Here is a 62,915-nt window from a genome sequence, read left to right as displayed (position 1 = left end):
AATTTCCATGATTATTTAGGTGGAATTCACATTATCCAAAATTCTTACCTCCAAGTGATTCCCCTTGAATCCCTCTTCAATCCTCTTTAAAAATCTCCAAAAACGATCAACAATGGAAGAAATAAACCTCAAAATCGCGGACAAGACGAGTATTTAAACATTCTGCCCAGACCTTAATTCCTTCTTTGCAAACATGCTCCCCTTCTCGCGAACGCGATGCACAAACATCCAGCCCTTCATGAATGCGGAGCCTTCCTCGCGAACGCGAAGGCTAAAATCATCTGCCTTCTCAACTAACCCTTCACGAGCGTGAGGACCTACTCGCGAACGCGAAGGCCAATTTCTCTGCAACACTTCAGTAGTTTTTTCTGCAATTCCAAATAACATGAAATGGTCCGATTGACCACTCGAAACTAATCCGAGGCCCTAGGGACCTCAACCAAACATGCCAACATATCCCATAACCTCATTCAAACTTGTTCCAACCTTCGGAACGCTCAAAACTACATCGAAACACCAAATTCGCATCAGATTCAAGCCTAAGAATTCCTAAATCTTCTAAATTACGCTTTTGATCAAAAATCCAACTAAACCACCTCCGAATGACCTAAAATTTTGCACACACATCCCAAATGACACAACGAAGCTACTACAACTATCGGAATTCCATTCCGACCCCTATATCAAAATCTCGCCTACCAAACAGAAATTGCCAAAATATCAACTTCGCCAATTCAAGCCTAAATCTACTCCAAACCTACAAAACTCATTCCGATCATGCTCCTAAGTCCCAAATCACCTCCTGAAGCTATATGAACCATCAGAACTCACATCTGAGCCCTCTAACACATAAGTCAACATCCGGTTGACTTTTCCAACTTAAGCTTCCTCAAAAGAGACTAAGTGTCTCAAATCTTACCAATATCATTTCGGATTCGATCATACCAACCCGATACCACATAACATAGATAAACAAAGCATAAAGAAGTAGAAATGGGAGAAACAGAGCGGTAACTCATGAGACGACTGGCCGGGTCGTCACAATTTACCATGAGTTTTAACCTTCCAACCAAACCTGTATGAAAGGTTTTTTCAAGATCTACCTTCCATCGGAGCAACAATCAATAATTTCTCTACCCAACCACGGAAGTTGGGAATCTCTTTAATATTTCCCATGGTTGCTGAGGAAAAAAAAGAGAAAAGTTAAAACAGCTGCGGGAAAAACAATTCCCTTCAAAACGAAGAAAAAAGAAGAGAGAAAGTTGCAAAAGTAAACTTACGTGAAAAATTCTACTTTTCAGGAAATGGTGCATTCTCTTCACCAACTAATCCTACAGTAGGAGCAGCAACAAATCTGGTATACCAGCCACGGTCCTTATCATCCTTGGGGATGACTAAAACTCTCTTACTTCTCGCCACCAAAGTAAAGATCCTATGTCGGAATAGCTTAGGGGAGTAGAGGTGGATCAAATAGAAAAAAGTAAAAGGCAAATTAGCCAAACTAGCTAAATGCCTTAGACAAGCAACAACCCTCCACACAATGGGGCCAATTTGTCCTAGACAAACATTGAAAAAACAACAGAATTCAATGATAACAGGATCAATGAGAGGTCTAAAATTTAGTGTAAAAGGATATGTATACACAAAAGAAAATCCAGTCATGTAGGATGTGATTCTTTGATTTGCATTAAGAATTATGATGGGGAAATCAGATTTCCAACGACAATCCCTACGGACAACAGAAATTAAACATTTGGTAATTTGAGAAGGGTAAACATCAGCACGATCAAGAGAATACATAGAAGAAACCTGGTTCCTAATTGATTCCCTATCAGTGTAAAAAGAAAGTTCATAAGGGACAACTTCGTTTACTACAGGTTCACGAACTGGTTCATTAGAATCTCTTCTTCTAGAAGAAGATCTATGTGAAAGGGAACCCTTAGTTCTATAAGGAGGGGTAGAACCCAGTGGGGGTAAAGGAGCACTTCGTATAGATGAAGATCCCAACTGCGTAATCTTCCCCTTCTTCTGCTTCTAATAGGAGCAAGGGGAAGTTCATCGACAATAGGTACTCTTCGGGGATTAGGGTTCAAAGAAGACATAGCTGTATGAGGAAGAAGACAAGAATAAATATTTAAAGATGGAAAACTTTTGTGAAAAAGTAAATACAAAGGTTATATTTATACCCAAAGGCAACTGTCAAAAAAGGTAATGATGGGAACGTCATAATGAGAACTGTCACTACGTGATTGATGCAAGTCGGAAAAAGCCTCAAAAGGCACTGAAGGGTTGCAGAACCAATTGAAAGCCACCACGTGTCATGAGCATTAAATGGAAGTGACATGCGAAGCATCAATTTTGGAGAAGTTATAATGATACGAAGCATGGCGGAAAAAATACCCGCTTTTATAAGGTCCACTTCCCAAATATTCAATTGATGAATAAATGGAAAGTGTGGGGACTATGTGTATTGGGAAAAATCAAGTTAACATTTGGAATTAAATAAGTGCTGACATGTCAAAGCACATGGATTAATAACAGAAAGGCAGCTGGCAAAAGAATAGTCGAAGAGGCACGAACCTTAACAGGCAGGGGCAAAGATTCAAGAAAATAGGAAGAAACGGTTACTCGGGCCTTTTGGTGATTTGAAGAGACATTGAAAGAATAAACCTAGATAGCAAAAAGTATAGATACTTATTATCCATAGTTAATGAGCATCAATGATGGAAACCGTTATAGAATCTTCACGAAACAATTACGATTGCCAAATTATAATGTTACATTAAATGTCATTAATTGCTCATGATGGCTCTGTTATGAGAGGAAAGAAACGTATTACTTATAAATAGCTATAAAAGGAGAGAAGTAACATTTGTAAGGATATCGAATATTATTGGAATACAACGATTTACTCTGCTTTCTTTTACTTATTCTACTATTGTTAAAGTCAATTTCTCTTATTTATTTTATATTTCGATTATCAGTAACCCGAGTTCTTCTACAAATAAGCTTTGACCAAAATTCCTATTTTTTGGTTAAACAATATTGTTGGTAGGAATGACACACCACATAATAGCAAGGAACTAGTAGTAGGAAAATACAAGACTAGTACTAATACTACTGGTAAAACTATGAGAAACTCTCGACTACCTGTCAACCCACAACCCTAATTCTCAACCTCTACACCTTCCTATCGAGGGTCATGTCCTCGGTAAGCTGAAGTTGTGTCATGTCCTACCTAATCACCTCTCCTTATGGCTTCTTAGGCCTCCCTCTATCCATCTTCTAACCTGCTATGGTCACCCTTTCACACCTCCTAACCGGGATATTGGTGTCTCTCCTATTCACATGCCCGAACCATCTCAGCCTCAATTCCTGCAACTTGTCTTCCGCATGAGCCACGCCCACCTTGTCTCTAATAACTGTATTCCTAGTATTATCTTTCCTGGTATGCTTACACATTCATCTCAACATCCTCATTTCTACTACTTTCTTCATTTGGACACGGGATTTATTGGTCGGACAACACACAACGCCATACAATATAGTCGGTCTAACTATCACTCTGTAGAAGTAGCCCTTAAGTCTTGGTGGCACATTCCTATCACATAAAATACCATATGCGAGCCTTCACTTCATCTACCCCGGTCTAATATGATGCATAACATCCTCGTCAATCTCCTTGTTATCTTGTATTACAGACCCACGATATTTGAAACTATCTCTCTTGAGGATGACTTGTGCATCAAACTTCATGTACACTTCTATTTCCTGCGTCCCAACACTGATGTAACCCCACCGCCATAGGAAAATAATTTGAGTATCCTATCACAATTCTCACCCTGAGTCTTAGCTCCATGTATATGTCCTTAATCACCCTAATATATGCTACCGCAATACTGCTAACCTCCAAACATTTCCATAGAACCTCCCTAGGGACTTTGTTGTCGTAGGATTTTTGCAGGTCAATGAACACCATATGCAGATCCTTCTTCCTCTACCTATACTGCTCCATCAACCTCCTCACAATACGAATGACTTATGTAGTCGACCGGCCTGACAGGAATCCGAACTGATTCGACGAAATAGACACACTTGAACAATAAAATACAATTTGGAATGCACAAAAAATTTCATTAAAGAACATTTTTGAAAACTTTGAATAATTATCCAAGCCACCACTGAAAAATGCTATAAAATTCATGTACCAAAATGGAAAGGTGAAATGTCTAACAAATATGGTGAATATTGCACATTATGTTGTTAAGTGTTTACCCTAAAAACTGGATAACAATTAAACTTATAATATAGTTTTAAGGATACGCGATTTCGCCTAATACCAATTGATAAACATAAAGATAAGTGATGGAAATTGACAAGAATGTAAGGCAAACCAATGTTTGGACAAATCCCTCGAGCTAGTACACCCTCGAGCTAGTTGTGCAATGAGAGTTAAAACGCAACAAGCTGATGAACAAGAGAATGTTAATTAAAGAGTGAATATTATATTGCTTTGATCTATGTGAATGTCCGGTCCTTACAAATGATGGGGACTCCTCTTTATATAGTAGAGGAATCCTAATTATAGTATAACTTTAATTACATAAGTAAATCCCATGATTAGCCTAAACAACCACCCTTGATTTGATCTATTTCGGGATTTTCACCGTGATCTTCGGCCGGTTACAGATATCTTACCTTCCGTTATTGCGCTTTGTACGAAATTTGTCATATATGGTTTCGATATCCATTGGCCTCGATCTCGACGAGCATCTCGATTCTCGAGCTCGACACCTTATCTTCGTGCTCTGACCTAATCCATTACGAGATTGACCATCGACGTAATTTCCTGGTCTCGATTAAATGGCATAATCGGGAAATCCATATTTAACCGTATACAAATAGTCCCCTTGCTTCATGGAATGTAACGAGAAGAAACGAACTGAGCCTTCAATTTTATACCTCGACCAGTTATGACGTCACCCTAGTGACATATGCGACGGAAGCGTCGCGTCGGTACAGTTCCCAAAATTATTAATGAGCATCAGTTGATGGTCGGCCACTAGCATTTTTGAATCGTTATAGCAAACATTATAAATAGGTCTTCATCATAATTTTCTCAAACTTTACTTTTAAAACTTCCCTTAATCTTCAAAGCACTCTACTTCCTTCAAGTTTTTCCAATGATGCAAGTTCTTCAAATCCCGTTGTCAATTTTTTCTCAAAACAACAAATCCCATCTTCTTCTTTCTCTGAATCCATATGAAAATGGCAAAAATATCTAAAACCGTTCCCTAAAAGGAAAAAGTTTCTTCATCGCGGTCGGCCGACGATAAAACGTCGATGGAGCCATGCCTCGAGGAGTGTGTTCCTAGGGGGTGTATCTTACTTCCGACTTCAAAGTCGAAACCTTCATTGGTCCCTGGCTAATGTGAGCCAATGCCGAGATATATATGCTCGATAACTGAGGACGACCTCGAGCAAGTGAAGAAGGATTGCAAGTGGGGAGACAAATAAGTGGTGATTCTGACCCCTGAAGAGGACATCACCACTTATGCAAAAGGGTTTCTAAGTGTTTACACTTACCTTTTCACGTTGGGCCCCGTTGATCCCGTCATCATTGACTTTTGCCGCCAATACTGAGTAACCCTAGGTCAAACCCTCCTTTTGGCGAGTTGTTATTCTGCTCTGATTCTTCGTGAGCAAATTCGAAGGGATGCCTTTCACCCTCGGCCATCTCATCAGAATGTATAGCCCACATCTCTATCGAGTCGGGTTAATAAGGCTTCAACATCAGGCTACCAAGGTGTTGTTCTCGAGGATTGATGAGGACAAGGATAGAGGATGGATGGGCTGGTTTGTCCGAGTGAGGAGTGCCGACATAATACCGGCCAATAAAATGACATTCCCCGAGGAATAGAACATGAAGCGTAGGTACAAACTCCACCTATGGCCTCCATTTACTGTCTTGTTTTCTTTTCTTTTTCTCATCGATATTCCTTCCTATGATGCAACGGTTTCTTAGATGGCTACTGAAATTTTGGACCTTGAGGGCTGGGTTCGAAAACTAATATCGACCTCTTCATATACCAAGTGCTCGTGGCGCGATTTGGCAAGGGGCCGATGGGAGGCCAAAAATCATGGTAAGCTTCTTTTCATGTATTTGATGGTCTTTTTCTGAAATATTTCCTTTCTAATTCATTTAATTTCTTTTTATTCACATAGGCCTTGGAGACAATGCCGCTATGAGGCCTCTGTCTGGGGAAAATGAGATTCCGCCCCCGGTCCCGAATCCGTCGAAGAAGAAGAAAAGAAAAAAGGGTCTTACCCTCCGATACTCCAAAGCCTAAAAAGAGCAAGTCTCGTAAGTTGATAAATGACACCACCGCCCTACCTGCCGATGTAGCTTAGCGACTACAAGATGAAGAAGAGGAAAAAGAAGATGCTGACTACAAGCTGGTGGCTCGAAATAAGGGCACCGAGGTCCCAAAGGTCGTTGAGCCGGTGATGATTGAAAAGGTTCAGCCTTGTACAGAAGAGATCTCAGAGGGTGGCCCAAGCAAAGTCCTCGAGTCCTTAGAGGTTGAAGATGCCTCCCGCCATGGTGAGCAATCGATGGATTTACCTGACGAGCCGATTCCGAGGCCCTTCGAAATGAAAAAAATGCCCCAAGTGACTTGCTTGGGGCAATAGATATTGATGATTCGTCGCCCCTCCCCACATTTTTCGAAGGGCAAATTCAGGAGGCCCAGGTCATGGAGACCCCCGATGTAGGAATGGCCCATGAAGGGGAGGACATTTTCACGGTTGCTTCACGGGAGTCGAAGATGCTTCCGATCTGGGTGATGCATCGAGTTCTTCGATGAGCCTCATTGACTCCTGAGTCAGGTAAACCTTAACTCCCTTTATCAATACTACTTTTGCCTTTGTTTCCTCTTGCATGATTTTCTTTCTTTCTTCATAGGCTTTGACACTTCATCGGGAAGCATTTTCTAAATCCCGGAGAGAGCTGAACTAGTGTGAGGCCGATCTGGAGAGGCTCGTGGAGGTGAGAGATTCCCTAAAAATCCTCTGTGGGTAAAAAGAAAAGGAGATCAAGGTCTTTTGAGCCGGGTTAGCCATATCCCACAAAGAGCAAACCGACCTAATTAAGCAGGTAGCGAAAAATTTCTTTCAGTAGCTCGATATATCAATTCGAGAACAACGACTAATGTTGAAATCCTGCAGGTTTAGCAAAAGGCCGAAAATATCGAGCAACTCCTTGAGGAGGCCATCACGAAGGAGGCAGAGACCTTGGGGTGGAGGCAAAACATGGAACGCCTTGCCTCGGAGAAAGAAACTGCTCGGGACCAACTGTCACCAGCTGAACGTCGCTCCAAAGCATGAAGGAAGAAAGCTTAGCTCAGGCCAAGAAAATGGAGGAGCTCGAGGCTTGGTTGGCCATCGAACTGGCAAAAGCCAAATCCGAGGTTGAGAAGGCTAAAGCCAATGCTGAGGTGATCGCTGCTGTCTACCGATCCGATGCAGAGGCCGCTCAAGCTTGAGCAAAAGATATTTCTGATGCTGCTTAGGCTCGAGCATTCTGTGTTGCTAAACATGCTAAATGCCAATCTCAAAGAGAGACTCTCGAGAAGATCCATGCTTGTGGCTTCGACCTTGCTGTTGATATCGAGAATGCGAAAGTGCTCGAGGTCGAAGCTAAAGCACTACTTTCTTCTTCTTCTGATAACTCTGGTACCACGAGTGGATCCGAGAGTGGAGATGATGAAGATGAGGCTCTTGGGAAAGATTAGGCAATTAGAATTTTTTTCTTTTTCGGATTTTTTGTGCAATACCCTGAGTGGTCTTTTTAAATATTTTTGAATATATGAAAGATCTCTTTTCTTTTCGATTTGTCTCCAATTTTTGTTTTGTGAAAATTCTGTTTTGCTTTTCGCCTTATGATAATTTTGATGCACTTGATACCTTGTGAGAATTTTGAATCACTTTGCTGCTTTGCGAAAATTTTGTTTGTGAATCCGAAACTTAGGCGACTTGGTCGAAGTTAGACTAGTATAGTCTCTATAATCGAGTGAGTACTTGCTCAAACTCGAAGTAGAAAAAACCCTTAGGTTTTAGTTGAGTGTGGATTCTCGAACTCAACAAATATAGTGTCCCTTAGGCTCTTGAATTGGGTCGATATGGCCTCAAAAGAGTGGTTTCTTCCCTTTTTGGCTTAAAAAGTTTAATCAAATAAAATTTATTATGCCTTAGCACAAGATAAATCTGTACCCATCAGGATTTTCGAGGGTTAGTGTTATCGAAACCCTTTACTTTGTTATGCCTTAGCATAAGATTGTTAGAGAGTTCGAACAATTTGGTACCTCTTAAGGTTTTTGAGGGTTGATGTTATCGAAACCCTTTGTAATTTTGTCGAGGGTAGCCTTTTCTAACCGGTTTTATGAAAATATTTAAAGGCCTGTTTTATCACGGAATTCGGACGTCTCCAAACCGTGTTAGTTTGGTCGTAGCCTTTAACTTGAGATTTGCCTTTTGGTCTTGTTTCTCAATAATACTTCGAACTTGTTCGGAGTACCAGTCCCCGAGTGGGCTGGCCATGGCCTATAAAATTGAGGATTGCCTTTTCAAGGTCTTATGGTCTCGAAGTTTAATAATTTGAACATGCTGATTTTTGGACGGCAGTCCCCGAGTACGGGGTTGGTAGCTCAAGATTTAGTTGCGATCGGCGCTTGAGTCAGTTTCCGCAATAGATCATAAGCAAAGTAAGAAATTGTAAAGTAAAAATTTCACTAAGGCATGGTTCATTTGACCATTTGGCCCTTTACAAAATCTTACCTATCGAGACTTGTTGATACAAAGTATTTTCCTTGAGAACATAACATCTGAGGGTGATGCCCCCCAGTATTCGAGGTTGATTGTAAAGAAGCCTCGGATACTATTGAATTGTCCCCAGGTAGCACAAATAATTGTTGCCTCGTTAAAAACCTCGCCGGAAAAACCCATTAGGGACAAAAATCAATCTAAGGGAAAAAGAGTGCAATGCGTGCTTTAAAACCATAGGTCTTTGAGTTGAAGAATTTCTCGATGTCTTCGATCGAACACTTGCAATAAGTTAGTATCAAATACAAAATGAAAAGGAGAAAGTCATACCTTAGCAATAATATCGTTTGAGGAGTGATATGTTCCAATTATTTGGCAATTGTTCGCCGTTCATCATGCCAAGTTTGTAAAATCCCTTTCCGATGACGCTGAGGACCTGGTATGGTCCTTCCTAATTTGGGCCTAGTTTCCCTTCATTTGGGTCTCGAGTGTTGAGGGTGACTTTTCTCAGAACTAAGTCCCCGATTCGAAAGTGGCGAAGATTGGCTCTTCGGTTAGAGTATCTTTCGATGCGCTGCTTCTGTGCTGCCATTCTGACGAGGGTAGCTTCCCGTTTTTCATCTAGCAATTCGAGTTTTGTGTTCATAGCCTCGTGGTTCAACTCTTCCATGGTGTATCGAAACCTGACACTGGGTTCCCCGACCTTGACCGGGATCAGAGCTTCGACGCCATATACTAAGGAAAACGGTGTTGCCCCCTACTAGATTTTGACGTTGTTCGATATTCCCAGAGGACTTTGGGGAAAATTTATCTCCATTTTCCCTTAGCGTCATTCAATCTTTTCTTTAGATTTTGAATGATGGTCTTGTTCATTGATTCGGCATGTCCGTTCCCACTAGGATGATATGGCATCGACAAGATCGTTTTTATTTTGTGATCTTCGAGTAACTTAGCTATTTTACTGACGATAAGTTATTTTCCATTGCCGCATGCCATCTCAGCGGGTATCTTGAATTGACATATGGTGTGATCCCAGATGAAGTCTATGACTTTTTTCTCCCTGACTTTCTCGAAAGCCTGTGCTTCAACCCATTTAGAGAAATAGTTAGTCATTAATAAAATGAATTTAGCTTTACCTGGGACCGATGGCAGAGGGCTGATGATATCCATCCCCCATTTCATGAATAGCCATGGATGGGACTGAGTGAAGTTTTTCCTTGGGCTGGTGGATCATCGACGCATACCTTTGACATTTGTCGCATTTTCGAACAAATTCTTTAGTATCTTTCTCTATATCGGTCCAATAGTATACTGCTCTGATGACTTTGTAAACCAACGACTCGTCACCGGAATGGTTTCTGCAAGTACCCTCGTGGATTTCTCATAGAATGTAATCACTATCTCCTAGTCCCAAAAATTTTGCTAACGACCCATCGAACGTTCTCCTATATAGTGTTCCATCCTCGGCCAAAGTGAATCGTGCAGCTTTAGTGTGTAGAGTCCTTGATTCTTTAGGATCTGATGGAAGCTTCCCGTTCTTTAAGTATTTGATGTACTTATTCCTCCAATCCCAGGTTAAACTTGTGGAGTTTATCTCGGCGTGCCCTTCTATGATCACTGACCTTGAAAGTTACACGACAGTCCCTGAGCTAAGTTCATCATCTTCGATTGATGACCCTAAATTTGCAAGGCATCGACCTCACTATTTTGTTCCCGAGACACGTGTTGTAGCGTCCATTCTCTAAATCGATGTAGAGACACTTGTAATTTGTCTAAGTACCTCTGCATCTGATCTTCCCGAACCTCAAAAGTCCTGTTGACCTGATTTACCACAAGTTGGGAGTCACACTTGGCCTCGATGACCTCTGCTCCCAAGCTCTTAGCTAGCTCGAGACCTGCAATCATGGCCTCATACTCGGCCTAATTGTTAGTCAATTTCGAAGTTTTAATAGGTTGTCTAATTGTATTTCCTGTGAGAGGCTTCAAAACGATGCCCAACCTGGACCCCTTCACATTCGAAGCACCATCAGTAAAGAGGGTCCATATCTACGAAGATGTACCCGATTTTAGCAATAGTTCCTTTTTGACCTTGGGACGAGGGCTGGCGTGAAGTCGGCCACGAAGTCTGCCAAGATTTGAGACTTGATGGCCATTCGGGGTTGATACTCGATGTCATACCCGCTAATCTCGATGGCCCATTTGGCCAAACGGCCCAAGAGTTTGGGCTTGTGCAAAATGCTGCGAAGGGGGTAGGTATTTGCAACACAAATTGGGTGACATTGAAAATATGATTTTAATTTCCTAGAGGCGCTTATTAAAGCATGCACTAACTTTTCTAAGTGTGGGTACCGGGTCTTGGCTTCACCTAAGGTCCGACTAACATAATAAACAAAAAATTACGTACCTTGCTCTTCTCGAACTAGGATACCACTTACCGCAACTTCCAAGACTGCTAAACATAAGTAAAGTTGCTCGTCCACTTTCGGAGTATGAAGCAATGGGGGGCTCGAAAGATACCTCTTTAACTCTTCCAACACTTGTTGGCATTCCGGGGTCCAAGCAAAATTGTTCTTTTGTTTGAGTAGTGAGAAGAACCTGTGACTTCGATCCAAAGACCTCGAGATGAACCTGCCTAAGGCGGCTATCCGCCCTGTTAATCTTTGTACGGCCGTAACGCTGTCTATGATTGTGATGTCTTTGATTGCCTTGATTTTATCATGGTTGATCTCGATTCCCCGATTTGACACCATAAAGCCGAGGAACTTGCCCGAACCGACCCCGAATGCACATTTCTCAGGATTGAGTTTCATGTTGTATTTTTTCAATATCTTGAAGGTTTCTTGCAAATGTGTCAAATGGTCCTCTGCGCGGAGGGACTTAACTAACATGTCATTAATATAAACCTTCATTAATTTACCTATTTGTTCTTCGAATATTCAACTTACTAGGTGTTGATAAGTAGCACCAACATTTTTTAACCCAAACGACATTACATTATAACAATAAGTACCGTACTTAGTATGAATGAAGTCTTTTCCTGATCCTCCAGGTTCATTTGTATTTGATTGTACTTGGAGTAGGCATCGAGAAAGCTGAGGTCTCACGGCCGACCATGGCATCAATCATGCGATCGATATTCGGCAAAGGAAAGGAATATTTAGGGCATACTTTGTTTGAGTCTTTATAGTCTATGTACATTCTGAGTTTATTCCCCTTTTTAGGGACTACGACTACGTTTGCTAGTCATTCGGGATATTTTACTTCCCGAATGGACCATATTTTAAGAAGTTTGGTTACCTCATCCTTGATGAATGCATGCTTAACCTCGGACTGTGGCCTTATCTTTTGCTTTACTGGTCTGAACTTTGGGTCCAAGCTCAATCAATGAGTAGTAATATCCAGTGGGATCCCAGTTATGTCAAGGTGGGACTAAGCAAAATAATCCATATTTTTAATAAGGAATTTAATGAGTCTTTCCCTGAGCTCGGGAGTTAACCCTGTGCCCAGGTATACCTTTCGATCGGGCAGATGCTCGATCAATATGACTTTTTCTAGCTCTTTAACCATTGACTTCATGGCATCGGAATCATCGGGGATCACGAAGGTTCGAGGTATCATATAATCATCATCCACAAAAGTTTCTTGCTGCTCCGATTTGGTCGAGGCCGGTGACTGTGGTTGCTATTTGACTTCCTGCTTTCCCTCCAATTTTGGTCCCTTCGTTAATGATAGCGTCGATACTGGTATTACCTCATCAATTGCAAACATCTCTTTGACTGCAGGTTGTTCACCGTACACCGTTTTGATTCCTTCCATTGTTGGGAATTTCAAGACTTGATGAAGCGTTGAATGTACTGCCCTCATATTATGAATCCAATGTCTTCCGAGCAGAGCATTGTATCTCATATCACCATCGATTACATGGAACTTCATTTCCGGGATAGTTCCGGACATGTTTACTGGCAAAATAATTTCCCCTTGGTGGTTTCACTCGCCATGTTGAAATCGCTGAGTACTCGAGCCGCTGGCACGATTTGATCCTGGAGGCCGAGTTGCTCTACGACCCTCGATCGAATAATATTTTCCAAGCTACCTGAATCAAACAACACACATTTAACTTGAATTTTATTCATAAGGATAGATATTACTAGTGCATCGTTGTGAGGCTGTTCGATCCCTTCTACATCCTCATCGTTGAAAGACAAGGTATCTTCTGGTAAGTAGTCCCGGGTATGCTTCTCCCTTGTGATTGTAACCTTGGTGCGTTTGAATATCGGGCCCTAAGGAATATCGACCACACCAACGATCATATGAATCACGTGTTGCAGTTCTTCCTGTTTGTTTTTCCTATTTGCATCCCTGTCTCTAAAGTGATTTTTAGTTCGGTTAGTCAAGAACTCTAGAAGACGACCTTCATTGAATAAATGATCTATCTCCTCCCTTAATTGCCTGTAGTCTTCGGTTTTGTAACCATGGGTTCTATGGTATTTGCACATTTGATTTGGATGCCTTTGAGCTGGATTGGTCTGTAAGGGTCTGGGCCATCTAGTGTCCTTAATCCGACCGATGGCTGATACAATACCCGATACATCGATGCTGAAGTTGTATTCTGACAGCCGAGGTACTTCCCTGGATCCGACATCCCTATCGAAATTGCTTTTGCTCATAATTCCTCGGGAACTCTATCCCCGATCATTTCTTCTATCATTCTGTACGGGGTTGCGTCCGGGCCCGTTATTTCTCCGATCTCCATTGTATGGCTGGTATCTATCTCTATTTGATGGTAGTTCCCGATCGACATCCCTTTTAACTATGTCCACAGACCTGTTAGGATAAATCGAACCAACTGGAGTTCCCAAATGATCATCTTCGATCATAATCTTCAACTGATATCGATTGTGTACATCGGCCCAAGTGATAGCTAGATATTCGATTAACTTTTGCTTTAAATGTTGTGAAGTTATGGAGCTCCGAGTGTTGAGACCTTGTGTAAAAGCTTGAACAGCCTAGTCGTCGGTGATTGGAGGCAAATCTATTCGTTCCGTTTGGAACCGAGATACAAATTCCTTGAGCATCTCGTTATCCCTTTTTGTCTAACTTTGAAGAGATCCGATTTCCTTGTTGCAACTTTAATGGCTCTGGCGTGGGATTTTACAAAAGAATCTGCGAGCATAGCAAACAAATCATAGAGTTGGGTGGTAAGTTATGATATCATATCATGACACCTTTCGATAAAGTTTCTCCAAATTTCTTCAATAGAAGGGATTCAATCTCGTCATCTTCTAAATCATTTCCCTTTATTCCGCATGTGTACAAAGTAACGTGCTCATTAGGATCGGTGATCCCATTGTATTTGGGGATATATGGCATACAGATTTCTTAGGAATAGGCTTCGGAGCCGCACTTTGAGGGAAAAGCTTCTGCACGAACTTCTTCGAATCCAAACCTTTTAGGATCGGGGGTGCCCCCGATTTTTGGTCCACTTGTGAGTTGTATGTTTCTACCTTTTTGTCATTAGCCTCGATTTTCTTTTCACCTGATTCTATCCGTTTAATGAGCTCTTCAAGCATCTTTATAATGGCGGGGTCAGTCCCCGATTCATTAGCATTCGGTTTCTCCGGTACAGGTTCAGCTCTATAATAATATCTCTGTGATGTTTCGAGCTTAATTCTACTTGGTGCTCGATTATTATTTTGGAGTTGTGCTATAACAACTTGCTGAGTTTGCAACATTTCGAATATCACTTGAAGGCTAATTCCGCTTTCTTCACCACTTTGTGCATTCTGATCGGATGCTCGGGCGTCTCTACAGACACTATTTTCAGGGTCAGCGCCTAAATTTCCATGAATGGCAACATGAGAGCTGACATTGACTGGATCTACGGCCTGTGGTCCATCGGGATTGATTGGAGGTACTCCGTTTCCCGGGGCGACTATGTGCTCGTTCTCTCCATGAAGACCAAGGCCGGTGTCTGTGTGAGTGGGCACTGCTTGAGAGTTCGACATGTTGATTCCTGAAATCAAAGACACTTACGAGAACAAGTGTAAAAGCAGTGTGTATTATGAGGATTAATACTAGGCAATCACTATTATCCTTAGCCCCACGGTGGGCGCCAAACTATTTACCCTAAAAATTGGATAATAATTAAACTTATAATGTGGTTTTAAGGATACACGATGTCACCTAATACCAATTGATAAACGTAAAGATAAGTGATGGAAATTGAAAATAATGTAAAGCAAACCAATATTTGGACAGAGCCCTCGAGCTGGTTGTGCAATGATAGTTAAAACGCAACAAGCTGATGAACAAGAGAATGTAAATTAAAGAGTGAATATTATATTGCTTTGATCTGTGTGAATGTCCGGTCTTTACAAATGATGGTGACTCCTCTTTATATAGTAGAGGAATCCTAATTATGGTATAACTCTAATTTCATAAGTAAATCCCATGATTAGCCTAAACAACCGCCCTTGATTTGATCTGTTCCGGAATTTCCGCCGTGATCTTCGGCCGGTTACGGATATCTCGCCTTTCCGTTATTGCGCTTCGTTCGAAGTCTGTCATATATGATCTCGACTGCCGTTAGTCTCGATCTCGACGAGCACCTCGATTCTCGAGCTCGACACCTTATCTTCGTGCTCTGACCTGATCCATTACGAGACTGATCCTCAACGTGATTCCTTGGTCTAGATTAAATGATATAATCGGGCAAGCCATATTTTAACCGTATACATTAAGTGACCAAGTTCGTCTCTCATTCCATTTTGTTATTTCTGGAATGATGCCACACAATCTTAACGCGAGGAAATAATTTTCAAGCTCAAATAAAATGCATGATTATTATTAAAAATAGTTTATCATAGCCCATTCGTCTTCTTGCAGAGAAGATGACAACGAAACACTCACAATTACAAATGATTTTATTGGTGGTCATTCAAATAAAGGTTCAATACACAAAAATTACCATTTTAATTTTTATCACTTAAAAGTTATTTTAGTGAATATTTGTTGCACAAATTAGCTAGTCTAATTTTTGTCACTTAAAAATCATCCAATTAAACCCCAATAAATCAAAAAATAAAATAGGCTGAAATTGATATATTTTGCACCAAAAAGTGACATCATGCCACGTCAAATGTAATTATAACGCTCTTTTATAACATGATATTGCAACTCCTTTTGGAGAATTTTATTTTATGTCTCATACAACTCACACTAGTTGTATGAGGTATTTTTTTATCTTATAATTTTGTGGACCCAAATTTTTATGAACCCATAAGTGTAAGATTGATGTTTACAAATTTATAAGATAAAAAAGAGCCACACCCAACTAATATGAGGCACACAATAAAACTTGTCCCTTGGGGTCTATTTTATTTGTTTTGGTATAATTATTCTTTTTGCTGTGGTTCACTTTTTTTCTTTTTTTAATTAGTGATTTTTTGTTTGTTCTAGTGGTTCGGCCGGCCAAAACCATCTATTGGATAGTAAATTGTACAGTATCAGATAAACCCCTTCTCCGTTCCCTACACATTCGCCTGCTAATATCTTGCTAGGCTAAAACCCCTAACCCATAGCCATAAGACCAATCACTGCGCACCCTCCTCTTCGACAGCCATGGCTTCCTTGTCCATAGACATAGCCACGACCTTTATGGGACTGGCCAAGCGTCAAACTCCACCGCTTTATGGTCTTCGCACTACAGTGTTCCCAAGTTTGTGGAAAACCAGCTCATCTCAGAGAGCCAGTTTAATGTCCACTTCATCTTCAAGAATTCTTTTTGCAATCAATAATCCTGCGAAACAAAACAGATTCTCCCGCAGATTTACTGTATCTGCCACTTCTACTTCCACCCCTCAAAGCGAGGGCTCTGATATTTTGACTAAGATACCTCCAGATAATCGGATTCCGGCCACTATTATCACTGGTTTCTTAGGTTCTGGAAAAGTAAGGTTCTTCTTTCTTCTATGCTCAGTTTACCTCGTACTGCTTTAAATTTACTGTCAATTAACTACATAGTTAAATTATTTAACATTTGAATTGTTATATCTTTTACTTGGCTGTTTGTACTCAAGTAGATGGAGCTTAACTCTCTTTTTGTTGTTGCAATTATTTGATTGGAATCTGACGTCGCAGACTACCTTGTTAAATCACATATTGACTGCGGATCATGGGAAGCGCATTGCTGTTATCGAGAATGAGGTATGTGAATAAATCGGATAATCTTAATATTACGGAGCTTATTTAATTCTTATATGCTAAATAAGATGTTAGGCTTAATGTTTGTTTGTAAGTAGTCCATGTGTAACATATTATTTTATCATTCCCCTCCCGTGATAGTTTCTGCAATTATCTTGTCTTTTCTAGCTTCTTCTGTTTAAGCTAGATAGTAATGATCTGAATTCTAACTATTATATCTATTATACGTGATGCAGTACGGTGAAGTGGATATTGATGGTTCTTTGGTTGCTGCAAAAGCTGCTGGGGCTGAGGAAATTATGATGCTTAACAATGGGTGTCTCTGTTGCACTGTGAGGGGTGATCTAGTTAGAATGATTGCTGAGTTGGTTAGTAGAAAGAAAGGGAAATTTGACCATATTGTCATAGAGACTACAGGTAAGAAACCGATGAGTCACATTGTTCTGCACTGCAATTGTTCTAGTACATTTATGGGGTTGAGATCTACGATATCTCAGCTGTCTAATTTAGGCATTTGGTTATCTTTTTGCTTCTAGCTTCATGCTTTATTACACATATAAGCCAAAAGGTTTCTCCTTTCTTGATGCCCATGTTGGCTCTCTTGTGTTGATTTGGCAGGTTTGGCAAATCCTGCACCAATTATTCAAACTTTCTATGCGGAGGATCAGGTTTTCAATGATGTTAAGTTGGATGGTGTTGTTACATTGGTTGACTCTAAGCATGCTGGTTTGCACTTGGATGAGATTAAGCCAAAAGGTGTGGTCAATGAAGCAGTCGAGCAAATTGCTTATGCTGACCGTATTATTGTAAACAAGGTACATGTCTATCTCTTTAAGGTGGACTCCATCTCAATTACCAATTGTGCAGTAAGGTACTATTTCTCCATAATAGCAATTGAGGCTCTGGAGTTGGCAGAAGCAGAATTATTCCAGATCTGGTGACATTTTATTATTTCAGGATCACAAAAAACCGATCATTGCCTGCCAAACAAAGTTATAAGTCATAGAGGATATATTTGTTAATGCTGTTTAACCCATCTGCTTAACCTATCTTTTAATGCTGTTCGGTCAAATTTATTTGCTAAATCAGTACGTTCCACAATTTTTTGCTTCCATGGGGATGTATATTTTTAGAGAGGTTTCTATCTGCAAGTGGAGGTTACCTGAGATGTAGTTGAATTCATTTTATAAAACTATTAAGCTTGGAGATCTAGTATGAATCATCACGCTGCAATCTGACAAATGTTTTTCATCACCGTGCCAGACTGATCTTGTTGGTGAGTCAGAAGTTTCTTCCTTGATTCAGCGAATAAGGGTTGGTATTGTGGCTGATTCGTCATTTGACATAATTTTTATTTGTCAATCTTGGAGTTACTCACTAAAACTCTCATGGTGAATAAACAGAACATAAATAGCATGGCCAATTTGAAGAGGACACAGTTTGGAAAAGTCGATTTGGATTATGTTCTAGGGATTGGAGGCTTTGATTTGGAAAGGTATTACTTCTTCTCCTTAAGCGTGCATGTCTATTGTTTTGTTTTGCATTTTATCCAGAAACGCATATACAGCATACTAATGTTAATAACTGGTCAAGTCTCATTCCAGTTAATTAAGTCAAACTGATAGTCATGTTTTTCAAGGGGAAAAAAGGCATTCAATATTTAGATTTGCTTGTTAGGATTGGCCTACCTTAGGTAGAGGTAGCCAAAGAAGTATTGGGGAGAGGTGATTAGGCAGGACATGGCGCTACTTCAAGCTCATTGAGGACATGACCCAGGATAGAAAGGTGCGGAGGTCGAGAATTAGGGTAGAAGGCTAGTAGGTAGTCAAGAGTTCCCCGTTATTTTCTAGTAGTATTAGTAGCGCTCTAGTTTTTTTCGTATTTTTGACCTCTAGTATTTGCCTATTGTTCCGTTTGCTCTGTGTATCGTATTTTCCAGTTTGTTACTATTTGATGCTACTTTTTCTTTTACTTGTTGTTGTTGGTGTTGTCGTCTTTTTCTCCTTTTCCTTATCGTCCTTTGTCTCCCTCTTCTTTCTTTCTTCTTCCCCTTCTTCTTCTTCTTCCTCCTTTTTCTCTTTTTTTTTTTTGAGCCGAGAGTCTATCGAAAACAGCCTCTCTACCTCGCCAGATAGGGTTAAGGTCTGCGTACACACTACCTCCCCAGACCCCACTTGTAAGATTATACTGGGTATGTTGTTGTTGTTGTTAGGTTTCCCTGTATTCTTCCAAACATTATGTTGAAGTATGTCAGATGCCAAACTCATTCCAGTAGGGTTTTGTTGTTGGTACCCTTAGGGGTCGTTTGGTATGAGGTATAAGAAGGTATAGTGTTGGTATAAAAATTTAATACCACCTTAATACTTCGTTAGGTTAGCAAACCAGGTATAATTTATCTCATGATTAAATTAACACCAGGATAACTTATACCTTATAGAGGGTGGGGTAATTAGCACCAGTATAACTTTGTCATATTTAATACAACATACCAAACAATGGATAACAAACAATCCCATCATAACTAATCCCAACATAACTTATCCCAGCTTAACTTATACCAGCATAACTTGTCCCGGCATAAGCCATATCCAAACCAAACGACCCCTTAGAGGGCCAGGACCTAGGGGAATCAGTAAAACCTGCAGCGGTTAATCCTTAAGGGGCCGGAAAAGAGTCAGTCCGGCAGAGAAAATGTCCTTGGGAGAAGGGAGGGAAAAGTTTTAAACAGAGATAAAGGGTTTTTGCTTCTTGAATTGAATTGTGGAAAATAGGATTTGAGCATGATTCTTGTTGGTGATTAAAGCATTTACAAAGAGCAATATCAGTTATATATAGGATCTTATTTCATAATTTTCAGAAATTGTTTTCTTCCAGAGTCACGGTTTTGATGAATTTCTTCAGCTCTTTATAATTTATTTAACTCTTCTAATGGTTCTTTTAATTATTGAAAATTTTGTGCTGAAAAGCACTATGATTCTTCAGATTTTACTTTTAATCATTTTTATAGATGTCCATTGTTTCGAAGATCCATTTTGCTTTGTCTGAGTTTCTATCTTACAGGAATATTGTTTACTTTAAACATGTTACCTTTATAAAAAAAAAATATTGCTTACTTTGTTTTTGTTAAATTCATGTAGAATTGAGAGTTCGGTTGGCGCTGAAGGTTCCAAGGAAGACCATAGCAGCCACACCCATGATCACGATCATCATGATCACCACCACCACCACCATGACCATGAACATGATCACAAGCATGGTAAGTGTTCTTTGACGTTATAACTCCTATACTAGCCCTTCTAGTAGCTAATGTCAGCAAAATGCTCCACCAACTCAGTTTGTTCAATTTCCAAAGAACTATTTCCCTTTATTTTGGGGAAACTACTTAAGCAGTCTTTGTTTGATACTTTCGTGGCTTCTATTTAGTCATGGTGCTATGAGTATCCTGTTCTAGTTATTGGAGCTATTAACTTAACTACATATAGCACTTCTTACCAAGCACGAGCCTGGTTCTGGAAATTCAAAGTCGGTTAAACTATTTATACGAGCTCAGCCTAGCTCAATCCGACTATCTACATGTCAAGAGTCAAGTTTGACTTTGGCTTGAATAAAGTCTTACAAGATTGAGCTTGCATTTCATTTTGAAATTATTTCTTTGAACTTGTTCATGAGCCCGTTTATGATCCATATATTTAATTTAAAAGAATACTGAATACAAGAGAATGCCGAGGTCTCCCGGAAACAACCTCTCTACCCTTCGGGGTAGGGGTAAGGTCTGCGTACATTCTACCCTCCCCAGACCCCACTAGTGGGATTCTACTGGGTGGTTGTTGTTGTTGTACTGAATACAAGAGAATATTGCCATAACCATTTTCCTATTGAATACCTTAGGGTTGGGGGATTGGAGATACTGACGGGAGCATAAGTACTTTTTTTGCTTTTAAAGAGGAATAAAATTGCAAAAAGAGGCCCCGGGTTTTGGGGAGGGGGGGGGGGCGCTATTCGTAAACGCTAAACAAGCCAAGTCGAGCTGTAGGGTGAGATTGAGCTCGGTGATTTAATAAATTAAATAGTCTAGTTGTGGTTTCTTTGCGAACCTGTTGGTTCATTTACAGCATTAGGCCCTTTCTTTATCTTTTCCTATTCTTTTCTTTTGGCATTTATTTTGGTTCTATTAACCAAGCTATTTTATGTTAGTGTTTTCCAGTTTCCTTTTTGTTCGCCACGCGACTCGTGAAAATTTCTATCTTTTTTCATGTTTCCTTTTGGCTCCACTTGTGATGTAGTAGTGTATATTTTGTAAGCTTATTTCTCAAAAAAGCAGTTCTATTTTTAGTGCATATAGTTGAATCTTGAACATTTGCTCAAGAGTGTTGTTACTTTCTGCAGAACATCATGATCATCACCATTCTCACGATCACACTCATGACCCTGGTGTTTCTTCTGTCAGCATAGTTTGTGAAGGGAGCTTGGATCTTGAGAAGGTTGGTACCATGGTCTTTCATTTGGTCATATTTTTCATAATTACTTCATTCATTAATATATTGTGTGTGAGTTGTAAATCTGGACAAGTATGCTAGTCGCATTAATAAGCTAAAGAGTTGTTATTCCGTATTTCAGGCTAATATGTGGCTGGGAACGTTGCTGATAGAACGAAGCGATGACATATATCGGATGAAAGGTCTTTTATCTGTCCAGGGAATGGATGAGAGATTTGTCTTTCAGGTTATTAAATTCTTTGCCTACTGCTACTTATCTTACCGATGAGTTATAATGTGATTACTACTACTACTACATAATCCCTTTATGGAATGGCTGAAACATTTCTTGTATTGTGGATGCTATAATTAAGATCAATGCTTTACTGGTGTGAATCACAGCCTCATTGAAGTTTGACTGAGTAAATTCTGTGGCACTGATATTTGTCAATATGCTGATGTGTCTACTTTTTGGTGTAACAGGGAGTCCATGACATATTCCAAGGTTCTCCAGATCGGCCATGGCGGTCAGACGAACCAAGAACAAACAAGATAGTATTCATAGGGAAGAACTTGGATGCAAAGGAATTAGAGGAGGGCTTCAAAGGCTGTCTAATATGAATCTGAGATTCTGGTTGCTATTTTGTGAAATGTTGATGACCTACTACTGTTACTTGGTCAGGGGAGAGGGAAATGTACGCATGATTGACTTGTTAGGGAGCATACAGAGAAGACTTTCTGGTCTAATTGGAAATCTAGTACTATTATTCTAATATCCCATTTCATCTTTGCAGTTTTATGCTGTTTTACCCTTTTCAGCTTCCCCGTAATTAATAAAAAGAACATTATGTTGGTGGGAGATTTTCATTTGTTTGGTGTGGTGGGAAAAGAAATATAATGTCTTCACTGCTCAGTCCTAATGATGGGATGAAATACTATAACATCATATCCAATATTATCCCACACCGTAGGGTCTGGAGAGGGTAGTCTGTACGCAGATCTTACACTTACCTTGTGAGCATAGAGAGGTTGTTTCCAATGGACCCTCGGCTCAGGAAAGCATAAGCACCATATTAATGAAAATATAGACAAGAAGGAACAACACCAAAAAGCCATATAAAAGCAAAATAAAAAAACAAGATAGTAAGGTGATCGACAGTGAAAGAAAACAACGGTTAGTCATAAAAACTTACTACCAACAGAAAGCGAGACTGCGTACCAAAACTATTGCTATGAACACTCAAGACTACCTACCCTACTACCCTAATCCTCGACCTCCACACTATTGCTATGAACACTCAAGACTATCAAGGGTCATGTCCTCAAATTGCGCCATGTCTTGCCTAATTACCTCTCCCACTTCTTCTTCGGCCTACCTCTATCTCTCCGTAGGCCCTCCAATGTCAACCTCTCACACCTCCTCACCGGGGCGTCTGTGCTCCTCCTCCTCACATGACCAAACTACCTAACCTGCGCTTCCCGCATCTTGTCCTCAATAGGGGCCACACGTACCTTATTGCAAATAACCTCATTCCTAATCCTATCTAACCTGGTGTGCCCGCACATCGATCTCAACATCCTCATCTTTGCTACCTTCATCTTATGGACATGAGCGATCTTGAGTGACCAACAGTCAACTCCGTACAACATAGTCGGTCTGACCACCACTCTATAGAACTTACCTTTAAGTTTCGGTGGCACACAAAACACCGGATGCGAGTCTCCATTTCATCCATCCTGTCCTAATACGATGTGTGACATCTTCATCAATCTCCCTACCCCCCTGAATAATAGACCCAAGGTACTTAAAATTTCCTCTCCTAGGGATGACCTACGAGTCTAGCCTTACCTCTCTTTCCCCTCCCCGAGTCTCACCACTAAACTTACACTCCAAGTATTCTGTCTTGGTCCTGTTCAACTTGAAACCTATAGACTCCAGGGTCTGCCTCCATACCTCTAACTTCACGTTCACACCGCCTCGCGTCTCGTCAATCAATACAATATCATCTGCAAATAGCATGCATCACGGTACCTCCCCTTAGATGTGGCGCGTCAGTATGTTCACTGCCAAAGCAAACAAAAAAGGGCTGACTGTCGACCCTTGATGCAACACCATCATGACCGAAATATGGTCCGAGTCCCCACCCACCGTCCTCACTCGGGTCTTTGCTCCATCATACATGTCCTTAATCACCATAACGTAGGTAACAAGCACACCTCTAGCCTCTAAGCATCTCCACAAAACCTCCCTCGGTACTTTATCATACGCATTTTCTAAGTTGATGAACACCATATGCAAGTCCTTCCTCTCCCTATACTGCTCCATCAATCTCCTAATAAGGTGGATGGCTTATGTAGTCGAACGCCCCGGCATAAACCCGAACTAGTTCTCGGAAATAGACATACTCCTCATCACTCTTAAGTCTATCACTCTCTCTAGACTTTCATAGTATGGCTAAGCAGGTTGATACCTCAATAGTTATTGCAATTTTGGATATCACCCTTGTTCTTGTATACAAGAACCATAGTGCTCCATCTTCACTCTATGGGTATCTTCTTCGTTCTAAAAATGGCATTAAATAACCTAGTGAGCCGCTCCAAGCTCGCATTTCCCGCACTCTTCCAAAACTCTACCGAAATTTCGTCCGGCCCTGTCGCTTTGCCCCTGCTCATCTTACGCATAGCCACCTCAACCTCATAAACTCTAATCCCCCTACAATACCCGAAGTCACAATGACTCCCGGAGAGTTCCATATCACCCAGTACAATATTCCTGTCCCCCTCCCCGTTTAAGAGACTATGGAAGTAGGTATGTCATCTCTAACGGATAAGCCCTTCATCCAACAAAACTCTACCTTCTTCGTCCTTGATGCACTTCACTTGATCCAAGTCACGAGCCTTCCTTTCTCTCCCCTTGGCTAACCTGAACAACCTCTTATCCCCACCTCGGCCCTCGAGTTCCTCATACAAACGACTAAAAGCTACAGTCTTGGATGTCGTAACTGCTAATTTCGCCTCTTTCTTAGTCAACTTATACTGCTCCTTATTCGCCCTCTTCTCCTCCTTGTCTACACTTTCCACTAGCTTCAGATACGCCGCTTTCTTGATTTTCACTTTTTCTTGCACCTTTCCATTCCACCACCAGTCTCCCTAAACTAATCTTTTGAGCCCCTAATACCTCTCTTGCGGCTTCCCTAGTGCACTGCACAATCGTGGTCCACATAGCGCTCACGTCCCCATTACCGAAGGGTCAATTTTATAGGTGATTATTTAACTTAGTAGTATGATCACGGTAAAATTATCAACAAAAAAAAAAACTCTAGCCACAAAAATCACTTTACTTCTTCTTCTTTTTTTTTTTTTAATAAAATATCATACTTGTCATTTTTCAACCAACTTCACCGAAAATCACAACCATTTTAAGAGTAATATTTTGACGTAAAAGAGCTCCATGACCCAAAATAAATTACGTAAAACTTCTACCGGTTATTCCTTTTTGTATCAATTGTTTAGTAAATTACTCTCTTTTTATTTTTCTTGCAACCAATAAGACCTCTACCACAATTTAAAGATTATTTTTAAGCAAACTGAAAATCTTATGCGTAAACGTTAGACCACGATCTAAACTTATGTAAGTTATTGCAAGTGTTAAATCATAGTACAATATTTTGTGAGAAAATTGAAACTACGAGTCTAATGTTTTCCAATAAAGGCTATATTAGCACAACTTTTTAAAATGAGGACAAAATCTAAAGAGTAGCCTAAAAAGGGATATTTGCATAAATCAGCCATAAATACTATAAAATAGCAAGGGCTAGCCAGTTTTCGGATTGATAATTGAGAAATAACCAGCGTTTGCAAAGTCACTGAAAAATAGTCATTATTTTGGTGAAACAAGAAAAGTTTCAGCATAATATTCTGGATTATGGAGTTCTTGTGTATAAACTTCCAGCATATTATGTTGGAACTTGCTGAATATTCCAGCACATTATGCTGGAATCTCAAATGTAAAAAATTTGAACTACAATAAATTATGCTTTTTTCGGATTTTTGAGAGTGTGTTTGTTCAGATTTTATCTTTACATGAAAATATGACTAAATTAAGATTACTTTTAAAACGGTAGCTATTTTTAAATTATCAGTTATAAATCTGGCTCTTTTTTATTTTTCCGTAAATACCCGTATCCAAAATCCGACCCATGAGATTTAAAAATCCAACCCAATTGTAGTCGCGGGGAATTAGCTCTCTGGACTCTTCTAGGCGTATTACAAAAAATCAGTTTCCCTGCAATTCATCTTCATAGGGTACAGCTCATATGGCAGACCACGTAAATATTGTATGCACCTTCCTCCTTTCTCTTTCGGTTCAAATTTTCCCTTTCACCATTCTGTGATAATTTAAAATTGGAAATTTTAGTGCAATTGATTCGACTCTCCGAAACGTTTTATTGGGTTTTAGCAGATTGTACTATTGATTCAACTTTCACTTTTGGTTATGACTTATGATTCGCTGTAGTTGGTTTTGCTTTGCTGTTAATGATAGCTTTATAAACTGTGCTTGGGTCCTTCAATTTTTCACAATGTCACTCATGATTACCGTGTTAGAATGTTAAATAAGATTCAAGTGCTACTTCAGATGTGTTAACACATCCTTGCTGTTGTTGCAGGAGATGGAGGATGAGGATGATTATGTTGAATATGTACCGGTTGCAAAGCGTCGAGCAATTGAGGCGCAAAAGATCCTTCAGCGCAAGGGAAAATCTTCGGTTTTGGAAGAGGAAGCGGAAAAATTGAAGCTTGTTGAGGCTAAGCCGAGTTTGCTTGTGAAGGCCACTCAGCTGAAGAAAGAGCAACCTGAGATTAGTCCAACCGAACAAGTCGTCCTGCAAGAGAAGGAGATGCTTGAGCATTTATCTGATCGGAGGATGTTAATGTCCGTTCGGGAACTAGCTAAAGGTATTACTTATACGGAGCCTTTGTTCACCGGTTGGAAGCCGCCATTAGCCATCAGACGGATGTTAAAGAAAGCATGTGATGCGATCTGAAAGCAGTGGCATATTATTGTGGATGGCGAAGATGTTCCTCCACCAATGAAAAATTTCAAGGACATGAGGTTCCCTGAGCCCATTTTGAAGAAACTTAAAGCGAGGGGGATTGTTCAGCCGACACCAATCCGAGTGCAGGGCCTGCCTGTTATTTTATCAGGTCGCGATATGATAGGTATAGCTTTTACAGGCTCTGGTAAAACATTGGTTTTTGTCTTGCCACTTATTATGGTGGCTTTGCAGGAAGAAGTTATGATGCCTATTGCTCCCCAGGAAGGACCATTCGGCTTGATTATCTGTCCGTCTAGAGAGCTGGCTAGACAGACATATGAAGTTATCGAGCAATTTTTAGAACCACTGAGGGAGTATGGTTACCCTGAATTGAGGCCTTTGCTGTGTATTGGTGGAGTTGATATGAAGTCCCAAATTGATGTTGTAAAGAAGGGAGTTCACATTGTGGTTGCTACACCTGGAAGACTCAAAGATATGTTAGCAAAGAAGAAAATGAACCTTGGCAATTGCCGGTATACCTAATCTTGCAGATCGGTTATTGAGGTAGTATTTTTTCTGGTAGTCATCCTTGTTTGTTCATCTGGCTGGGATCTCGTTGATCTCAAATATAAATACTAGATGAACAGATGAAGAGAAATCAAAACGTTTTCCCCTAGCTTGTATGGTATAGAGAGTTTTTATTGCATACAACGACTCATTTACTCATACCTAACATCTGATCAATCAAGTATTTGGGGGTTGCCTGCGCTCATCATCAGCTTTCACGTGTTGCTTCTTTCCTGGTTGTTTGCTATTCCACATAATATGTGGTGCTGTCCCATGTCTACCCCGTGCTTTTGAGAGTTCACACACATACAGATGAAAAACTGTATTTTGCTCACAACATGAATACCTCCTTTTTCAGCAAAAGTCAATTTTAAACAGTGGGGATTACTGACTGACTGCTAAATGCTAATTATATGCGCTCAAAGAATATATATTTCTGTATATAGCTCAATTAATCCCGTTTGTTGATTGTTGAGCTGCTTTTTTCTCTTTACTTTCTTACAATGTATGTCTGTGAAGTTTGTGGTGCCTACCGTAGTGTTGGTTCTTTGCAGATACTTGACACTGGATGAAGCAGACAGATTGATTGATCTTGGTTTTGAAGATGATATTAGGGAGGTGTTTGATCATTTCAAAGCTCAAAGACAAACTCTGCTATTTTCTGCTACAATGCCCACGAAGATTCAGAATTTTGCTAGAAGTGCATTAGTTAAACCAATAACAGTGAATGTGGGGAGGGATGGAGCGGCCAACCTTGATGTGATTCAGGAAGTGGAGTATGTAAAGCAGGAAGCCAAGATTGTTTACCTTCTTGAGTGCTTGCAAAAAACTCCGCCTCCGGTTCTGGTTTTCTGTGAGAATAAGGCTGATGTGGATGATATCCATGAGTATCTTCTCTTAAAAGGAGTTGAAGCTGTGGCTATTCATGGAGGCAAAGATCAAGAAGAGAGAGAATATGCAATTGCATCATTTAAATCCGGCAAGAAAGATGTTCTGGTTGCAACTGATGTTGCTTCTAAAGGGTTAGATTTTCCTGATATTCAGCATGTAATTAACTACGATATGCCTGCCGAAATTGAAAACTACGTGCATGGGATTGGACGAACGGGAAGATGTGGAAAAACAGGAATTGCGACAACCTTTATCAACAAGAATCAGAGCGAGGTGACACTTCTTGATCTAAAACACTTGTTACAAGAAGCAAAACAAAGGATCCCTCCTGTCCTTGCGGAGCTCAATGATCCCATGGACGATGTTGAGGCAATCACAAATGCCAGTGGAGTAAAGGGCTGTGCATATTGTGGTGGACTTGATCATCGTATCCGTGGCTGCCCCAAGCTAGAGCACCAAAAGAGCGTGCAGATTGCCAATTCAAGGAGAGACTACTTCGGGTCTGGAGGTTACCGTGGAGAAATTTAGTTCTTGTTCTTATTTGCACTCTGCAACGTGTATCCGCATTTCCTTCTAGCTTGATGATAGTCACTAATAGGTGTCTCAATGTAAAATGTAAAATTCATGGTTGATATAAAAGTCGTTGTTTCTTGAACAATCTTGGATGTTTAACTTGAATCCAGATGTATTTTAACGCTATACAGATGTGATATTGTATGGTATTGCCACAAGCTGAGTTTCTACCGCATTTGAACTTTCTTGGTTGTCCTTGTCTCTCGACACAAATCATATTCACATACGAAATGGATGATTATTCTACCAGAAAGAAACAACTATGAATTGATTCCTTTATCCTCTCAATCACCAAATCCTGATCTAGCAAGGATCTCGGTAGTACAAGAAAATACAATCACTTTTCTGTTTTCACTAGATAAAAGTGTAGTGGGATTAGGCGTATCCTATAAAAAGGGCCGTCCGGTGCACTAAACTCCCGCTATGCGCGGGGTCCGGGGAAGGGCCGGACCACAAGGGTCTATTGTATGTAGTTTTACCCTGCATTTTTACAAGAGGTTGTTTCCACAGCTTGAACCCGTGACCTCCTGGTTACACTTTACTAGTTACGCCAAGGCTCCCTTTCTAGGCGTACCCTATGAAAAGTGAAAAAAAAAAAGAGAGAGAGAGAGAAACCTTGAAGACAAGCCAAAAGACAAGTGAGGCTTGCTCAGTTGGTAAAAGCACCTCCACCTACGACCGTTAGGTCTTGGGTTCGAGTCACCATGGAGGGGAAGTGTGGAAACACTATATATCCTCCTAATTTGGGAGGGGTTTTAAAAAAAAAAAAAAAAAAAAAAAAAGACAAGCCAAAAACAAAAATCCTTAAAAATTGGATGGACCAATTCCTAGTTCATGCATACAAAATTAAGAAATCAAATGAAGATCTAAATTCATTTTGAACAAGTAAATCCAACCAAGAGCATATAATCAGAGGACAAACAGATCCTTCAGCTATAGCAATTATACAAACTCTAGAAACCAATGTAGACAAGCAAAAGCACATATTTGGCCTGCCATGAAAATGACTACAAGATTATATAATTCCAGGACTTACCTATATAAACTCTGATATATCCCATTCTTTTTTGCATCAAACAAGAAGCTCTCTAGTCTCCCCCCTACACGAAATCCTACTCATTTATTTTCTTGTAAGAACCAAAACATGGCTGTCACCACCTTCACTGAGGAACACACTTCTCCACTTCCCCCCAAAAGAATATTCAAGGCCTCCATAATTGATTCTCATTACTTGATCCCTAAGTTGATGCCACAAGCTATTAGCAGCATTGAAGGCGATGGAGGTGCTGGAAGTATTAAGACCATCAATTTTCCTGAAGGTACAATCATCAAATTATTCTTTTATTTTTGTGCTTGCTTAGTTGAATAACATCCCTGAAGAAAATGACAACTCTGCTCTTATTTTTTACTTTTTTTTGTGCGTATAGGTGGCAAGTTTAAGTCCATAAAGTATCGTGTTGATGAGCTTAACGAGGAGACATACACGTATAAATACACATTGGTTGGAGGTGATGGATTGGTGGACAACCTTGAGAAAATAAGTTATGATGTGAAGTTTGAGCAGTCAACAGATGGTGGTTCCATATCTAAGGTGACTAGCACATACTATACTGTGGGAGATTTCAAGCTCAATGAAGAGGAGATCAAGGCAGGCAAGGAGAAGGTCTCGGCTATGTTCAAAGTTGTAGAAGCCTATCTCCTTCAAAATCCTGAAGCCTATGCTTAAAGGTTGCTTATGTTATGGGATGGTTTTTTCTCTATGGATTCTAAGTTTGTTCTTCATGTTTGTTGCAGCAATAAGTATTTTCTGATCTTTTTTTTTTGGCAATCCGCTAGGCAAGCGCCTAGGGCTAGTTTTTTATTAATAAATGAAAATAAAAGTACAATAATTAGGAACAGTACAAATAAGGGGGACAATAGCACCGGTATTGTTACCTATATGCCTTGGCTATATAATCACTCCTCTGCGCCTCACATTGCGTTATGATGGCAGCCTCATGTAGAGGATTCATGGTGTAGCTGCCGGCAATGTCTCACGAGGGCATATAATCTCATAGCCGTGTGGATATTTTTCCAAAGGCATAGGACCAAGGCAACTCAAACCGGGCTAAACCTTACCTTACTAATCCTATTGAGGCAATGAAAAGGCCTCACCTACTAGCACGCATGTAAAAAATAAGAACTGGAGAGTACCAAATATTCAATGATCATCACAGAGTTTATAACATACTCTGTGATGATATTACAAATGAGAATACTAATAAAGTGGTATAATAGAATGAAGTACCAATTTGGTTCATGTCCCTTCTTTTCCAAACATGTAAAATCTTCAATTTGCAGTTCTTTGTTGTTTTCCTCAACCGTGTTCAAAAAGTATTCAAAAATCATCATTTCTTTTTTGAACGGTTGGACCTCGTTGAGGTAGTTGGGGCATCCTTCTTTTGTTTGGCAACTCTCATTGGAGGTCGCCTAACATTTAAAAAATCACTGACCTTGTCGTCCCAACTATTTTTCCTTGTATGTGCTTTTTTTATTTTTCCACTATGCATAGGTGATAGGTCACCTTTTCTTGATGCCTCTTCCCGGCATTGATTTAAGATATCATCTTCCTCTCCTTCTTCATATATATCTCTACCTACCAAAATTGGATTTGGCATGTGTTGAGAAACACCTTGAGTCATCAATGTATTTCCAGCTTGTGCAGGAACCATATTTGCCGTACTTTGTTATTGTTTTTGTGATTTGTTCCTGCTCACATTCCCACGACCAGTGCAAGAGACTGTTTGACTTAAAGAAAGTAGAGGAGCAGTACTTACAATTGCATCAAGTAGTTGTCTCTCCTCAACCGAAATAATTGGAGTAGTTGTTGTGAGTTGCTGCTGCCCAGAATTTGGTTTTGTTGCTGCTGTGCGATCACCAGTATGCATACTAGTTGAGGCTTGCAGATCATTTTGTTGCTGCTGCATTTTAAGTGTTGGTGTAATCACAATTTGACTTGTATTAACACCTGGAGTGGCCTGCTTGGCACATGTTTCCGCTGCGCTAACCAACCTTCCAGCTGCTGCATCTGGCATAGCAGCAGTAGGAGAGTTTCTGGGGATGAAAATAGGAGCATGAATGTTCAATTTGGTCGTGGGACTTGATGTTGTTGCCTCATGAGGCTTTGGCTTTACTGGAGGATCGATCTCCTCACCTGCACTCTCCTGCTCACCTTCTTCAGATGAATAGCCAGCAAACCCATCACCCCAATCATCTTCATCATCCTCCTCTCGTTGTTCACGCCACAACTTAGAATTGATAGCCATTTCCTTTACCTTTTGTTGGATAACCTCATTGTTGTTCCCAGTTGACAGGACAAGCTGCCCAGATTCACCTTTGAACTCCCCAAAAGACTCTACTGACTGAGAAGGGACATCAAACACGGATGTGTTCAAAGTCACCATTGGTTGTTTAACCAAGGTGGTGTTCATTACCATTTCTGCCTGGGCCTGTTTGATAATGTTTTCCACTTGTGAACTGGAAAAAAGAATCGTAGGAGTGCTGGACCTTGGTACAAGCTCGCCCTTTGACACTTCTGCTACACTGCTATTTATAGCATTTTGCCGCTGCTCAACCTGCATCATTTTTTTTCTATTTGGAGTGCCTTTTTTGCTGGAAACCGTTGTCCAGTTATTCTTACTAATTTGCTGCCCAGCTTCCTTTGTATCTTTTTCAGCTGTTGAAACAATTTCAGCTGGAACTAAAACAGCAGTAGATACATCTACAGGAGTTGTACCTGCTGCTGTTGATTTCTCAAGTGGTTCAACCAGTGCAACAACATGATCAACAGTTGATTTAAATGCAGTATTATACTTCGAATGTGCACCTACACCACTATGTCCTGCCCCTGCTACACCTGCAGCTGAATTTTCCATATTCACAGCCTTACAGGCTGTAGCATCAGCACACTCCTATTTTCTGATCTTCAATAATGTTGTTGGCAGTTTTTATGGTTAAAGTACTGATAATGTTAAAGTTTTTTCTATACCAGTCTTTCTCTTCATTTGTCATTTGCTCAAAAAGTTGAAAAAGATGAGTAATGGTAGATGACTACTTGAAGTGAGAATCGTTACACTGACAATGTAGAAAGTAGCAACAATAATAGCTTCTTCATTGAAACTTATGGCTATATTCCCTGTAACGCACAAGAGCATAGTCCTGAATTGTTCCCTGATAATTAATCTGACAATTCAACAATAATTTTTTCCCTGTTTTACCATTATCATTAACTACTCATTCCCCAAATCATTTCCCAAGACTTTTGGAAATGCTATCATTTTTTTTTTGGGTAATAATCTGTGAATATTACCATAACAACCAAAAGCTTACATCCTAAGAGCATCGAGTGTACTAAGCTCATCCCAGTACATCACGAGCTCAAATATATCTGACTAAATACATGAATTCGAGCAACTACAAAAAAAGATCTGCACTACAAACTAACTACACAATCTTTGTATCAACAGTGGACACTGCCTTGCTCTTCTGGACTCTGCATGCATTCTCGGTCTTTCTGTGAGCTCTTTCTTGATTTGACCAATATAGAAGTCCATGCTCAAGTTGATTTGTCTGAAAATTTTCCAGTTCCTAGCTTGCCAAGTATGGTATACTATTGCACCTATCATTGTTGATGCCACTTCCTTTCTAAATTGCTTCCAATGCCTCCTAATCCACTTCAATGTCTCGGGTAGTGCCATGTCTGGTATATTGATATCTGACCACCTTGTCAGTGCTCCTCTCATAGTTTTCACCCAACAACATTCACCAAACAGATGCTGTTGAGACTCTAATACTTCCAGGGCACACATGCAACATCCAACATCTTCTGTGATAGGAATATGCATCTGCAGAAGTCTCTCCTTAGTTTGCAATTTTTGTTGATTTGCTAACCACAACACAAATATGTGCCTGGGTAACATAACTCCACTCCATACCAAATTCATTTCCCAGCTTCTTGACATATGGCCTAGCATTGCATTGTAACTGCTTGAAACAGAATAAGCACCATTTCCAGTCAAGGTGTATGTACTCCCATTGTACCAGTGAGCCATGTTACGTTTTAATCCATTGATTTTCTTCCAATACCAGCTACAGTCTGCAGGTGGATTGTGATCCCAAATGCTCCTACATATCTTCATATACACACCATGCACCCACCTCACCCACAACACTTCCTTATTAGTCACTAGTTGCCATAATAGTTTTCCCACAGATGCCACATTCCATGGTTTACATCCCTTGATGTTTAGCCCTCCGCACTTCTTTGGTCTGCATAGTAAATCCCATGCTACCGGTGCCATTTTCCTATGCCCTTCAGTGCTGCATCATAGATATTCCCTGCATTTTCTATCTACTTCCTTAACGACACTTTGTGGAAGTATAAAGACAACTCCCCAAAATTGTACACTGCAAAGAGAACCGCATTAATCACTTGCAGCCTACCAGCATAGGATGACTATTTTTGCATAGCCAGAATTAATTTTCTTTGTAATCTTCTCCACTAGTTGATGGCATTCAACTTTGATCCACTTCTTTGATGTTAAAGGTAACCCCAGATACCTCATAGGTAAAGTGCCCACTGAGAAGCCTGTGTTACTCAGGATTGTCTGCTTTAATTCCTCATCCATTCCTGCTAGGAAAATATTAGATTTTTCCATATTATCCACCAATCCTGAAGCTTCACTAAAGTGACTCACTACTTCAATCATTCTGTGAATGGACTGGATATTGCCTTTGCAAAACAACATCAGGTCATCTGCAAAAATGAGGTGAGTAAGCTTAGTACTTTTGCACATAGGATGAAACTGGAAGTCTGGGAGCTCACTCATTTTATTCAACCATCTAGTTAGATACTCCATGACTAGAACAAACAGTAATGGAGACATGGGATCTCCCTGTCTAAGCCCTCTCTTCCCCTCAAAATAGCCAAATCCACCACCATTCACTTTTACTGTAAATGTAGTTGTTGTAACAAATACCATGATCAATTGTATAAATGGCATAGGAAATCCATAGCCTTTAAGCACTTCCTTCAGAAATTCCCATCTAACCATGTCATAGGCTTTCTTTAGGTCAATCTTCATCAAACACCTTGGAGTAGTCTTCCTATTGTAATGCCTCAATATGTCATGACATATGAGCACATTACGAATTAGAGATCTTCCTTCTATGAAAGCTGCTTGGTTGTCTGCTACAATCAGTGGAATGGCTTTCCTTAATCTCTTACAAATGATCTTAGAAATACACTTGCAGAGAACATTGCAACATGAGATAGGCCTGAATTGGCTAGCCTGCAAGAGATTCTCCATTTTTGCTATAAGAGCTATGATAGTTGAGTTAATCTGAGTAAGTAGTTGCCCATTCTCAAGAAATTCCAGAACTGCAATGGTCACCTCCTCACCAATAATTGACCATGATGCTTTATAAAAACCACTCCCGTAGCCATCTGGTCCAGGACTCTTTGTTTCATCAATACTGAACATAGCAGACTTTACCTCTGCAACTGTATATGGCCTTAACAACTGCATTTGTTGAGTAGTTGACAGTGTCTTCCCATTCTTCATAAAGCTTTGAAAAGCATGTTCCTGTTCCTACCCTTTTCCTAGAAACTCTTGGTAATAGTCCACAAATATCTCTGCAATTTCTTCTTGATCTGATTTCATTTTCCGAATTTGTCTGCTAGCTGGATTATAGCTTCTTGTAGTCTCCTGTGTTTAATCACTGAAAAGAAGTATCTATTATTATCATCTCCCAGCTTAAGCCATGTAACTTTGCTCCTCTGTTGTAGGAATACTTCGGCTTAGATAAGATGACCTTTTGAACTTTTGAAACTGCTGCAATTCTTCTGCCTGCTGCCGAGCATCTTGTGGATTTCTATGAAGTTCTGCTTGAGCTTTAGCCAGAGCCAACCTATCTGCATCAGCTGTTGCAACAATATTGTTGAAATACCTTCTATTTAACACTTTTAGCTTTTGCTTTAGCAACTTTAATTTCTTGACAACTCTGAACATACTGCACCCTATTACACCCTATTATTTCCTGTTCCCATCCCTCCTTAACTACAACAAGAAAGTTGGGGTGAGTGGCCCATACATTGCAGTATTTGAAAGCAGCTTTTGCCCTCCTAGGTGTATTTGCAGTTAATAACTTCAGTGGACAATGGTCATTGATCCCCTTTTCTAGATATTGTGCCGTAAATACTGGCATAGAATTGAGCCAATCAGTATTGATGAACACCTAGTCAATCTTGGATAGGATCCTACTGTCACAGATGTGAACATCTATTTTAGATTCTCAAGTGCGTTTTTTTCTTTCATAAATACAGTTTGGATTGATGGACAAAAATACAACATTATCTTCAATCTGGATCATATAAACAGAGTTACAGATTGAAAATATTGTAGGGTATTGCCATAAGCTGAGTTTCTACCGCATTTGAACTTTCTCGGTTGTCCTTGCCTCTTGACACCCTCATATTCACATATAAAATTGATGATTATTCTACCAGAAAGAAACAATTACGAATTGATTCCTTTATCCTCTCAATTGATACCTTTACCCTCATATTCACATACGTAAGGGTGCGTACGATAGATCTTTGTTGTCCGGCTCTTCCCCGGATCCCGCGCATAACGGGAGCTTAATGCACCGGGCTGCTGATCTATCAAGGGACTCGGTACTACAATAAAATACAAACTCTTTTCTGTTTTCACTTGATAAAAGTGCAGTGGGATTAGGCGTACCCTATGAAAAGAGAAAAAAAAAGAAGCCAAATACAAGAATCCTTAAAAATTGGATGGACCATTGTTCATGTATACAAAATTTAGAAATCAAATAAAGATCTAACGTCATTTTGAACGAGTAAATCCAACCTAGGGCATATAAACAGAGGACAAACAGATCCTTCAGCTATAACAATTATACAAACTCTGGAAACCAATGTAGACAAACAAAAGCATATATTTGGCCTGCCATGAAAATGACTACAAGATTATATAATTCCAGGACTTGCACCTATATAAACCCTGATATATCCCATTCTTTTGGCATAAAACAAGAAGCTCCCCCTACACGAAATCCTACACATTTATTTTTCTTGTAAGAACCAAAATATGGCAGTCACCACCTTCACTGAGGAACACACTTCCCCACTCCCCCCCAAAAGAATATTCAAGGCCTCCATTGTAGATTCTCATAACTTGATCCCTAAGTTGATGCCACAAGCTATTAGCAGCATTGAAGTTCAAGGCGATGGAGGTGCTGGAAGTATTAAGACCATCAATTTTCCTGAAGGTACAATCATCAAATTATTCTTTTATTTTTGTGCTTGCGTTGAATAACATCCCTGAAGAAAATGACAACTCTGCTCTTATTTTTTTTTTGTGCGTATAGGTGGCAAGTTTAAGTCCATAAAGTATCATGTTGATGAGCTTAACGAGGAGACATACACGTATAAATACACATTGGTTGGAGGTGATGGATTGGTGGACAACCTTGAGAAAATAAGTTATGATGTGAAGTTTGAGCAGTCAGAAGATGGTGGTTCCATATCTAATGTGACTAGCACATACTATACTGTGGGAGATTTCAAGCTCAATGAAGAGGAAATCAAGGCAGGAAAGGAGAAGGTCTCGGCTATGTTCAAAGTTATAGAAGCTTATCTCCTTCAAAATCCTGAAGCCTATGCTTAGGGGTTGCTATTTTATGGGATGATTTTTCTCTATGGATCTTAAGTTTGTTCTTCATGTTTGTGGCAGCAATAAGTATTTTCTGATCTTCAATAATGTTGTTGGCAGTTTTTATGGTTAAAGTACTGATAATCTTAAAGTTTTTTCTATACCAGTCTTTCTCTTCATTTGTTATTTGCTTGGAAAGTTGAAGGAAATGAGTAACGGTTGATGACTACTTGAAGTGAGAATCCTTACACTGACAATGTAGAAAGTAGCAACAACAATAGCTTCTTCGTCAAAACTTATGGCTATATTCTCTGTAACGTACAAGAGCATAGTCCTTAAACGCGTAAAAGAAAAAGGGAGCTGGGAAAGTGACTAGTGACAGTTTCTCTTCTAACAGAATGCTTCTAGTCAAAGTACATATAATTTCAGATGATTGAAGAAATTGCTGAGACATAATATAATTAAGTAAATAAAAGCGTGCTAGATGGTCACATGATTCAACATGATTTCATAGCAGAAAAGAAATCTTGGGTTCAAATCTCACTGCCACCAAAGAAGCAAAGAAAATATTTCCACGCGTTTGGTACCTGAAAAAGAATCAGTGCTAAACGTAGGGGGAAATTGCTGACCATAACAAAGTAAAAATCTACGTTAAATTATGATCGCCAAATCTTCAAAGAGAGGTAGAATCATCTGTCTGAGAAGTCCCATACACATACAGTAGCATCCTGGAAAACAGCCTCAGAAGCTCTCAGTTCTCTGAAGACAACTGCTGGATTTGAGTCTTCACCTAGAATTTGCGGGAGTCCATGTCGTTGACGCTGTATATTCAAGAAGAAAATACCATAAGCCAATGATGTGTAGTTCAATAGAAGCAATCAACTTTAATTGCAGCAATAAGATTATCATATTTTCCTTTCTTACATCCATCACTTCAGAATCGTTTAATACCTTTGTGTATCCGAATGTATGTTCCTCAAGGCATCGAAAATGGTTTACAGCCTGAAATTCATTTTGAATTGCATGTACTAACTTTCTTCTTTCTTCCACACCCTCATAGAAAGCTACCTTGAGTAATTCTGTTTCATCTTCAAGAATTCTCAATCTCTTATCAAGTAGTTTAACTTGTTCGGCCTGCACAATCTCCTTATTCCTATAACCTTCTTCTGCAGACGAATTCGTTGAAGAACTTTCAGCCAACGCGAGGGATTTTCCCTTGTTGCCTGACATGCTAGCTGCTCCTAAAAGCATACTGATACATATATTCTTCCGGTCTGAATTTATTCATAATATTAACAAATTCTTGACAAAAGTTTCTGGTGTATAGCATTATATAAGAAAACGTTGAGGTCTGAGTCTTAACTGATAAATAGCAGGGTGGAAACCGGTAAACGAGAAGTATTTGTCCTGAAGCTGAAATTAGTAGGGCCTGATTTCTTCTATTCAAAGAAAGAGGCAAATTTTGGATGCATATAAGCAGAAGGTATTAATGCCAGTGCTTTCCTAGGACGGCAGTAGTTCTAGTAATAACTCATTCTATTTTTGGCACCTTTCAGAATGATTTGAAACCAAATATTTTATATTGTCTACTAACCTTCAACTGGTTCAAATTAATCACCAATCCTTTCATTGGACCGTTTCGGCTAATGTAGTTCTAACTATTGACAGTTACTGAAACCGTTGGCATGGCTTCAAATAAAGCTTGAACCAAACTGTTATAATTTACTTAGCAATGTAGTCATGTTGAACCAAACTGTTAGTGATTTTTTAAATGTTATGCGACTTCCAATGAGAGTTGCCAAACAAAAGAAGGCCGCCCCAACTACATCTACAAAGTCCAATCTTTCAAAAAAGAAATCATGAATTTTGAATACATCTTGAAGAATTGTGATTGTGATGAAAAAGAGTTACAAATTGAAGAAATTACAAGTTCGGACAAGAAGGGACAACATTTTAATTCCTTCATCATTTTATTCTACCATTATGTTAGTATTCTCATTTGTAATATCATCACAGAGTATGTTATAAACTCTGTGATGATCATTGAATATTTGGTCCTTTCCAGTTCTTTCTTTTTACATGCTTGCTAGTAGGTGAGGCCTTTTCAATGCCTCAATAGGATTAGTAAGGTAAGGTTTAGCCCGATTTGTGTTGCCTTAGACCTATGCCTTTGGAAAAAATATCCACACGGCTAGACGTTGCCGACAGCTACACCATGAATCCTCTACATGAGATTGTCATCATAAGGCAGTGGGAGGCGCAGAGGAGTGATTATATAGCCAAGGCATATGAGCAATAATACCGGTGCTATTGTCCCCCTTATTTGTACTTTTCCTAATTATTGTATTTTCTTTTCTTTTTTATTAATAAAAACTAGCCCTAGGCACTTGCCTAGCGGAATGCCAAAAAAAAAAAATGTTGAGCTCTAAGCTGAGAACAGAAATATGCCTTAGAAATTCTTGAGGAGATAGTGACAGACTGTAGACCTATTAACACAACGATGGATCCGAATTCTAAACGTATGCCAGAACAACGATGGATCCGAATTCTAAACGTATGCCAGAACAGGGGAGCGACATACTCACCAACTATCCACATCTCTTTCAAACCTCGTGTGTGACTTATTTTGCATTTGTTTTTAAGTGATGAAGATGTGAGGCCTTGTCATTTTCCACTTTTCTCTTTTACATGCTTTCAACAACTTCGGAAACAATCTCTCTACCCTTCCAGGGTAGTGGTAAGGCTACGTACATCCTACCCTCCCCAGACCCCACTTGTGAGATTATATTGAGTTGTTGTACATGCTTTCGACAACTATGATGTATAAAGTACTATTTGGACTTTGGTAGGAATTTTATGTGTGTGTTTGAGATGTTGAGGTATTAGATGCTTGCTTGGAACAAAATTGAAAATGGTGGAAGAGTGGTTATAAATGTTGTGCAAAGCATTGTCTGCCCACTGACTACGAGGCGGTCAACGGGGCGTAACATCTTGTGACAGCCTCGCCAGCCAGTTAGCCGAGACTGAGCGTGTTCAAATACAATATGCAACTCACTGAACTAGCCCAATATGCGCACACACTTGGTTGAAGCATGCAAAACTCTGCTCAACTCAAATTGGAAAGATACACAGTTTGTGAGAGATTAAAATTATAGCATATTCAAGATCTTCTGAATAAGCTGAAAGCTTTTATCTTAATTACACGGCGGTTTCTCTGTTTCTGTCCCTGCCGCGCAAACAGACATAAAACGGGGGCAAAAGAAGGAAAAAGAAAGAGATTTAACAAAAAACAGCAGGAGAATGCAGGTGCGCGAATTCAACAAAACAGAATAACACGGCTGCCTTGTACACAGATACATCTGAATTATAGTAAATGAAATTGCAGGTGTAACTAGTCAATTGGTACTTCTACCTCCATCTTCAAACCAGGGTGGTCCAGGATCTGAAAACATCAGCAAAACACAAGTACAAAGCTATAAGGAGACAGATTATTGAGTACTGAAAAGAAAAAGATGAATTTAACAATACAATAAACCAATTAATAAATTGAAATCAAATGATAGCGGCTTCAAAACATGTGTATTTTGACTTTAATAAGAAGTAACAGCATCCAGAAGCATATTCGCTGAGATATGGCCTTACCATGTACCATTACGGCATTTCTCAATGTAAATCTTAGAAAATTTCACACATCAGAATGATTCCAAGGAACATGAACCGTGTCTTCTTAATTATAACATACTTCCAATCTTTCTCATTAACATATCGCTCACCCTCCAATAGTAAATAAAAATCACTTATGGTTCTGTATTCCACGCCCTTAAAACATAAATGTACCTTAATGAAGTCATTCAGAAGCAACCATGAGTCCCTTGTATAACCAGCCTCGTGCAAGACCTGGCTCAACACTTCCTGCAATCCAGATCAAACAAACACGATGAAATTGATACAACCCCGCTGCATAAACATGAAAGCTAAATTCACATTACATTCAGAAAGTACAAGTTTTTCTACTCGAGGATAGAGACTAACTAATGTTAAGAGATACAAAGAAAATACTCAAAATATTTAGTCAGTGCTGTATTAGCAAAGAGGTCTAGCAAATCATGAGGAAGTTAACCAACCAATGATAGCCAAACACATTCAAAGTTGGAATCTTAACATGGGAATTGCTAAGTATGACAAAAAATAATTCTCAAATGGGTCTTTTGAACAGATATTAGCATACAACCACCCTCCAAATTTGTTCATCTCATGCGCAGCACTTTACTTGCAACATGAACTGCTCCTATTAAACTTTCTTTATCATATATTTTTTTACTTTCTCTATCATATATTGCCCAGACTTCTTCGATTTGCTCCTCCACTTCTACCCTAGATAAGACAATAATATAAAGCAAAAGAGCGAGATCTCTACAACTCAGGATCTACTAAAGAAGGAACCAGGGTATTACTAAGGGTGTTTACCGGACGGGCTGGACCGGGCTGGATATGGGAAAAAACAGCCTGTCCAGTTAGTGGGGCGGGCTGGTAGTGGGCTGGGATATTCCGGGGTTTGGTGAGCCCGTCCAGGTTCGGGCTTATCAGGTCCGGACCGGGGCGGATTAATTTTATTTTTTTAAGTGTATTATGTTTCCTTGTTCAATGTAATTGTTACTTAAGTGTTATGCAAATTTTTAAATAATAAAATAAGTATTTTAAGGCATAAAATTAAACTTTTAAACTTTAAAGTTTTAAATTTGAAATTGAATTTTAAAATTGAAATTAAGTGGTTACATAAAATTATTTAATAAGACCAACATGTAAGGATCAAACTTCAAAAGTTGTCATTTCATATTTTCATTGCATAATAATACTTCAAATTAACTTGTCTTATAAACTAATACATTAAGCTTAAATAAGTCTAACAAATTCAAAATAACACAAATTGTCTCAAATCAACTTAAATACGAATTCCTGGAGGATGCTCAAGACAACCCTTAATATGCCTCCTTAAACCAGTTGTGCCCTCCCACTTTCGATGAACATTAAAGACTCGACCACCGTTCTTGTGCGAACTTCTTCATTTTCTTTTACCACCTCAAATTGTTCCCAAACATGTGAACGCACTTTAGAAGAACGGGGCATGATTCAACTTGAACCTAACAAAAATGGTAACCACACTTCACTTGATAATTGTAATTTTGTAGTGACTGCCGTAAATAGTTGATAAAAATTGAAATATTAAATAATTGAGAACTTGAAAGTAATAAGCAATTCAATAACCAAAAGGGAATCGAGAGACAATTAGAGTTTAGAAGAAAGAGCAAGTTGTGAGAAAAAATGAAGAAGAGGGGGGCTATTTATAGTTATTAAAGGCTAAGAATGTAATTTATGTTATGAAATATAGCTCAAAGTAACAATATAAAACAAGGAAAAACAGGCTAAGAGATATAGAGAGGAAGAGAGAAGAGATTCTTATTTCTTCTTCAATTGTGTTTCATTTCCTATCAATTACAAGGCTTTTATATAGGCATGAAAAATGAAAAATCACGATTGTAAAATAGTGAGTGGAATATGTTGAGGAAGCGTATTAAGATAATAGAAGGAAAAGGATATTTAGGAGAGAAACAATAAATTGCACAAGACAAGACAAGACAAGATTTACGTGGTTCGGCAATTTTTGCCTACTCCACGGCCACACAAAGAATAACTCTTTATTAATTGAAGAGAGAAAGAAGAAGTTTTGGGATGTTCTACAAATGAAAATGTAGACCCCTATTTATAAGCATTTGAATGCCCTGCCGAGGTAAGCGCTTACATCATAAGAATGTCGATGTAAGCGCTTACATCATAAGAATGCTGAGGTAAGCGCTTACATCACAAGAATGTCGATGTAAGCGCTTACATCATATTTTCATCTCTTTTTGATTTTTCTTTCTTTTGTTTTGTCTACTTTCACATACAACAATAGGTTTGGTCCTATCAATCTCCCCCTCAAACCTATGTTACATCAAGAAAGAAAATAAAGAAAGATTTGCTATTCTCTGGTGGCGCCTTCACTCTATCAGTCTTGAAGGCTAACTGAGGCAGTGCACAGCCTCAGTTTGTCAACACCGACAACTTTGATCAACATGTCTGACGGGTTCTTTGATCCTGGTATCTTCTATAGGGAAAGAGTTCCTTCATTTATCAACTCTCGGATATGATGATACCTCAACTGGATATGCTTCGATCTTGCATGAAACACTGGATTCTTGGCAAGATGAATTGCCCTCTGGCTATCGTTGAAAAGCTCACAATTGTCCTGCTCCTTACCTAGCTCTTTAAGAAAATTCTTGAGCCAAATCATCTCTTTTCTAGCTTCTGAGATTGCCATGTACTCTGTTTCAGTGGTAGATAGAGCAACACTTTTCTGAAGTCTGGACATCCAACAGCAGTACCACCCAAGGTGAACACGTAGCCCGTGGTACTTTTTCGACTATCCAGATCGCCACCTAAATTTGCATCGGCAAAACCTTGTAAGATAATATTGCTCTTTTTAAAACAAAGTGCCATACATGAAGTGCCTTTGAGATATCGCAATATCCATTTTACACCTTCCCAATGCTCCTTTCCTGGATCTGACATGTATCTACTGACAACTCCAACTGCATGGGCTATGTCAGGTCTAGTGCAAACCATAGCATACATCAAACTTCCTACTGCTGAAGCATACAGAACTTTGGACATGTACTTCCTTTCTTCATCTGTCTTAGGTGATTGGTCCTTTGACAGATTTAGATGGCTACCAAGTGGAGTGCTTCTGGTCTTTGCATCATGAAGACTGAACCTGCTTAGTACCTTCTGTATGTACTTTTCTTGAGACAACTTTAAGGTTCCTTCCGACATGTTTCTGCTAATCCCCATCCCAAGCATTTGCTTAGCTAGTCCTAAGTCTTTCATTTCAAACTCCTCCGCCAGTTGTTGCTTAACCAAGTTGATCTCATTTATGCTAGATCTTGCAATTAGCATATCATCAACGTACAACAATAAAATGATATAGGATTCATCAAGATTTTTGATATAACAGCAATGGTCCATCTCACATCGTGTGAAACCATTTTTATGCATGAATCCATCAAATTTCTTGTACCATTGTCGGGGAGCTTGTTTCAAACCATACAAACTCTTCTTCAACTTACACACAAGGTTTTCTTTACCAGAAACTTGAAAACCTTCAGGTTGCTTCATGTAGATGTCTTCTTCAAGGTCACCATGCAAGAAAGCAGTTTTAACATCTAGCTGCTCCAAATGCAAATTTTCTGCAGCTACGATACTTAGCACCAACCTGATAGTAGTTAATTTGACTACAGGAGAGAAGATCTCGGTGTAGTTAATTCCTTCCTTCTGCTGAAAGCCTTTTACTACTAATCGTGCTTTGTATCTCTTCTTACCATCATGCTCTTCCTTGACTCTGAACACCCATTTGTTCTGCAATGCCTTCTTTCCTTTTGGTAACTCCGTAAGTATCCATGTTTTATTCTTTTGAAGAGAATTCATCTCTTCTTTCATGGCTAGCTTCCACTTATCAGAGTCTATCACAGACATTGCTTCAACAAAATGCTCTGGTTCTCCAGCATCAGTAAGAAGTAAATAGTGAAGAGAGAGAGTTAACCTATCTGGAGCATTCGTGACTCTTTTAGATCTCCTCAATGTAGGTTCATGAGTAACAGAATCCGAATTTGATTCAGGTCCTGATTCCATATTTGGTTCTGGATTTGATTCTATCTCTGGTTCCGCTTCAGGTTCGGCTTCTAGTTCTTCTTCAAATTCGGCTTCTGGTGGTTCTGGATTTGATTCTATCTCTGGTTCCGCTTCAGGTTCGGCTTCTAGTTCTTCTTCAAATTCGGCTTCTGGTTCTTCATCTTCAATTTCAGAATCAGTTGTAATCCCTATAGCCACTTCATTTTCTGAGATTTCTTCTAACTCAACTGTTTCAGACATTGTCTGTTTGCTGGTGTTGGTTGGTTCTACTTCAAGTTTGTCCTTGTACATCACATTTTCATTAAATGTGACATTCCTGTGTCTTAGGATCTTTCTATTCTGATCATCCCAAAATCGATAACCAAAATTATCATCACCATAGCCAATAAAGAAACATTTCTTTGCTTTAGGATCAAGCTTATCTCTATCATTAGAGTTTACATGCACATAAGCAACACAACCAAAAAATTTCAGATGTGAGAGAGTTACCTCCTTTCCTGTCCATACCTCCTCGGGAATTTTAAAACTCAGCGGTACAGAGGGTCCCCTGTTTATGAGGTAAGCTGCCGTGTTAACAGCCTCAGTCCAAAAATACTTCGGCAATCCGGAATGTATTCTCATACTTCTGGCTCGTTCATTCAGGGTTCTGTTCATCCTCTCAGCAATACCATTTTGTTCCGGTGTTCCAGGAACTGTCTTGATCATTCTGATCCCATTCTCCGAGCAAAATGCTTTGAACTCTTGGCTATCATACTCTTCTCCATTGTCAGACTTCAGACATTTTAACTTTAGACTTGTCTGATTTTCAACTTCAGCTTTCCATCTTTTAAAGGTAACAAATACATCAGATTTATTTTTCAAAAAATAAACCCATACCTTTCTTGTGGAATCATCAATGAAGGTGACATAATAGCATGAGCCTCCTAGAGAAGTTACAGGAGTTGGTCCCCACACATCTGTATGCACTAGTTCCAGCTTCTCTTTCTTTGGCGTCCTTCCCACCTTTGAGAAACTAACTCTCTTTTGTTTCCCGTAAATGCAATCTTCGCACAAACCTAATTCAACATGTTTTAGGTTTGACAACTTCTTTTTGGATGCAAAAGCTTCATTCCCTTCTCACTCATATGCCCGAGTCTCCGGTGCCACAATGTTGTATCACGACCATGATCAACTGTTGCTATAGTATCTCTTTCTATTGCAGTTGCATACAATGTTTCCCTTTTGAAGCCCCGTGCCACAACCAAATTCCCTTTGGTTATCTTCCACGATCCGTTGCCGAATGTTGTTGTATATCCTTCATCGTCAATCTGACCCATAGATATCAGATTTTTCTTGAGGCCAGGAACATGTCGTACATTTTGCAATTTCCATAGCGTGCCTTGTGAAGTCTTTATATGAACTTCACCTTTTCCGGCAATGTCGAGAGGTTCGCCGTCTGCTAGATAAACTTTCCCAAATTTTCCAGCAATATAATTATGCAATAATTCTTTGCATGATGTAGAGTGAAAGGATGCACCTGAATCCAGAATCCAAGATTCGACTGGACTGTCTGCACAACAAATTAGTGCATCACCGACTTGTTCAGCAATTACATTTGCTGAATTTTCTTCCTTCTTCTTCTTTGGTTCTCTACATTGACTACTGTAGTGACCCTTTTTATCGCAATTCCAACAAGTAATGTCCTTGCGATTTTTGGATTGTCCTCTTCTCCTTGACTTTGATCTGCCACGACCATAAATCTGTCCTCTTTGGTTGATTCTCCCCTGCTTTCGGTACTAAAAGCAGATCCCGGGGAATCACTTGATTCTCTTCGGCGAATATCTTCACTTAGAACCAAGTCTCTAATATCATTCAATTTGAGTTTGGTACTTCCTGATGAACTGCTAACTGCAGTTACTGTTGCAGACCAACTCTCCGGTAGAGATAATAGTAGAATCAGCACCCTGATTTTGTCATCAATTGTTATATTAACAAACTCAACTGAGTTAATATTGTATTAAACTCATTGATATGTTCTGTGACTGATCCACCTTCTGTCATTTTTAAGTTGAACAATCGACGCATCAAATAGACTTTATTTGAAGCAGATGGCTTCTCATACATATTTGATAACGCCTTCATCAGGCCTGCAGTGGTCTTCTCGTTAATGATGTTAAACGCCACATTTCGTGTTAGCGTCAAACGAATCACACCAAGAGCTTGGCGATCTAATAGATCCCAATCCGCTTTGGACATTGTCTCCGGTTTCACCTCGGTCAGAGGTAAGTGTAATTTTTTCTGGTACAAATAGTCCTCTATTTGCATTTTCCAGAATCCAAAATCTTTGCCATTGAACTTGTCAATCTTAACCTTCCCTTCTTCCGATGCCATTTTTCACAAAAAAACAATTTATGTGAATAGTGCTTGTGAATAGTAACGATAATCAATAGTGTCGCACTATTCTTGTGAATAGTACTTGCACCAATACTGTACTTTTCTACCAGAATTACACTGTCTGGGCTATGATACCAGTTGTTGAGGAAGCGTATCAAGATAATAGAAGGAAAAGGATATTTAGGAGAGAAACAATAAATTGCACAAGACAAGACAAGATTTACGTGGTTCGGCAATTTTTGCCTACTCCACGGCCACACAAAGAATAACTCTTTATTAATTGAAGAGAGAAAGAAGAAGTTTTGGGATGTTCTACAAATGAAAATGTAGACCCCTATTTATAAGCATTTGAATGTCCTGCCGAGGTAAGCGCTTACATCATAAGAATGCCGATGTAAGCGCTTACATCATAAGAATGCTGAGGTAAGCGCTTACATCACAAGAATGTCGATGTAAGCGCTTACATCATATTTTCATCTCTTTTTGATTTTTCTTTCTTTTGTTTTGTCTACTTTCACATACAACAATAGGTTTGGTACTGCGAGAAATGACCACTACATAAATATGTCATTGAACATGTCATTAAGCATTTGAGAGTAATATCATGGAGGAAGATTTCTTTGAGCACCCTGATGGAAAAATAGACCGCTTGATCGGTGATGGATCTGTGGTTAAGGATGATTGAAGTAGTTTGATCTTCCCCATGATCTTCATCTCAAATGCTTAATGACATGTTCAATGACATATTTATGTAGTGGTCATTTCTCGCAGTAGTGGCCTTTCCACTAAATAGTGGTCATTCCACGCACTATTTTACAATAATGATTCTTCATTTTTCAAGCATATATAAAAGCCTTGTAATAGATAGGAAATGAAACACAATTGAAGAAAAAAATAAGAATCTCTCCTCTCTTTCTTTCTAAATCTCTTAACTTGTTTTTCATTGTTCTATATTGTTACTTTAAGTTATATTTCATAACACATAGAGAAAATTAAACACAATTGAAGAAGAAATAAAAATCTCTCCTCTCTATATATCTTAGCTTGTTTTTCCTTGTTCTACATTGTTACTTTGACTTATATTTCATAACACGTTATCAGCACGAGACTCTACCGTCTCAAGAAGCTCTTTGAGAAGACTAAGATATAATTTTTCTCCTCTTTTAATTATGACTGATATTATGAAAAGAAAGTTTCCCGTTGGCCTTGAAATCTCGGGCAAGAACTATATGACATGGGTGTTGGATGCTGAAATCCATTTAGATGCAACGGGTCCTGGAGACGTCATTAAAGATAAAAATAAAGCATCTACCGAAGACTGTGCTAAGACCTTGATTTTCTTGCGTCATCACCTTGATGAAGGGTTGAAAATAGAAAATCTCACAATCGAAGATCCACTGTGGAATGGCTTAAAGAAAAGATATGACAACTTAAAGTTGATCACTCTTCCACAAGCACGATATGATTGGGCTCATCCGAGGCTCCAAGGCTTTAAGTCTGTTTCTGAATATAATTCTGCAATGTTCAAAATTATTTCTAAATTGAAACTCTGTGGAAATAGTATCAGTGACTATGATATGCTTGAAAAAACGTTCACAACGTTTCATGCCTCCAATATGGTCTTGCAACAGAGTATCGAGAGAAAGGTTTCAAGTAGTACTCTGAGTTGATTTCTCTTCTCCTTGTGGCTGAACGAAACGACGACTTGCTTATGAGAAATCATGAAAATCAACCCACTGGGTCTACACCATTGTCTGAAGTGGATGAGGTGTATTCCCATTATGTTAAGTGTGGGAAAGGTCGTGGCCGTGGCCAAGGAAGAAATTTTCTTGGTGTTAATCATTTCCCAAAGAAAAATAACTTTCAAAAATGGAAAGGGAAAGATGAGAAGGCAAAGGGTTCAACAACTGAATGTTATCGTTGTGCTGGAAAAGGGCATTGGATAAATATTTGTCGCACACCAAAACATTTGGTTGAGCTTTATCAAGCATCTTTAAAGAATAAAGGCCCTAAAACTAATTTTGTCTATGACAATGAATTTGAAATCACCTACTTGGATGTGGCAGATTTCTTTGAGCACCCTGATGGAAAAATAGACCACTTGATCGGTGATGGATTCGTGGTTAAAGATGATTGAGTAGTTTGATTAATGTTTTTTTTTTTTGCATATTCGTAGTAACTAGCGAATAAACATATTATTTATTTAGCTTAATTGGATTGGTTGTTGCTGTTTCAATTCGTCACAAACCTGCTTACTAACATACTAAGCTGACTAGGGAGATAACTATGAATTCCCGGAAGTACATACTGGATAGGCGTGGTGCTGGAATTTCGAATCTTCAGAGTGCAAACATGGAGAATGGGGACCTTGACCAGGCTGAGAACACTGGGGTTTACAAGGTCAATTGTACTCACCAGGTCGGCATTGCTACTTCGACTGATGTGGGCTTATCCTCAGACAGGTATGCGATTCGGGTGATACTTGCTCCAGACACATATGTCTTGGGCCCGATCCGCAATGACACTGTGTGCTCATATTGGAAAGTTCTCAATGCTGGTGGTGTCTCAGTTCCTTTCTCTAGGAAGCCACTAGCCTCTGATGTTGCTGTGAAAAACCTCTATGCAAGGGTCCCTAACCTCAACGAGAAGTTGTGGACGATAGTTGAGGCAATTCGCACTGAAGTCACCGACCTTACGATGCCAGCTGAAACAGAGGCTGCTCGCACAGCACTGTATGAAGTGTGCAATCTTGTCAACCCAACTAACGAGCAGCTAGCAACTATCCCCACACTTGTTGCAACGATCACGAACTTTGCTATTCAGAGTAAAAGGTACCCTTGGTTCAAGATTGGCGAAGATCGATTCCTGGTTGGGGAACCTCATGGACCGACTAGGTTGGCATTGGCACCCTCTTTCCAAGCCGAGTTGCACTACTCGAGACACTGCTGTGCATCAACATCAACTATGCTAGGCTCAAGGCTAAGTACACTACTATCAATGATGGTATGATCACAGCTGCTGCGTACTCTATCGCGAGCATGTTCAGATTGGGTCTCCAAGAGGGCTATGAACACAGGGAGTACTATACTCTGGTCATGGGACAGTCTCCTCAGTCCACTTCGAGCTTTTCAGTTTGCGCACTACAGAATCCTCCAGGTGCACCCCCCTTGACTGCATACCCAGTGGGCACAACAATTGACATAGGCAGGATGAGGGTTAACACCACTATGGTTGAGCTTGCAAACTCGTGTGTTGTTGGATCTGGAATGATGCACTACTTGTTCAATCACACCACAGGCGGCAACGTCGTCAACGGCATCTTGCTCACCACTTTATCTATGTACCAGCTGATCACCGCAGACATGGCACCTGAAATGCATGTGGATATCACATCAGTTCTTTACGAAGCGCTGCACCCCACGAACAAAAGAGCGATTGCAAACATCTTCTTCAAGAATTCTGGAGTAACAACTTCGGGTAGATGCTCAAGCAACCGCAGGCATGAAAGGCTCTCACTTGATTCATTCATGGCACTCCGGAGCAACCCATACCCTGCTGGATCACACAAGGCTTTTATCTGCACAGCTGCACTTAAGAGGTTCTTACAAGCTGGTCTCGGACCTTTTCTCCCGTCGCGCAGGGTATGGGTTGCTCCGGAGTGCCATGAATGAATCAAGTGAGAGCCTTTTATGCCTACGGTTGCTTGAGCATCTACCCGAAGTTGTTACTCCAGAATTCTTGAAGAAGATGTTTGCAATCGCTCTTTTGTTCGTGGGGTGCAGCGCTTCGTAAAGAACTGATGTGATATCCACGTGCATTTCAGGTGCCATGTCTGCGGTGATCAGCTGGTACATAGATAAAGTGGTGAGCAAGGTGTCGTTGACGACGTTGCCGCCTGTGGTGTGATTGAACAAGTAGTGCATCATTCCAGATCCAACAACACACGAGTTTGCAAGCTCAACCATAGTGGTGTTAACCCTCATCCTGCCTATGTCAATTGTTGTGCCCACTGGGTATGCAGTCAAGGGGGGTGCACCTGGAGGATTTTGTAGTGCGCGAACTGAAAAGCTCGAAGTGGACTGAGGAGACTGTCCCATGACCAGAGTATAGTACTCCCTGTGTTCATAGCCCTCTTGGAGACCCAATCTGAACATGCTCGCGATAGAGTACGCAGCAGCTGTGATCATACCATCATTGATAGTAGTGTACTTAGCCTTGAGCCTAGCATAGTTGATGTTGATGCACAGCAGTGTCTCGAGTAGTGCAACTCGGCTTGGAGAGAGGGTGCCAATGCCAACCTAGTCGGTACCATGAGGTTCCCCAACCAGGAATCGATCTTCGCCAATCTTGAACCAAGGGTACCTTTTACTCTGAATAGCAAAGTTCGTGATCGTTGCAACAAGTGTGGGGATAGTTGCTAGATGCTCGTCAGTTGGGTTGACAAGATTGCACACTTCATACAGTGCTGTGCGAGCAGCCTCTGTTTCAACTGGCATCGTAAGGTCGGTGACTTCAGTGCGAATTGCCTCAACTATCGTCCACAGCTTCTCGTCGAGGTTAGGGACCCTTGCATAGAGGTTTTTCACAGCAACATCAGAGGCTAGTGGCTTCCTAGAGAAAGGAACTGAGACACCACCAGCATTGAGAACTTTCCAATATGAGCACACAGTGTCATTGCGGATCGGGCCCAAGGCATATGTGTCTAGAGCAAGTATCACCCGAATCGCATACCTGTCTGAGGATAAGCCCACCTCAGTCGAAGTAGCAATGCCGACCTGGTGAGTACAATTGACCTTGTAAACCCCAGTGTTCTCAGCCTGGTCAAGGTCCCCATTCTCCATGTTTGCACTCTGAAGATTCGAAATTCCAGCACCACGCCTATCCAGTATGTACTTCCGGGAATTCATAGTTATCTCCCTAGTCAGCTTAGTATGTTAGTAAGCAGGTTTGTGACGAATTGAAACAGCAACAACCAATCCAATTAAGCTAAATAAATAATATGTTTATTCGCTAGTTACTACGAATATGCAAAAAAAAAAAACATTAATCAAACTACTCAATCATCTTTAACCACGAATCCATCACCGATCAAGTGGTCTATTTTTCCATCAGGGTGCTCAAAGAAATCTGCCACATCCAAGTAGGTGATTTCAAATTCATTGTCATAGACAAAATTAGTTTTAGGGCCTTTATTCTTTAAATATGCTTGATAAAGCTCAACCAAATGTTTTGGTGTGCGACAAATATTTATCCAATGCCCTTTTCCAGCACAACGATAACATTCAGTTGTTGAACCCTTTGCCTTCTCATCTTTCCCTTTCCATTTTTGAAAGTTATTTTTCTTTGGGAAATGATTAACACCAAGAAAATTTCTTCCTTGGCCACGGCCACGACCTTTCCCACGCTTAGCATAATGGGAATACACCTCATCCACTTCAGACAATGGTGTAGACCCAGTGGGTTGATTTTCATGATTTCTCATAAGCAAGTCGTCGTTTCGTTCAGCCACAAGGAGAAGAGAAATCAACTCAGAGTACTACTTGAAACCTTTCTCTCGATACTCTGTTGCAAGACCATATTGGAGGCATGAAACGTTGTGAACGTTTTTTCAAGCATATCATAGTCACTGATACTATTTCCACAGAGTTTCAATTTAGAAATAATTCTGAACATTGCAGAATTATATTCAGAAACAGACTTAAAGTCTTGGAGTCTCGGATGAGCCCAATCATATCGTGCTTGTGGAAGAGTGATCAACTTTAAGTTGTCATATCTTTTCTTTAAGCCATTCCACAGTGGATCTTCGATTGTGAGATTTTCTATTTTCAACCCTTCATCAAGGTGATGGCGCAAGAAAATCAAGGTCTTAGCACAGTCTTCGGTAGATGCTTTATTTTTATCTTTAATGGCGTCTCCAGGACCCGTTGCATCTAAATGGATTTCAGCATCCAACACCCATGTCATATAGTTCTTGCTCGAAATTTCAAGGATAACGAACTTTCTTTTCATAATATCAGTCATAATTAAAAGATGAGAGAAATTATACCTTAGTTTTCTCAAAGAGCTTCTTGAGACAGCAGAGTCTCGTGTTGATAACGTGTTATAAAATATAGCTCAACGTAACAATGTAGAACAAGCTAAGAGATATAGAGAGAGAGGAGAGATTCGTATTTCATCTTCAATTGTGTTTCATTTCCTATATATTACAAGGCCTTTATATTGGCATGAAAAGTGAAGAATCACTATTGTAAAATAGTGAGTGAACACTACTGAGTGGAATGGTCACTACATAAATATGTCATTGAACATGTCATTAAGCATTTGAGAGAAAGATCATATAGGAAGATCATGAAGAGGTTATGGAGATAATAGAGAAGAGTAGACATCCACCTTAATTTAATTTTTCTTATAACACTCCCCTTTGGATATCCATAGATTCGATGAGGCATTTTTCCCAAAATTAGGGGGAGAAATTAGTGAAACCAAACGGGAAATTTTGTGGAAAAATCCATCATTGTCTCATCTTGATCCACGTGCCTCTATTTGTGAAAAAGAGGTGCAAAAGATTATCCATTTGCAGAAAATAACAAATCAAATGCCAGATGCATTTACGGATCTGAAAAGGATAATAAAATCACATATCCCTGCAGAGAATGTTCCAATCCATATTGATGTCCCTGTTGGACAATCTTCTAGTGTCATAGCTAATGAGTCAAAAACACGCCTAAAGTGTAGCAGACCATTAGGTTCTAAGGATAGAAATCCTAGAAAAAGGAAAATAAATTATCAAGATGACACTACAAATGAGTCTCATAAAGAAACCCATGATTTAACCAATCCTGGGATTCATGAGGAAATCGTTGAGCATGAGACTCAAGAAAAAAGGAACTATCAACAAATCCAATTGATATTGAGACATATTTGAATTGATTGAATATAGTGGTGGATTATGTCTTTGCATACAATGTTGCATCTAGCATTATGCAAGATAGTGAGGATCTTAAACCTCAATCTATAAGAGAATGTCGACAAAGACGTGATTGGCCAAAATGGCAAGAAGCAATCCAATCTGAGTTGGATTCACTTGCGAAACGTGAAGTTTTTGGGTCTGTAGTCCAAACACCTAATGGTGTTGAGCCTGTTGGCTATAAATGGTGTCTGTACGTAAAGGGAATGAGAAAAATAAGGTACAAAGATATAAGGCACGCCTTATTGCATAAGAATTTTCACAAAGGCCTAGTGTCGATTATGAAGAGACGTATTCTCCTGTTATGGATGCAATAACGTTTCGTTATCTTGTTAGTTTTGCTATCCATGAAAAGCTTGACATGCATTTAACGGATGTGGTTACAACCTACCTTTACGACTCACTTGATAATGAGATATACATGAAAATTTTCGAGGGATTTAAAATGCCTAACGCACATAATTCAAAGTCTGGGGAAATGTTTTCAATCAAATTGCAAAGATTTTTGTATGGTCTAAAGCAATCAAGAAGAATGTGGAGAATGTGGTATAATCGCCTTAGTGAGTATTTATTAAAGGAAGGTTATATAAATGATGTCATTTGTCCATGTGTTTTATAAAGAAAACAAAATCGGAGTTTGTTGTACTTGATGTATCTGTTAATGACATAAACCTTATTGGAACTCCTACAAAACTCCAAAAGGCAATTGATTATTTAAAGAAAGAATTCGAGACGAAAGATCTCGGAAAGACAAAATTATGTCTTGGTTTGCAAATTGAACATTTGGTAAACATGACTTTTATTAATCAATCTGCCAACATAAAAGGTAATGAAACGGTTTTACATGGATGGAGCACATCCATTAAGTACTCCGATGATTGTTCGATCACTTAATGTGAATAAGGACCCGTTCTTACCTCAAGAAAAGAATAAAGAGCTTCTTGGGCCTGAAGTACCATATCTTAGTGCAATTGGTGCACTAATATATCTTGCTAACTACTACAAGGCCTGACATAAACTTTTTCAGTTAATGTCTTAGCAAGATATAGCTCTGCTCCTACAAGGAGACATTGGAATGGAATCAAATACATATTGCAGTATCTAAAAAGGACTACCGATATGAGCTTATTTTATGGCGATGATTGCAGTCCCAATCTTATTGGTTATGTCGATGCTGATTATTTATCTAACCCACACGAGGCTCGATTGCAAACAGGCAATGAGTTTACATGTGGAGGAACCGTCATATCTTGGCGATCGACTAAGCAATCAATCGTGGCTACTTCATCTAACCATGCTGAGATAATTGTTATTCATGAAGCAAGTCGAGGATGAGTATGGTTGAGGTCTATAATACATCTTATTCGAGACAAATGTGGTTTGAAGTGTGACAAACTACCCACAAATTTGTATGAAGACAATGCAGCATACATAGCGCAATTGAAGGGAGGATTCATAAAAGAAAATAAGACAAAGCACATTTCACCAAAGTTATTTTTCACACATGATCTTCAAAAGAATGGTGATATCAATGTGCAACAGATCCGTTCAAGTGATAATATGGTTGATTTGTTCATCAAATCTCTACTGACATCAACCTTCAAGAAACTAGTGTACGAGATTGGGATGCAAATGCTCAAGGATGTCAATTGATGCTCTCATCAGGAGGAGTTGATACGCAGTGTACCCTTTTTCCCTTACAAGGTTTTGTCCCACTGGGTTTTCCTTGCAAGGTTTTTAGGGGAGGCAACCAAAAAGCGTATTGCTAAATATGTGTACTTTTTTTCCTTCACTAGGATTTTTTTTCCATAGGGCCTTTTCCTAATAAGGTTTTGACGAGAGACGTTATCTATGGACATCCAAGGGGAAGTGTAATAAGAAAAATTAAATTATAGTGGATGTCGACTCTTTTCCGTTATCTCCATAACCTCCCCATGATCTTCCTCCATGATCTTCCTCTCAAATGTTTAATGACATGTTCAATGACATATTAATGTAGTGACCATTCCACTTAATAGTGGCCATTCCACTCACTATTTTACAATAGTGACTCTTCACTTTTCATGTATATATAAAGGCCTTGTAATAGATAGGAAATGAAACACAATTGAAGAAGAAATAAGAATCTCTCCTCTCTCTCTACATCTCTTAGCTTGTTTTTCCTTGTTCTATATTGTTACTTTGAGCTATATTTCGTAACAATTTATCAATTATTAGGGGGTGGAGGGGCATTTTAGTAAGGAAATATGCCGAAATGGCTAAAAGCGCAAAAAATGGTCGTTGCTCAACGGTCATTTTTTTATTTTGATCGTTGGCAATGGTCAGAATAAAAAAATAATTTTACAACTAAAATCGGGCTGGACCAGGCTGGAACACGGTTAAAACCCTTGAACAGGTTAGCGGGCTAGCCGATTCCGGTGCACCGGTAGCCAAAAAAGGCCCGACCCCGTCCGGCACAACCCCCCTACCCTAGCCAACCCGTCCCACCTCTTAGCAAATGGGGCTGAACCGGGTCTAACCGGGTTGTTAGTGGGCTAGCCCGGCCCGATTCATACCTTTAGGTATTACTAAAGAGAAAGCTGGCCCGTCACAAGCTAGAACGGAAGTCAAGTCTACGGAAGCAGCAGTTCACAACTCTACTAACTACATTCTAAAGCCTTACACTAGAACAGTGACTTAGACCCCTATGTTAAAACATAGGTGTAGACGAGATTCTTGGGTTTAGCAAGAAAAGGTTTCAAAAAGGGAAGACATGCAAGTAACAACAGTGAAACAAGTACTATTAGCTTTAAAGATAAGAGAGGGACAAAAGGGAAGACTTCACAGACTGATATTTTCATTTTACACTTTTGACACGTTTTATATACTTCTAAGGTTACTCTTTTGACAGAGCGATTTATTAGTTATGGTCCTTTAAATAAAAGTGAACACAAGCAAATGATCATAGTGAAGAACCAGGATATTAAAGATCATAAAGCGCTTTTCAATATAAAAAATAGAAGATTATTTAAGGCAATTCATACCAAAAAACTTGGATTGCTTGTACATACCATAAATGAAGTTGATGAAGTCTAGCATATTATCCAAACTACTCTTTTAGGAGTTAGCTATCTTTTAGAATGAAGATCTAATATCTCTATCTATATGGTGTAAGATAAAAGATGTAAATCATATTGACACACTTTTATATTCTAGAGAACCTTCTACCTTGGATATGAGGCTAAGTCATACCTCTTGTACAACTACAGCACTCTTTTAATGTTTTTTATGTGAATAAAAATCTATATGAAAAGGAGAAAGTGGGAAGGAGAAAGATGTAAAGTACCTCTCTTTGCTTGTCTGAAATGAATGATCCAGTTAAATCCCGAAGCACTTCCATTATGTCATCAAAGGTTACCTTGCCGTTGCAATCAGAATCGTATACTTTGAAGATAACTAAGACAAAATGGTAGTTGAAGAAGTCAGTAAGTGGCTAAGTGCTAATAAAAGGGCAAAAGGAATTATGAAAATTACATTAGGTCAATAACAGATCTCTTGTTTCGAAATACACTACAGCAATAAAAGATAAGTATCTGTACAATTGTTGCTATAAGAGGACTTCGTCAATATGGCTGGTATATTACCACCCCTAGACCCTCTAGTATAAGTGCCTAATTCCTCGAAAGACTATCAAAACATGCAGTGGCACAAATGGATCTTCTCTTTAAACCATAGGAGCAGATTGGTGGGCACAATTTACCAAAGAAAATACGGAAGAATCTTATAAAAATCTAACGGATGTGCGTAAATACTATGAAACATCTAGCAGGGCTAGTAGTATGTCTAGCTGCATATCTGCTTCCAGCTAACGGATTTGAAAATCTAAGATGCCACTATTTAAACACAATCCTCTTATTTAGATGGTCTAAATATAGCACATGTAAGACTTAATGACATACGTTCAATTTTCTGTGCCGTGCTCGCTTTAGCACTGAAAGTTGATAAAAATGCCACGAAGTCCTTGAAATTCAAGCCGTCCACCATCTTAAGCAATCTCTGGAAAGATGCATTTCACATTATCAAACACAGAGAACATAACAACAAGACGAACAAGAACAATACCAGTATCCTATTACATACAAATTTACTAGTTAAGACTTAAGAGTTAAGACCAACATAAAAATTTAAAAGCAAACCTGAGAGAGTGGATTCATCGCGAATTCGGGCACAGACATAAACTCATCAGCTGATATAAAACCCTTTGAATTCCGATCAAGTTGGCAGAACCTCTGATACAATGACACAATTTCCTGCTGTGAAACTGTTTTTTTTTTTTTTAATTAGCAAGCTGTGCAAGAAAAGGAATAAAAAGAAGACTAATGGATGAGTAAAAAATAATTTACATAGATGGTTGCAATGGTCTTGGACATCCTCAATATCATATTGAGTCAACATTGAAGAAGCATTACCCATGCTCAAATCTCAGTGGCAAAACTACAAATCCAATCCAATTAACAGAAACCCATTAAACAAAATCAGATTTTTCATCAAAAGTCAGAACCCCAAAGCAATTGTAAAGAATGAAATGGGTATTACCTCAACTTCCAAGATCTTTTTTTCTGAAAGAAAAATGAAGAGAAGGGGACAAAAATTTTATAGTGACGAGGGTCAAAGCTAGCTCTAGAACAGTACGCGATAGGATTGAGCAAACTGTCATCACCAAGACACTAATAGCGACCTAGTTTGGCTTTACTAAGTGACGAGGAATTTGATGTCCGATTGTCTATCGAATTTACCCCCAGTCCCCGTAAAAATAGCACCGACCGGGCTAGCCAGTTTTCGGACGGACTGATCATCCAAAAATAGTTAGCATTTGCAAAATCATTAAAAAAATAGCAACTATTTTGCTGCAACACGAAAAGTTCCAGCATAATATACTGGAGATCGGTGCAACTGTGTATGAACTTCCAGCATATTATGCTAGAACTGCAATACGGCAAAAAGCTCCAGTATATTATGTTGTACCGATATATTATATTGGAGTAATTTTCCGAATTGAAACAGTGTTTTTGTTCAGATTTATCTTTACGTGAAAAGTGGCTAAATTTCGATTACTTTTAAAATTATGGTTATTTTTGAATAACCACTTATAAATTTGGCTATTTTTTAATTTCTCCCCCGGTCCCGACGAGGAGAAAAAGATTCTTGATCCTGTGTTTCGCAACAATTAATACACCTATGTATTTATGTTGCGTTGGGTTTGGTTAGACACAATCATATCGGCTGATCAATCTGGACTCTGGTGTCAGGCCCAGATTATAATTGAGAAACTTTCAGAAACCACTATATTTTAGCAGTTATTAATTAGTTGTAGCTACCATTTACTATATTACTTCTTATAGTTATGTTTTCAAATTTTTTAGAGTGTATTCGATGTATTTAAGCTACTGTATTCATTAATACAGTAGCATTTTTAGGCGTAAAATAGGGGATTACAGCTAGACAGATTTTTGTATCCGACTGTATTCATGGCGTGAAACATGGGATTACAGCTGGACATATTATTCTATTCGACTGTATTCACGGCGTGAAACAGGGGATTACACTGTTTTTAGACGGAAAGTGAATCAATTAACATAATAGACTCCTAATATAACTCAACAAACTCAATTATAACACACAAATTTTGTATTTCCAGTTATAAAAAAGATTCTCAACCGAAAAACACCCCAAAAACATAGCAATCTTCAAAGAAATTATACTCCCTCCGTTCCAATTTATGTGAACATGTTTGACTGGGCACGGAGTTTAAGAAAAAATGAAGACTTTTAAAATTTGTGGTCCTAAACAAACCAAAAAGGGGATCCACAATATTTGTGTGGTCATAAAAGCTTCTCATTAAGGGTAGAATTGAGAATTCAAGCTAAACTGTTTCCAAATTTAGAAATGAGTCATTCTTTTTGGAACGGACCAAAAAGGAAATAGGTTCACATAAACTGGAACGGGTGGAGTATAATACATTTGAATAGATTATATTAATTAAAAAAATATATGAATACATTAATGGAATACAACTAGACAGTGAATACAATGATATACATGGAATACAGCGAGATACATTGAAATATAATTAAAAAAAGAAGACAATGAAATAGATGAAATTACAGCGAGATACATTGAAATGCATTGAAATATATTAACAGAAAATTCAAGTTGCTCCGCCCCAAACTCCGTCGTCTTCGTTCCTCTTTTTTTGCAGCTGCTGTTCGTTCTCTTTTCTTGGGGTGACTACCAGGTAACAACCCAACGAGCCCACTCTACTATCTGATTTACAAAAGAAGTGTTTTGTAAGCACATTCTTTGTATCTCCATTGAGCAGTGAAACAATATTCAACTTGCAAGTACATCTCCTTTGTCTAGATCTGAACTTCAAGAGGCACCATGCCTTCCCCGAGCACAACCGTATGAAGATATTGGTACCTGAAAATTACACACCAATATTAGGGCAAACACTTGAAGAAAAGAAACTCATCTCAAATCTCTCATGCTTTTTACCAGTTGAATTTCGGATTTGCTGTGTAGTCCTTGTATCTCCGCTATTATACAAAGCGCTGAGAGAGAGAAGGTGGAGAAAAATCTGAAAGAATGAGAGAAAAATAATACAAAGCGTATTTTATGGCTTAAGGATAGGAGGTGACCATAATTAGATATTTGGCTATAAAAATCAAAAGGTAGCTATGAAATATAATTTTTTAAAAGGGTATTTGTTTAAAATAAATAAGGTATCAACCTTTACTATAGGAGGTAACTAATCTATTATAATATATCCTAATTTGATTGGAAATTATTCACGAGTAGCCACATTTAGAGCCTGTAATTGAAAAATAACCATAAACTCAAAAGTCATTGAAAAACAGTTATAACTTGAACTAAAACAGTAACGTGCAAGAACGTGGCCGTAGGAGGGAATCAACCGCTAGAAGCGGCTGCTAATAATTTGTAGGTTAGTTGGTAAAGCAATAGCTTACCAAGGCGATGATCAGTCACACCAGGACTAAGACACTATCTAAATTCCTACAACCAACTTAAAGAATGTAAAGACCCTTTTTTTCATCTTTTCTACTTTCTTCGAACTTAGGATATTATCTATGGCTATTTTTCAATTGTAGGTAAAGAAATGATCACTCCACACTATTTTTACAATTTGACTAGCCCCGGAAATTAAAAGGAGTTAGTTACGTAGATGTGACAGTGATATGTATCATACAGATTTACCATTGTCTTTCCATAGGTAATAAAATTGATGAATAATTTGAAAGTATATTTCTGTTTTGATTGTCCTTAAATAAAAGAATCACGGGACATTTGTATCTATACTCGTTTTTTGGGTCACGTTTTAACTTATGCCCGCTTTGCAAAAAAATTGCAAGCGTACTCACTTTTTCGTGTAACTTCAACATACGGGGCTAAAGTAGCAAAGACAATCACGCAAAACTTCAGCATTTTAGTAGACGAGCCTGAAGTAAACCAAGTGTGCTGAAGTTTTTGTTTGTAATTGCTGAACTTAAGCATAGTAGCTGAAGTTTTGTTCTCTATTTGCTGAAGTTTTTGTTTGTAATTGCTAAACTTAAGCATAATAGCTGAAGTTTTGTTCTGTATTTGCTGAAGTTTTTGTTTGTAGTTGCACTAAATAAGCTGAAGTTTTTTTGTCCTGGATTCATTAGTTTTGTCATTAAACTTTTTCAAAAACTTCAACAGAAGATACTGAAGTTATTTAGTTCATTTATAAAAACTTCAGCACAAAATAAGCTGAAGTTTTTTTTGTCCTGGATTCATTAGTTTTGTCATTAAGCTTTTTCAAAACTTAAGCAGAAAATGTTGAAGTTATTTAGTTCATTTATAAAAACTTCAGCACTAAAATAAGCTGAAGTTTTTTTGTCTTGAATTCATTATTTTTGTCATAAAACTTTTTCAAAAATTTCAGCAGAAGATGCTAAAGTTATTTAGTTCATTTGTAAAAATTTCAGCACTATATAAGCTAAAGTTTTTGAAAAAGCTTTCTAACATACTAGATAAATAATCAAATTGTCAATAGTATCTAAATCATAAATTTTGGAAACAATAAACATGAAAAGAACAGAATTATCATGAAAATAATCACTAAGTGTGATCTTAAACTTCCCGTACGTGAAAATATTCACAAATTATTGTCTACTAACTTACGTAATTATTTATAATTTGTTTTTAAATAATCTGATAAACATACTTATGGCAATCATCTCATGAACTGAAGTTTCATAGCAGCACCAACAGCAGCATAAGAAAGAAGAAGAAGAAGAAGAAGAAGAAAATGGAGGAGGAGAAGGAGGAGAAAGGGGCTGAAGGTGTTTAAAAAGTGGGTACAAATTAAAACTTTTTAAAAAAATGGGTATAGGAGCCCCGTGCAATTTTTACAAGAATCACGTGAATCAAGTAAGAGAATTTTCACTTTTAGCTCGCACCGGAAATTATTTACATCCAGTAGTCGAGAGTGTATAAAATTTATATAATTTTTATATATAACATACAAAATGTATATATTTTCTCGACTATC

At 39.1% G+C, this 62,915-nt stretch overlaps 7 protein-coding genes and 1 pseudogene across 8 annotated transcripts; 4 read left to right on the top strand and 4 right to left on the bottom strand.

The window, feature by feature from the left end:
• Positions 1–16,303: 16,303 nt before the first annotated feature.
• Positions 16,304–22,270, top strand: LOC104239816 (uncharacterized). Its single transcript, XM_009794536.2, has 10 exons — positions 16,304–16,770; positions 16,960–17,025; positions 17,259–17,439; positions 17,641–17,837; positions 18,286–18,336; positions 18,426–18,517; positions 20,160–20,278; positions 21,409–21,503; positions 21,640–21,744; positions 21,981–22,270. Exons 1-10 carry the CDS (start codon positions 16,441–16,443, stop codon positions 22,116–22,118), a joined length of 1,374 nt encoding a protein of 457 aa, XP_009792838.1. The 5' UTR covers positions 16,304–16,440; the 3' UTR covers positions 22,119–22,270.
• A 2,047-nt stretch (positions 22,271–24,317) lies between these two features.
• LOC138888638 (uncharacterized) lies at positions 24,318–24,720 on the bottom strand. Its single transcript, XM_070170538.1, has 2 exons — positions 24,676–24,720; positions 24,318–24,623 (listed from the first exon to the last, which is right to left on the bottom strand). The coding sequence occupies exons 1-2, from the start codon at positions 24,718–24,720 to the stop codon at positions 24,318–24,320; spliced, it is 351 nt and encodes a 116-aa protein (XP_070026639.1).
• A 1,413-nt stretch (positions 24,721–26,133) lies between these two features.
• On the top strand, positions 26,134–28,649 carry LOC104239817 (DEAD-box ATP-dependent RNA helicase 35-like; annotated as a pseudogene).
• Positions 28,650–29,629: 980 nt separating this feature from the next.
• Positions 29,630–30,290, top strand: LOC104239819 (major strawberry allergen Fra a 1-2-like). Its single transcript, XM_009794537.2, has 2 exons — positions 29,630–29,883; positions 29,992–30,290. The coding sequence occupies exons 1-2, from the start codon at positions 29,709–29,711 to the stop codon at positions 30,288–30,290; spliced, it is 474 nt and encodes a 157-aa protein (XP_009792839.2). The 5' UTR covers positions 29,630–29,708.
• Positions 30,291–33,042: 2,752 nt separating this feature from the next.
• Positions 33,043–33,903, bottom strand: LOC138888637 (uncharacterized). Its single transcript, XM_070170537.1, has one exon. It carries the CDS (start codon positions 33,901–33,903, stop codon positions 33,043–33,045), a length of 861 nt encoding a protein of 286 aa, XP_070026638.1.
• A 2,811-nt stretch (positions 33,904–36,714) lies between these two features.
• Positions 36,715–37,293, top strand: LOC104239820 (major strawberry allergen Fra a 1-2-like). Its single transcript, XM_009794538.2, has 2 exons — positions 36,715–36,895; positions 36,995–37,293. The coding sequence occupies exons 1-2, from the start codon at positions 36,715–36,717 to the stop codon at positions 37,291–37,293; spliced, it is 480 nt and encodes a 159-aa protein (XP_009792840.1).
• Positions 37,294–37,853: 560 nt separating this feature from the next.
• Positions 37,854–38,523, bottom strand: LOC104239821 (uncharacterized). Its single transcript, XM_070168665.1, has 2 exons — positions 38,230–38,523; positions 37,854–38,099 (listed from the first exon to the last, which is right to left on the bottom strand). Exons 1-2 carry the CDS (start codon positions 38,506–38,508, stop codon positions 37,968–37,970), a joined length of 411 nt encoding a protein of 136 aa, XP_070024766.1. The 5' UTR covers positions 38,509–38,523; the 3' UTR covers positions 37,854–37,967.
• Positions 38,524–40,410: 1,887 nt separating this feature from the next.
• LOC104216757 (uncharacterized) lies at positions 40,411–59,129 on the bottom strand. 2 transcript variants are annotated; one of them, XM_070171455.1, is made up of 7 exons: positions 58,919–59,129; positions 58,726–58,816; positions 58,519–58,643; positions 58,282–58,378; positions 57,669–57,778; positions 41,116–41,190; positions 40,411–40,720 (listed from the first exon to the last, which is right to left on the bottom strand). In XM_070171455.1, exons 2-7 carry the CDS (start codon positions 58,793–58,795, stop codon positions 40,670–40,672), a joined length of 528 nt encoding a protein of 175 aa, XP_070027556.1. In that variant the 5' UTR covers positions 58,796–58,816; positions 58,919–59,129; the 3' UTR covers positions 40,411–40,669. The 2 variants fall into 2 exon arrangements, with proteins under 2 accessions (XP_070027556.1, XP_070027557.1); XM_070171456.1 differs by lacking the exons at positions 40,411–40,720; positions 41,116–41,190 and adding an exon at positions 42,344–42,419 and having other exon boundaries at positions 58,919–59,080.
• Between the last annotated feature and the right edge of the window lie 3,786 nt (positions 59,130–62,915).

The sequence above is a fragment of the Nicotiana sylvestris genome, chromosome 3, assembly GCF_000393655.2.
Source record: "Nicotiana sylvestris chromosome 3, ASM39365v2, whole genome shotgun sequence".
NCBI classification, from domain to species: Eukaryota; Viridiplantae; Streptophyta; class Magnoliopsida; order Solanales; family Solanaceae; genus Nicotiana; species Nicotiana sylvestris.
This window is presented reverse-complemented; position numbering and strand designations above follow the sequence as displayed.

What these genes read in the sequence shown, in the direction of transcription:
- LOC104239819 (XM_009794537.2), top strand. Translation starts at nt 29,709, where the DNA reads ATGGCTGTCACCACCTTCACTGAGGAACACACTTCTCCACTTCCCCCC. An exon ending in GACCATCAATTTTCCTGAAG is followed by an intron (nt 29,884 to 29,991) that starts GTACAATCATCA and finishes TTGTGCGTATAG; the next exon opens with GTGGCAAGTTTAAGTCCATA.
- LOC104216757 (XM_070171455.1), bottom strand. Translation starts at nt 58,795, where the DNA reads ATGGGTAATGCTTCTTCAATGTTGACTCAATATGATATTGAGGATGTC. An exon ending in CACGGCACAGAAAATTGAAC is followed by an intron (nt 57,779 to 58,281) that starts GTATGTCATTAA and finishes ATTTTGTCTTAG; the next exon opens with TTATCTTCAAAGTATACGAT. An exon ending in TTCTGAATGACTTCATTAAG is followed by an intron (nt 40,721 to 41,115) that starts GTACATTTATGT and finishes TGATGTTTTCAG; the next exon opens with ATCCTGGACCACCCTGGTTT.
- LOC138888637 (XM_070170537.1), bottom strand. Translation starts at nt 33,903, where the DNA reads ATGGCACCGGTAGCATGGGATTTACTATGCAGACCAAAGAAGTGCGGA.
- LOC104239816 (XM_009794536.2), top strand. Translation starts at nt 16,441, where the DNA reads ATGGCTTCCTTGTCCATAGACATAGCCACGACCTTTATGGGACTGGCC. An exon ending in GGAGGCTTTGATTTGGAAAG is followed by an intron (nt 18,518 to 20,159) that starts GTATTACTTCTT and finishes AAATTCATGTAG; the next exon opens with AATTGAGAGTTCGGTTGGCG. An exon ending in TGAACATGATCACAAGCATG is followed by an intron (nt 20,279 to 21,408) that starts GTAAGTGTTCTT and finishes TACTTTCTGCAG; the next exon opens with AACATCATGATCATCACCAT.
- LOC104239820 (XM_009794538.2), top strand. Translation starts at nt 36,715, where the DNA reads ATGGCAGTCACCACCTTCACTGAGGAACACACTTCCCCACTCCCCCCC. An exon ending in GACCATCAATTTTCCTGAAG is followed by an intron (nt 36,896 to 36,994) that starts GTACAATCATCA and finishes TTGTGCGTATAG; the next exon opens with GTGGCAAGTTTAAGTCCATA.
- LOC138888638 (XM_070170538.1), bottom strand. Translation starts at nt 24,720, where the DNA reads ATGTGGACCACGATTGTGCAGTGCACTAGGGAAGCCGCAAGAGAG. An exon ending in CTAGGGAAGCCGCAAGAGAG is followed by an intron (nt 24,624 to 24,675) that starts GTATTAGGGGCT and finishes TGGAATGGAAAG; the next exon opens with GTGCAAGAAAAAGTGAAAAT.
- LOC104239821 (XM_070168665.1), bottom strand. Translation starts at nt 38,508, where the DNA reads ATGTCAGGCAACAAGGGAAAATCCCTCGCGTTGGCTGAAAGTTCTTCA. An exon ending in ATACATTCGGATACACAAAG is followed by an intron (nt 38,100 to 38,229) that starts GTATTAAACGAT and finishes TTGAATATACAG; the next exon opens with CGTCAACGACATGGACTCCC.